We start from the raw sequence: 72,089 nt of genomic DNA on the forward strand, positions 1-72,089 counted from the left end.
GCAAATAACAGGGTAAAGGTGAAGGCTTCTCATCGTAGTGTAATGAAGAGGAGTGGGAAAAAAGTCTGCTTTCTAGGTCAAATTAAAGCTTGTCCACCCCCTCGCTCTACAGAGAAAGAACTTGAAAGCATTACGATAACTTAAAGGACATTTTTGGGATGTTTAGTCCATGTATCTTAGCTTTGAAAAATGAACTCACTCCTTTCATAGAGTATGTGAGCAAGACTATCTAAATGAGAATGGCCCTTCCCATTATATGACCTGCCACTGACACTGTATAAAAGCTAAGTTGGTTCAACTTAAAAGAAAACGCCACCGTTTTTCAATATTTGACTATGTTCTTACCTCAACTTAGATAAATTAATACATACCTATCTTTTATCAATGCATGCCTTTTTAATCTTTGTACAGCGCTTCTTGAATGTGTTAGCATTTAACCTAGCCCCATTCATTCATATGGCTCCAAATAAAAGTTTAACTTTGTGCCACCATACTTACTCATGTAACTACTCATGTAAAAGTCTTTAAATGGTGAAAACATGGAAGTGTTTGGTGGCATCCCTGTTTGGATCCTAAGGAATGAATGGAGCTAGGCTAAATGCTAACACATTCATGACACGCTATACAAAGATTAAAAGTGTGCACATTGAAAAAAAGAGGTATGTGTTCATTCGTTGAAGTTGAAGTAAGAACATAGTAAAATATTGAAAAACGATGGTGTTTTCCTTTAAAGCAAGTTACCTGGTTGCCTTAAAATCAATTCAAAAGTTTTAAATTTCACTCAAAAATATTAAAATAATGTTAAAAATGTTATCAACAAACTGTAGTAATAATAGGCAACCAGGTAACTTACTTTTAAAATTAAACCAACTTTTGTCTACAGTTTATTCAATCCTGATTTGTTGTACGTTACTTGCTTCATATAGACGGTATCTGACGCACTTGCGCTGACGCGATACACGTCTGGATCCGAACTTTACTTCCGGTTTCGTTTTTTTTAATGGTCTGACTAGTTGCTAAACTAACTCTTGAACAAATGCCTCGTCGAAATAACAAATGTTTTGGTTTCCTAGGTAATCTATATGTTGTTTATTTGCTTGTTATATAAATAAACTACGTTTAAAGAACTTTGTTATTTAATCTAAGCCGAGTTTACCGGAAGTTACGTGCGGACCACGACAGCCGTTTGTTTATGTTGTTACTGCTGAAACAGTCTATAGGCTACTTGATAAAAAATCTGCCCAAACATAGGTTTGTTGTGCTCTTCAAATAGTTTTATAGGTTTTTAAACATAATAAGTATAATTGTTTTGACCCTTAACCTAAATGTGTGTTAGCCGGGTGATTTTAACACTTTCTGAGAAACAAAAAAAAAGTAACACTTGACTCTTTGTACTGTGAACCGCTATCAGTCGTTTGCTAAATGTGTTTCTTTTTCCTTTTAGCTCCTGAAATTCTGAACTATGAGCCCATCAGCACAGCTACTGACATGTGGTAAGTTTTATCAGTGGATGTTCAGAGTCCAGGGTGTGCGTGCGTTTGTGTGTGTGGGGTGGAGTCTTCAAACTACAGTATGTGACTGTAATGAAGTAATATAAATGCCATTTAGCCTAGTTACATTTTATGTTGTGATGACATCTGGTGAAATAGGGCATTTAAAAGCAGAATTAGTTACACTAAGGATGGTATTGCTGTAATCCAGTAGTACAATAAATCCTTTCAGTAATGCTTGTTATCATCTGTTCAGAATGTGCAATCCATTTAAAGCTTGTTGATAGTCTAGATAAGACATTGCCTAAAAAATTTGTTTGTTGGTTCTCGCGCATCTGTTTTGTGTAAGGGGTGTTTGTCATGGACAGAACGCTCCTTTTCTTCATTATTCTGCTGTGTTTACATATTTTAAGATGGGAAATTAGACCGTGTTAAGCAGGGGTAGCCAAACTCGGTCCTGGAGGGCCCGTGTCCTGCAGAGTATCTAGTATGCTTATGGCGCTTTTTCATTGCAAAGTACCCCACGGTTTGGTTTGGGTCCACTTACCTTTGGGAGCTTTTCCACTGGGTGCAGTACCTGATACTTTTAATTTTTTTTTAGTACCACCTCGGTCAAAGTTCCAAGCAACCCGAGCTGATACCAAAATGTGACGCGAAAACACTGTAGATCACTGAGTGGTCTGAGAGAATCGTCACTACCAGCGTCATCGCTATAATGTAAAATATTAGCTTTACCTTCGTGCTAGCTTGCGCTGTCTCGAGCAAACCTGTTGTCATCTGTGCTCTGCTATAAGTTCCCAAACTCCATTTTAGCGATGAAAAACATCCACAGGTTGGGAATCAAGAACACTATACCATTTTTTTCCAGATTTGCAGTTTGTGGCAGCACATTCGCGACGTGCCCGTCTGCATAAATGCTTAATACAAACTTAAATGAGGCTCAGCGGTGCGTGTCAACTGACACCACAGGTGTTTGTACAGAAACTGTCATGTGAGACAGAGGTAGTGATAAACGCGATGTGCAAACATTTATTTGTGGTGGTCAATTTAAATTTTTTTGGTGGACTGAGAAATAAATGAATGTATGGGAATGTACAACGACAATCTCACTTGTATGATGTCATAGCAGTAGGCAGCGCAAATATAACGACACGCCTATAATCCCTCCCACTTTGAAGTGTTACTAAACTCGATTGAAAAGCTAACAAAGTTAATGTTAGGTGAGCTGACCCGACCTGACCCAAACCAAACCGTGGGGTACTATACAATGGAAAGCGCCATTTAATAAGCTGCCTGCAGGTGTGTTAAATTCTGCCCTCCAGGACTGAGTTGCTTTCAAGTCTCAACCAACTAACATGATTTTCACTATAATTTGGCTTAATACCTTAACTACACCTTGTAAATGACCAACAGCACACACTGTACCCATGTCTTCAGATTGCATAGTTTTCTTTCACTGATCTTTGTTTCCCCTTTTTCCACTACAGGAGTATCGGGGTACTAATTTACGTCATGCTGACAGGAGAGTCACCATTTCTGGGAGAAGAAAAGCAGGAGACCTACCTAAACGTCTCCCAGGTCAATGTGGACTACTCGCAAGATGTGTTTCAGGGAGTGTCAGACCTCGCTGTGGATTTCATCCAATCACTGCTCATCAAAAATCCCAGGTAGGGGAATGGGCTGTTATTTGTGAGTGAGGTTGGCAGCTATGGGAACGCGACAGTCATGCTGTAGTTTTGTATAGACAAACTTGTATAACCTGACTGATGGAGTGAGTGTGCTTGGCTCCGGCCCAGTCAGTGGAAGAATAAACTGGGCGTCTGATCTCGAGCTTCAATCTCTCTCATTAAAATGTAATGGCCTCTTGGTTTAGAATATACAGTGAAATGATCCTTGCAGTCCTACTGTTTTCCCACATCACTGGGCTTTTTGCTGCAACTGATGAACGGTGAAAACCATTTCGGGCATGATGGTAACTAAAATCAGTTCGGATCTGTCGCCATCATGGCTCTATGTAAAACGATAGCATGCTGATTCAGGCATCCCATAAAACCTAATGGCTGTAGATTATCACTACTGTGAATGCGAGAGAGGGAAAATAAGAGCGCTTAAAGCTATGTGGAAAAATACTTTTGAGTGCAAATAATTTTGGCGAAATAATAAGACCCCTGGGAAAAACCTCCTTCACATTTTTATGCTTCTAGGAATTTTTTTTATGATTTGTCTGTCAACTAACATTTTTCATCTTATCTCTGCAGAGAACGTGCAACAGCCAAACAGTGTTTAAACCATCCGTGGTTGAGCGCCGACATTCATCACCACGCTGTGGGCACCTCTCTCCATGAGCAGGAAGCCAGCCAATCAGAATCCAGCCAATCGGAATCCGAACCCGAAAGTCCTGTCCCTTCTCCGGAGCTTGTTGTCATGCCATCATATCCCACTTACCCGAGCCAGGGCGAGCTTAAGACTGGTCGGGACACTTTCAGTTTCTCTGATCCGTTCCCATCCCGCAATGACATAAAACAAGAGCTCATCTGCTGACAGACAGACACGATTGCCCAATCTGCAGCCGATGGGGCTCCTCCGTGATCGACTGATAGGCTCGAAACCCGCCAAACCGGTTTGGACTGGACTGCAGATGTCTGCTCAGGTGTTTGTAAAGTCTGTCTAATGTTGTGTCGGATACATAGCTGTCTGTTGTTGAGATACGACCTCCCTTATGACCACAAAGAGATCTGCGCGTGCATCCACAACAAATCCAGATGAGCAATCTGAACTTTATTAGCCCAATTAAAGCATTCTTTACTGCTATATAAAGGCTCTTAAATGCTCCACAATGGACTGATTTATTATTTCAGCGTTTGGACCTTTTCTCTGCTGTCTGTATTTGTTTCAAAACCCATGCTGGAGTCTCCCCAGGAAGCAACTACTGCATTGTAGAAAGGAAAGTGGAGGAATCCTGCTATTGATCAATTTAACCACCATCATTCTTCATCGGACCAAGTCAAGTTGTTTTTTCCCATTAGAACCAGCTTAAGTCAAAATCCCATTGTCTAATATAACCTTACCCTCAAGGCTCTTCTCCAGCAGAGAAGGTTTTTCATTTTTTGTTGCATCAAATACAAATGTTAAGTTTGCACCAAACTTCAGGAGTGGTTTCTGTGATAAAAAATTTAAAGAGACCTCTTGTTCAAGCACTTTTAGAGAAAAAAATGTATATATTTAAATCTCCCCACAAGCACATTAAGTTGTTAAAAATGATTTGTACCCACAATCCACATTTTGTTCCGTTACTCGTACACAATTTTTGTCGAGTGCCACAAAACCACTTTCTGTTCTTAGTCATTATACCAAGTTTGCTATAATTGCACAAATGTATTGTACCATTGTTGTTTTTTATTTGAACATCTTTTGTATGTCGTTTAAATGTTTGGTAGAGCATCATGGGTAAGAAGTCAATTTTCCAGTTTGCCAGTGATGGACAGGGGCTTGTTTTGTGACAAAGTGATGTTTGTGGTTAAACTAAGAAGGTCTTTTTTGGATTTGTGTGTTTTAGACAGTTGTGGGAGATGTTTGGATTTTGATAACAACAGAGCACAACAAACAAAAGTCTCCGATTTAATTGTACATTTATTTTAAGAAATATTGTGTAAAAAAAATTATTTTTCTACAGTCATTGTGTTTTATGATTAATATGAGAAAATAATAAAAAAGATTGTAATATTAAATAATAATTTTTAACCAGTTGTGCTTGTAAATGGTTTGCACTTGCTACTTTATATGTATTATTGGCATGCCTGGCAAAATATTGAAGAAAATAAATGATCGTTTTTGTATTAAATGTATGTATACTCTGATTTTTGCTTACTCTGTCAGTGTTTGATATATTAGTTTTAAATGTATTGGAGCTATACAACTAGAAATCCAGATCTGATAATGCTTCTTACAGGAAGTTTTTAGACCTGCTTTACAAGAACATAATGCAAGCATTCTTAAAGATTTAAAAGATATTCAGATAATACAGATCAATGGTACTACTGAAAGCATAGGTAAATTCTCACTGTGCAAATTTTTCTTGCGTGAAATATGTGCTTTGCTCTCATTATTCAAAGACATATACAGGAAATGCCAGTCTGTGTTTAAAAGTGCAATGTTCCTGCATTCTTCTACAAATACACACAGGTTAAACAACATTGATGTCTGCCAATAATTCTTGTTTTAATTTGCTTTTCCTCCCTCTCTCGGTGTGTGTGTGTGAGCTTCCTCCTGCACACACACATACAGACTCCCACCCTACTCCATGGAGTTTCCATTTCTCAAGGGAATCTGAAAAACATGCTGCTGTTTTTCAACCAAGACGACTGGTTGGAGAAATTATGTGTGTTCCTGTTATTTTCTCTCCTGTTTTTTTCACCTTCAAATAATGCTGCATTGTTTTAACTGACTTTTGTTGCACTCTTTTTAAGAAAAAAACTTCCTGTCATTTCTTTCTGCAGTGCTAACACAAAGTTGTGCATTTTTAAACTAAATTTTCACTAAATTTTATCAATGCACTGACGCAATCGGTCAAAATAACCAATACTGAAAGATGGCTGCCACTTTTGCTTTGTGTGAATTTTTCTATTGTCATGCATGGAGGCAACTGATGTTTCATGTTTTATTTTACAGGGTAATATATCAGACGCTGCCATTCAGATGTTTAGGGTCACTTCACTAATATGTTTCTTATGCTCTTAAAAATCTTTTCATCTCCGAGGGCGTATGCTTTAATGTTGAAATTATTTTCGTAGACAAAAACCATAACCCCGTCCCTATCATGTTTTATGCACAGCTGACACAAATTAAAAAAATGTTTCATAAAATTTTGTGGTAACAAAATAAGGTTGTATTAGTAAACATAAGTAAATGTGTTGAACAAACAATGAATACAGCTTTCCAACATATATTAATATATATTCACGTTAAAGTGGACTTTTTCCATGTTAAAGTGCTATAACTGGGTCCCCAGTGCTTCTATCAAACTAAAAAAGAGAAAAATAACAACCCAGTAACTTTATTTTTTAGGCCGTTAAACTTCGGCTCCCCTTGTGATGTCAGAAGGGGATTATACCGCCCCTAAATCTGCACTATCCAACCAAGGCACTGGCATTAAGTGCAGAGATCAGCTCATTTGCATTTTAAAGGACACACCCAAAACGGCACATTTTGCTTACCCCTACAAAGTGGCAATTTTAACATGTTATAATAAATAATCTGTGGGGTATTTTGAGCCAAAACTTTACATATGTACTCTGGGGACACAAAAGATTTATTTGACATCTTAAAAAAGTCCCCTTTAATTCTTGGTAGATTAATTAATGTTAACGTTTACAATGCTTGATTTTATAAATGTTTAAATAAATGCAGAAAATAACATGATAATAACTAAATATTGTTCATTTGGGGTGGTTTCCCGGACAGGGATTAGCTTAAGCCAGGACTACCTTAGTTTAATAAGGAAATATAACTAGTTTTAACAAACTAAAAACATTACTTGTGTGACTAAAGCATGTACATTTACCATTAAAATAATTCATATAACTATGTTGTACCTGTTTGGGTACACTGCTTTACCTAAAGGACCTCCTGTGTACCTTAAAAGATACAGTTGAATGTTTTGTACCCCTTACTTTTAATTGGTACAAAATTGGCCCTTAATGGTACACAATAAGTCCTTAGGGTATAATATTGTACCCCAAAAGGTTCAAAATTTCAATATGTTGTATACCCGTAAAGTTACAAAAATGAACCTTTGAGGGTACCACCCCAGCAACAGAAAAAGTACAGTTTTAAAACTTTTTTTTTTTTGACAATGTGGGGAATTATTCCTTTAAATCTGACAACGTTTTGTCAGTTTTTCTGCCTTCCATCTTACTTTCACATTATGGGGCAACTGAAAGTCTTTCTAAAATTTCTTCTCTAATCTTAGCCCTCAGCTCACCACAGTGGAGGGCCGCAGTAACAAGGCAAGATAATAAGGAATTCAAAACATATGGGAACAAAGAGGAATGTTATATTCATTATCAGATCAAGAGTCCTTCACCTTCTGTATGGAGTTACATCATTGAGATATACAGTTTGAAAATGTTTTACAGAGACATAGAGCCAATATATGGCAGTTAATGTTCCTGAATATCTAAATTGTACTTGATAGTAAATAATCCAAATTTGTTTTTTTGTAGTTAAGTTACATTTTGCTAGCTATAGACGTAACAACATAACAGCTTAGCATACCGATTATCTCTGTCATTTGTTTTTTTCCTTGAATGTTTCACTTAGTCACAACTCTTCTTTCTCACCGTCTCATTCCTAACCTCTGTGACTTTTCCCTGCAGGCAGAAACGTTGCATAACCAGGACATTCCTTTACGCCTTTGACCCCATTAGAGCTCATTAAGGTGAGTCACACAGCGAGAGCCAGAGAAGTGATCGTTGTGATGATCACATTAACCAATACTGAAAGGTAAAACACGGTTGCATTTTCATTGTCATACAACTGATGTTTCAACATTCATTTTACAGGGTAATCCACTGCTATTAAAAAGTTTAGAGTCAATAAAATGTTTCTTATGATTTTTATCTGAAGGCATACACTTAAATGTTTAAAATTATAATCGTGCCAACATATTTATTTATTTTATTAGGAAACAGAAAATGTTTTCATTTGGATGACTTGCATGAAATATTGAAATAAAAGCAGCCACTAAGAGACCAGAAAATTTTTTAGATTTTATTTGAAATTTTTTGGATATTATTCCCATTACATTTGCGCTATTCTACAGCATTAATGAGTTTATTATTCTAAAATATGGGAAAAATATAAACAAAGAATGGGTAAATGAACCTAAAATTTTGATCAGTAGTGTGTATCTTATGTCATTGTTGCTCTCTGCCTCACTAAAACAGATGTATTCTTAGTTGTTTTCAATATTCCTTAAATTGAAAGCTTGAAATATCAAAGCATTTCAATCCCCAACAGTGGCGGTTCTAGACAAATTTCACTAGGGGGGCCAAGGAGGGACCAGTATTTTACCAGAGGGGCACATAAAAAAATGGCAAGAAATTATATTTAAAGATTATAGGGGTGGTTACAGGAATTAGTTTAAGATAGGACTAGGCCTTAGTTTAATTAGGAAATATAACTAGTTTTAACATACATTATACATTACTTGTGTGCATTTTGAAGCAAAACAAAGCTGTATTTTAAGATATGGCATTGCAAGTTGTTTTCAGTTTGGACAGCTCTTACATTTATTTTGTCCCTTTCCGGGAAACTAGCCCGTAAACTTTATTTTACTTTACAATCATATACTTTTTTATTTAATACAAGAGTGAGTGCAGGTGCAAAAGGGGAGCTGGGCTCTTTTCTAAAGCCCCCCAACCGAAAAGCATGCAAGCCTACTCAATAAACTTTATGAAATGCAAACTTTTATAAAGACAAACGTTTGTTTTAGTTTACATATAAATACACATTGCTAGACAGTTAGGGACCACAATCTAATCAACATTTAAAATAATATTTATTTTTAAATTGTAAACATTTTTATATGTAACATTTAATTATATTGCTCCAATTTAATGCACGTATATGTAAGAGCATAATTACAGCGCTTTTTACAATGTGTAAACTTTAAAAAGTTAGCGAGATGTTGGTTTTGCCGGTTGTTGATGAGTAACAGCTGTAAATGATCACAACACGCAGCCACGTCACAGGAGAACAAGTGAACGTCACAGGAGAACAAGTGAACAGTGTCCCAATGTGAAGTGAGCAAGAGTCCTTACCAGTGCCCAAACCTGCATACACATTCTCAACATCTGGAGGTTGGGAATGAATTGAGACACTCGCCGAGCAGCACCCGGCTAGTGGTTGGGTGCGCCGCTCTAATTTGCCCGTGTAGAACGTTGCGTCGCATTAGTTCCGCTTTTGGCGCTCGCGTGTAAAATCAAAATAAATTTATACTTTTTTATTTGGTCAGCACGGGGTGGCCACAGGGGTGGCCAGGGACATGTCTACAGAGGCACGGGCCACCCTTGGCCTCCGTGTAGAACCGCCACAATAACCGAGCACGAGGTGCAGAAAATGACCCTGTGTTTTTGCAGTCATGCAGTATGAGGGGATTTTGAGCTTGACAAAGTAAATATCACATTTTCTTTATCAGGATTGCAGTAGGTTGTCATGCAGCCAAGAAATGTCAATCAATGTTTTTAAATGGTCATATATTACCTGGTCATTGAATGTGAAATATTATATAACAAGATCCTGAATTTGTTTTGAATGTCTGGATCTTGCTGTCTCTGTCCTGCTTGTTTTGACAATCTTGCTGTCTGGTTGCCCATATAAACGTGAAGTAAGTTTCTCTCCAGGCGTATCAACTGAAGCTAATTATGAAAAGATTTGAAATGAAACATTAAATAACACTTGGTAGTAGAAAGACACGTTTTTCTTTTTTTAATTTGTTAATGCTGTTAAATTAAAGGAATAGTCTACCCTTTTGCCATATTAAACTATTTTATTACCTCAACCTAGACAAATTAATACATACCTATCTTTTTCAATGCGTGCACTGTACAGCGCGTTGTGGATGTGTTAGCATTTAGCCTAGCCCCATTCATTCCTATGGTACCAAAAAAAAGTTTTATTTTGTGGCACCATACTTACTGGTATAACTCCTCATGTAACAGTCTTTAAATAGGGAAAACACGGAAGTGTTTGGTGGCTTCCCTGTTTGTTACCATAGGAATGAATGGGGCTAGGCTAAATGCTAACACATTCACGACGCGCTGTACAGTGCATGCACTGAAAAAAGATAGATATGTATTAATTCGTCTAAGTTGAGGTAATAACATTTAATATGGTAAAAGGGTAGACTATTCCTTTAGCTCAACATACTTCCAACTTTTTTTGAAAAAAATTGGAAGTATGTTGAGTTATTTCCTACTTTTTTAATACACAAACCTGTATACATTTTCTTTGTTCTGATGATCACAAAGCAAGATATTTTGAAAAATGTTTGTAACCAAACCATTCGTGGACCCCATTTACTTACAAAGTATTATTTTTTCCTACTATAGAAGTGAATGGGGTCCATTGATTTGGTTACAAACATTTTTCAAAATATCTTCCTTTGTGTTCATCAAAATGTATGCGGGTTTGTAACAACATGAGAGTGAGTATGATGACAAAATTTTCAATTTTGGGTGAACTATCCCTTTAAGCCTGGATTTTAGAGACAGTGTCACAAATGTATGCAGCTTAAATAAAAGTTGTTGAATGCCATTATATTCTTTCGTCAACCTTAAACTTAGCTAATTGTTTTAAATGATGAAGTTTCCAGATTTCAATTAGATTTTAATTCCAGTTTTTTATGTGGTCCCATGTTTTGGACCCTACTGTACAGTATTTCTAAACACACACACAGACAGACACACTGTCCCTTTCTCAAATGTTTTTGTTTAGTGTCCCCTGTGGTGCCCCCCATGTTTTTCCCATTAAATGTACATCTATTTTTGTTCATGTGTAACTAATTACCCTGCATTCAACTGAAAACAAAAATGACCAATGGCTAAAAGATTGAAACACACACTGGGACTAAGGGCTAAGGGTTTCTTTAGCAATTTCCTTCATATCAAAAATAGATTTTTAGCTGTGTAAGGTCAAGCAACTGTGACATTGACATCTATGAGAAAGAACATTGAAAAAAATGAATATGTACAGTATGTGCTGTAAATACATATTACTGTTTTTAAGTTATATATGTTTTTGATCTGTTGTGGTTCTCAAACTCTTGTGTAGGATGCACTCTTTCATGCCCAAACATACCCACCCAAAGAAAATTCATGACATTAAACAATCTCAAACTTAGAATTTGAATTAAACAAAACATTTTAAATTATACAATGTAGTGTAATGCTTTATAGCCTTATTTTTCTGAGGTTTAGTTGCACAGAATTTATGATGAATTTAAAAATGTCATAAAACTAGCGCCCCCCGTCACCATCTTACACCCCCAAGGGTGGCCCGCCTCGCGGTTTGGGAACCACTGGGTTATGTTAGTGCCCTGTGTGCAGCATTAAGAGATCTAAAAGAAAGAATTATAGTCTCTCTATTTCAATGGCTTTATTTGTAAGGCCAGTGTGTACTCCAAGCTCCCTCCAAGTTACGCAATTTATTCAGTGTTTTATTGATGTACGTGCTGTATGTTTGTCTGGCTTTACAAAGAATGAGGGCATTTTGTCTCGCTCAGTTTTTCACATTTAGTTGAATACTTCAGCCAGTAATCAACTAAATCTCACACCATTAAAAATAAACGGACACATTCCCATCTTGCGAACAATAGAAAGGGTATGGTGGGTCATACTGATGTGTGTGAGAAACAATGTTATCATGGTGGGAGGGGCAGTCACAACACTGATAGGAAAGGTGTATCCCGTTATATTACCTTAGACCCCCTCTATCCCAGAATGTCCTTGAGCCATGGATGACGCCAGCCAGCTTGATAAGTCAAAGCACTTGTCAATTGAGTTGGAGGGCTACACCCACCTTAATGGTTACCATTTCATCAGTGAAAAGGCAAGTTCTTACATTTTGATAAAAAAGATAGGAAAAACATACTCTGATTATTTGTTCAGATCAGGTTCATTAAAGGGCATGTTTTATCTGATCCCATTTTTTTGTGTGTAATGTTTCTATAATAGCATAAATAATACCTGTAAAATGATAAAGTGCAAAGTTCACTGCCAGGCAATATATTTTCTTTATATTTTCTTTATTTTCTTCAGTTTGGACCTCTACTTCCTGCTTTAATGACGTCACTAGAACAGTTTTTTAACTCCGCCCACAGGAATACGTCAGTCACCAGTTAAGCTAACGGCAAGCTAAGCTGCTATCGAATCACAACACACTAAACAAACTACACAATCAGAACTCCTTACGTATTTCTGAAGGAGGGACTTCATAGGAGAAGGAAGACATCAGCCCATTTTGAGGACAGTGAAAAACAGCGCTAAACGGATAAGTAAATTGTGTGAAAAATACCAAGTTTTTTTACACATGAAACCTGAACACATGTTATACACAATCAAAGCTTCAAAAACACAGAAAGAATGGGACCTTTAAGAAAGAAAATACCAGCAATGAAATTGGCCACATCTAGAGACGTCAATGTAGTCAGCACAAACTGTCTGGCTATTCTCCTCTAATAGCCGTAACTCTGTCGGAGGATTTCACATTAATGGGGTTTATTTATTTATAGCTCTCGAGAATGCGCATGTGGAATCCAATGCTGCTTTATCTGAAGATTGATCGTCTAAGGTACGCTCCAAGCACACAAAAAACAAACATGACAATCATCGACCACATTCCTAAGTTTGTGTGCTAAAGTGCGTGTCCATAAATAACAGTATTATCTTCTTCAGTCAATCAAACCTTTGATTAAATTATGGGGTATTCCTATGGTTGTTCTGGTGATATACGAGTGACCTAAGGTGAATGAAGATACAACTTTTAGACTAGACCTGTCTCCAATGGGCACTAAATTATTATGGAGTTTGGAAAATGGATCAATGGAATCTTAAGCCTTCAAGCAAGGAATGTGAGAGGAAAACTCATTTTCTCATCTCTCTCTCTCTCTCTCTCTCTCTCTCTCTCTCTCTCTGTCTCTGTCTCTCTCTCTCTCTCTCTCTCTCTCTCTCTCTCTCTCTCTCTCTCTCTCTCTGTCTCTCTCTCTCTCTCTCTCTCTCTCTCTCTCTCTCTGTCTCTCTCTCTCTCTCTCTCTCTCTCTCTCTCTCTGTCTCTCTCTCTCTCTCTCTGTCTCTCTCTGTCTCTGTCTCTCTCTCTCTCTCTCTCTCTCTCTCTCTCTCTCTCTCTCTCTCTCTCCTCTCTCTCTCTCTCTCTCTCTGTCTCTCTCTCTCTGTCTCTCTCTCTCTCTCTCTATTGCCTGAGACTATCAAAAGTGACTGAATAGCTAATTTAAAAATAATTGATAGTCAAAAATTTATATTTTTTTTACTAAAATTCTGCTCATTTACAGTAATATATAGATTAAAGAATAAATCTTTTTCATTTTTGGGTAACTTTTTCTTTCAAGCTTATTTTAAGGTGACCAGATTTTTTAAATGAAAAGCTGGGACATTTCTTAGCTCAATGGTCAAAATATAATTGAAAGCTAAAAATTAACAAAAAATTAAAAAAGTTTTTCTGGAGAGGAGTAAAAAAATTTCTGGAGAGCAGAACACAAAAAAAACGAACTGTCCCCTGAAAACGGGACATCTGGTCACCTAAGATTATATAGACCAGCCTGCAAAGCTAAATTATCATTGTACAGTTTATTATTGCATTGGCAAGGAACAGTTTAAGATGAACCAACATTGACACGAATCTAGTGAGATAGAGATAGAAATGACAGGAGACTGAAAGTTAACTCAGCAATACAACATGAAAATGCTTAAGAAACCGGCTTTACCTCATGCTTCTGTCGCATGGGAACTAGCGAATTAGTTCGTACAGCCTGGGGTGATGTTATGAAACAAGATGCTGCTGCAGTAAGAATTGCTTATGTGGCAGCACACTGACACAGTTTCTCACAAAAAAAAAAACATGCAATTGAGTAGACATGCCACATCTCTTGCAGTAAAACTATTTTTGCAGTATTTAGCACTAAACAGCAAAAATATATTTTTCAATAGCCCAATCCTTTGTTGAGTCTAAATCCATGTGGTACTTCACTTCCTGGGGCGGTCATACTGTAGATATAAACAACAAAAGACATTCTCAAATAAACTCTGAATTGAGGAGGTTTTTTGAGATTTGTCTGGTCACAGCTGGTTTGACCACTTGCATATCCTGGTTTGTGCTTATATTTCTCATTATTTATAAATTCACAGTCAAAAAATAAAGGTTCTTCACAGTGATGCCAAAGTGAAGACATACTTTGGTTCCCCAACCATTCAGTCAAAGATTTATAAAATAAAACATTTTTTGTAAAACTTTTGGTGTCCCCAGAGTACACATGTGAAGCTTAAGCTCAAAAATACCATATAGATAATTTATTATAACATGTTAAAAATGTCACTTTGTAGGTGTGAGCAAAAATGTGCCGTTCTGGGTGTGTCCTTTAAAATGCAAATGAGCTGATGGAATTTAAACACTGATCACAATGATGGTGGTTTGTTGCAATTGAAACTCAATTGTGCTGTGAATTATTTTCTCTTTCTCTTTGCACTAAATGACAGTGCCGTGGTTGGATAGTGCAGATTAAGGGGCGGTACTATTGTAATAAGATCTCCTTATGACATCATAAGGAGAGCCAAATTTCAATTACCTAATTTTTCACGTGCTTGCATAGAATGGTTTACCAAAACTAAGTTACTGGATTGATCTTTTTCACATTTTCTAGGTTGATAGAAGCACTGCGAACCCAATTATAGCACTTAAACATGGAAAAAGTCAGATTTTCATGCCATGGCCCCTTTAAACATTCATCTATTTTGAAGATTTAGAAGAGTTTATTTATAGTTTTGTGGTTAAATTGTTAGAAGTGTAGTGCCTATATGCTAATGCTGTAGGTCAGATATATTATCATTTAAACAATAAGCAACACTGAGCACTCTTCACACTCACACTGGTCTTAAGTTTAAAGTATAGTGTACCTAAATATAAAATAAAAAGAAATGTAAACTTTTAAGTTTGGACTAATTGTAATCTATAAATATTATTTACTAAACATTTTGAGATAGTTTACTTAAAAGTTTTGATGAAATCAGTTTCAACAAAAGTTCTGAGTACTATGAACTTCTCGGGTTTGGCAGACGAACAACTTGCTTTATTTTTTAACAGGACTTTACAGTGATAAATACAGAAGAACTATTTGGCGGTTCCCCAAAGAACAATTCAGTACAAGGTCCTTAAAAGAGCCATTTCTTTCTTACCTTTATATAATCTAAAGAACACTCTTTTGTGAACAAAAAGGTTCTTTGGATGTTAAAGGTTCTTTATGTAACCATAAAGCCAACAATGGTTCTTCTATGTCAGCGTTTCTCAAACTTTTTCAGCCTGCGCCCCCCTTGTGTACAGTGCATTCCTTCGCTTTCCCCCCAAAAACTGTTCTAAAACGTAACATTTTAATTAAACAAAACATTAAATTACAACTGCTTGGAAACAACCTAAATTACTGTATTTTTTTAAGGTTTATAAGGGTTTATTTTTTGAAAAGGACCCACCATCTTTCAAAGCGAACTGAATATTGTGCCATTGGCTATGCTAAGTTTCTTGTTGAGAGATAAACTTGGGTTGACAGCTATGCTATATCCTAGCTAATACCATAGCGTCTGTGTTTACCAATCAAAGGGTTGCAACTTTAAAAGTAGTGCTGATGGTTAGTAGCCTTATTTTTTTAGGTTTAATTACACAGAATTCATAATAAATTTATGTATTTTATAAAAAGTCATAAAACTGGGGCCCCCAGTTTAAGAACCACTGTTCTATGTCATTATGTTGCACCTGGTCTCTTAGGAAATATCTAGTCTATAATACGTTTAAGAGTCATTGTTCTATCTAAGAATAAAATGTATTTGTTCAGGCATCAGAGTTAAATTTGTATCTTGTTCTAGGCCAGTGAGATATATTATAACATCAACCCAGAATTTGTACATCAGACAGAAATAGTGCCCTCTTTTAAACTGCATCTGATAACAGTTGCTTTCATTTCCTTGTCTTTTTTTGAAAAAAAAAATAAATAAAATTATTAGACATTTTAACAGTGCAGTAATTTTGTATGAAGTGTCTTTAGAAATTCTAGGTGCCTCTTTCTTTTCATTTCTCCATTTTAGACCAGGTAACATTGTGTTGTGTAGTTCTGCACTGACCTCTGGCGGTCTAAGAGTGTATTGCACGTGTGACCAGGAGCCACCAGAGGGAGTGCATTACCTGTTATGGAAATCTCAGCCAGCCAAATGTACTTGTATTTGAAAAATACCATTAACATATAAACATTCCTATCTTTTTATAGACCATTTTGCAGGATATAAACAACACTGGTCCAGAAGCACTTCCTGTTTTAGTTTTTTAACACTGAAAAAAATATTAATATTAATGAATATTATAACAAACTACACCCAACAGAAAATGTATAACTGAATTAAAATGTAAAAATGTTAAATAAAAATGTATAACTGAATTAAAATGTAAAAATGTTAAATAAATGTGAACTAAAAAACTTATAAAACAACAGGAAGTGCTTCTGGAACAGTGTTGTTAACATCTTGCAAAAATCTTGGTTTATAGACACAAGTGAATGTTTAGCCAGTCTGCACTAACAAATACACTTGGTTAGTGTACAGTATTATCTAAGACAGCTAAAAATTCTTTGGAATGGTACAAATTTTCACTCTTGTGTTAATTCACATCACATATTCTTCTCTGTGGAGTTTCTATCTCATTAAAGAGCTAGTGACAGATTCTTCAGCAAGTGACCTTTTGCCATTTGAGCTCACATGATTATGCCCATGTTTGAGATACTACGTTGCTTTTGAATGAGTAAAAATGTGACACTTTTTAAAACAGAGGTCCTGTGTGAAGCAGATGCTTGTAGGCTTAAGTTGAACTTTTAACTTCTCGAGTTCTAAAGCGTAAAAGTAAAAATTAATACAGACTATAGTTATGTTCTCAGTGTATTCACACATGCATAATTAATAAAATATTTGTATAATTATTAAAAGTGTTTACCGACACATCTGCTTTAAGTAGTCAGTAACTAAAACATTTGATTTCTCCTGTATCAGCCACATTAAGAGCAGTCAGAGGAAGTGGTTTTATACAAAAGGTAACCTGTCGCACGTGCAAACCACTGGTACCATGATGAGTCAGTAAAAGACGTGAAATGACACATGAATATAGAACAGATATGAAAGCTAGCAAAACTTTGGGGAAAGTTACAGAACTCATCTTAAATTGTGAGAAAGCTCAACTTAATCTCAAAAATAAGCAACAGTGTACATGACATACCATAAATATTAAACTATGAACAATTTAAGAGACAGAAAGCACATAAAATAATGCATGAATAATGTAAGCATCCTGCCCAGGTAAGCGCGGTCATGTGACCAGCACCAGGGCTGTTCGTGACGTCACATTCCCTCCCTCTGCCTCGTTCTGGTCAGCTGATGCTCTCGCGACGCAGTGAGTTTACAACCCAGAAGACTTTAAACGCTGTAAGTAAATCTGCTTTAAAGTTGTTTAACTTTATTTTCCTTAAATCGACACTTTTGAAACATCTTAGGGGAAAGAAGAGCGCGTTTTTCCGGTTTTGGGATGTGTTGTTAAGTGATCTAATTTACTGAGGTAACAACCTGTCGATGATCATTCGCGTTAGGCATTTAAATAATTGATGTAACTGCTTGGAAACAACCGTAATTACTGTATTTCCTTTTTAAAAGAAAGTTCATAAGGGTTTATTTTTTGAAAAGGACCCACCATCTTTCAAAGCGAAGTGAATATTGTGCCATTTTGCTATGCTACTTGTTGACAGATAAACTTGACAGCTACGCTAAATAATATCTAAGCTAAGTTAGTACCCTAGCGTATGTGTTTACTAATCAGACAGTTAAGCGATACAAACAGTGTTTTTACAAGGCACAATTTTTTGTTCTTTAAGTTAGTTGTTTTTGTTTTGTTTGTTTTTTAAGTACAAAGATTACAGACGAGAGCACTCACAGGTTAGCAGTGTGGCTAATAGACTCTATTGTAATGTGTTGTACTGTCAGGGTATGGGACGTTTTTGAACTCTTAAAACCTGTCACATCCTGCTACAGGAGTAAATGTTGCATGCTACAGGATGTGTTTTTTCTGTAAGATCCTGCATAGTTTCACATGTTACATGATGATGCTGTAGTGGCTGTATGTAGCTGTAATTGAGAATGAAAGAATAGCTGGACGCACACAGACCAATGAAAGAGTATCTTGATATTCTCATGGTGTTACATTATTCAGCACGTGTGGAATTACACCAATGACTATTTTACAGGACACTAGAAAAGAAGAATGTTGCATATTGCTTCTGTGTTGGTGATCCTTGGTACAAAGAGTCACATGGCACAGCTTAATACATAATCCAGCCTCTGCACTGAGTTCACTGTACACTCATTCCTTATGAACCATCAAGTTGTTTTACACCCAAAGTAAGACTTTAAAAGGATGTGTGCACAATTAAAAAGGAAATATTTTGAGCGGTTTAATGGAATTCACTGTGAATATTTGGGATTTGGCTTTACGTGCATGGAAAGCATTGTTTTTATGGTCGTTTTGTGTTATTGGTGAATACTCCTGTGTGTTTTGAGATAACAATATCTTCTTCCCACAGCTTTTAGCACATCACATGCTTAAAGAGCGGCAATATGTCAGGAAAGCGTAAAATTCCATTTGTGCACTTTTGAGCACAAGATTACGGAATTTTTCCTAAGGCTTTTTAATGTATTGCTCTATTGTTTTTGATAGGTCACTTGTTCATGACTGTTATATAGCGTATCTGCAAATGCATGATGTATAAGATTTCATATACACAAGCAGGCTGCTTTTACAGTTAAAGGCAAAATATGTAAGATTTTTCAGGGCTCAACATAAAGGACTGTCCGATGGCCCGGGGCCAGCTTAAGAGAAACAATCGGGACAGTGCTTTCCCCTTAGTCACTAAAATATGTTTTCTGCCTGTTGGCGTATGTCTGTGTTCTTATGCAATGTTGCGCCTCATGAATGTTAACTTTTCAGCAATGTCATGAGGTTTCTCCTACCTTATTGGTTGTTGTGGACACTCTTGCATGTGTTGCTTGTTACATTAGCTGATAGAGGAAAAAGACGTTAAGATGGCAATGGCACCGGCAGCCTCTAATTACGAGGCCACACGAAAACGTTACTATTTAACATCTTGGAAGCAGCTATTTACTTGGGTAAACACGATGAAAGAAACGATGCAATTAGGGATGCACCGATACCACTTTTTTGGAATACGAGTACTCGCATTTCAGTACTTGCCGAAACCGATACAGAGTACTTAATGAAAAAACATGATTTAAATTTACAGGTAACAGCTTTAGTCATATAATTTAACAAAAAAACAAAGAACTAGTTTTCCAGTTTGTTGTAAACTCTGCCTCTTTGGACAACACGAGGCATTAACCCCTTACAAGCCGCTCAAACATAGACATTTCTCAAACCGTGGTATCGATTTCAGGTATCGGGGGACTTTTAACGAGTACGAGTACCTTAGAAAATGTGGTATCGAGGCCGATACCCGATACCGGTATCGGTGCATCCCTAGATGCAATGATTTGCACAGTTTGTCGACAGCCTTTTTCGTTGGAACAAGCAATTACTGTAAACCAAACCTAGCAGCTCATGAAAAAAGCGGACAGCACATAGCGTGCATGGTGTCTAAAGATTGCCGGTTACCCTTCATCTGGTCCACTTAACTTTATGGCGAGACATATTTATGTACAACACTGTTTTATTAATATTGGTTTGTTATCTTCCTTACAACAAGATTCCTTTGATATTACTTCTCCATTTCTGTGCACAGTAAATCCTGATATACCTGAAACTAGGGATGCACCGATAGGATTTTTTGGGCCGATACCGATTTAAACAGACAACAGTTACTTCTGTCTGATACTGATATTAAACACTTGTATACAATACTATACAGTTGGTCTATTAGCTAGTTTATAATTTTTACTGAACATGGATTGGATCTAATTAACATTCAACTGACCAACATAATAAGAGAGGCACAAATTAAGCTAAAACAAATATAATAAGACAACATGACAACCTTCTATGGTGGTTTTTGCTATTCAGCATTTTTTTTATTAACAACATTAACTCATTTTTTTTTTACATATAATGGATTTCTTTAATAAACAGATAATGCCAGGGCTATTGCTTTAAACAGAGTATAAATACTGCTACTTGGCAATATTTATGGCATAAAATATGGCATAAAATAATGACAAACAGGTAATAATAAAACATTAATTTGTTACCTCATCCGTGAATATATAAGATAATTCCATACTTCTCTGCATGGTAAAAACGACATCATTCCACTCTCCTTTATAACAACATCAAGCTTCGCCTTAATTTTATTATTGTTAATAGTGACCTCTAGTGGTGAAAATCTACATATTATGCCTTTAAAGCGGTCTGGAAACTGAACATTTTCTCTCTTTATGCCTGGTTAAACTGTTGTTGTAGCTGTCAAGTTCAGCTTACTTGTGGCATCAGAGTTTGTTTGCAAGATTCCTCTTTCTTTAAAGTCAGCAAATTGTGTTGTCAGGCTACATAGTTTAAAAGTAGGAACTGATTCTCTCTAAATAGTATTTGTTTGGTAAATTTTGCGAACTGACGTTAATCTTTTTTTTTTGTGGTGTTTTCCTTCTGGGTAAAGCTGAAAAAAACCATTTTTGTTTTGGTTTGTAATTGTAGCTGCACAGTTGTGCTGAAAAGTCTCTGTCTTGATATTGGAATCATGATCATTAATTTTAATTAATAAAATCTAAAATACTCTATTTTGTGTGTGTTAACTGGATGCTATATTGTATATTGTTGGGGTCATTTAATAAATAATTGTTTTATTAGAAAAAATAAAAAAACAGAGGCATATACGAGCAGAACTAAAGGAATGCCATAATGGACATTTTGTAATAGTTAAAGTACAGATAAATGTAATATCTCCATAATTAATGTGATAAATTGTGTAAAAAACACCTACCTGTATTACCTTTCTAAATAGTTTTTCTTTATTTGTCTTCCTTTTTCTTAGAATATTCTATCCATAGTGCAGTGGGTAGAAAGCAGGGCATTATGGGGGAGCTGTTTCGCAGTGAGGAGATGACCCTGGCCCAGCTCTTCCTTCAGTCTGAGTCAGCCTACTGCTGTGTCAGTGAACTGGGGGAGATCGGCATGGTGCAGTTCAGAGATGTATGTACATGTGCTTCTTTGTTTTTGTTTTTTTATGCACTTTGTGAAATTGACTTCTGTTTTCTGTCGCTTCCTGTTTTGTTTTTCTTCCAGAAAAATTGCACTCTTTCTAATCAGTGGTTAATCAGTAATAGTAGGTTTGAGTCTTCTTTTTTATTTTATTTCAGTTGAACCCAGATGTGAACGTTTTTCAGAGGAAGTTTGTAAATGAAGTCCGTCGCTGTGAAGAGATGGACCGCAAACTAAGTGAGTTAAATTGTCAGTACTGCTGACATAGGGTAAAAATCATTGCTGACAGGCAACGCAACATCATGTGGTTTGGTTAAAAAAAAGTAGATGATCACTGTCTCTTATGCTTCAGTCTCACTCATTTGTCTTTTTTCACCCAAGGATTTGTTGAAAAGGAGATTAAAAAGGCTAACATACCTATATTAGACACAGGGGAGAACCCAGAGGTCCCCTTTCCACGAGACATGATTGACTTGGAGGTACACAAAAAAACAAATTGCGTGTCCAGATTATAGAGTATGGTTAATTCTGTCTTCCCACTTAATTATTGCACCATCTATTTATTCATAGGCCACCTTTGAAAAGCTAGAGAATGAGATGAGGGAGATCAACACCAACCAGGAAGCCCTGAAGAAGAACTTCCTGGAATTGACGGAGCTCAAGCACATCCTCAGACGGACACAGCAGTTCTTTAATGAGGTTTGTGATCTCTTCAAAACTGCTCCCCTCAGCCACATTACCCGTAGTGTGATTTGTAGCAGAAATACCACACTGTGGTATTCATTTGAATTGACATAATAATCAAAACCAATCAATAATCAAACAAACCCAAAAGAGGCACCAAATGTTTTTGATAATGTGACAAAGACAGATGCATGTCTAACAGATTGAAAGGCCATTCTCTGAATTCCTCGTCACATCCCCGCCGATGATGGTGATGTCGAACTGCCCTTCCCAAGACCAGTTCAGCAAGGTGTTCGACTACCTATTCACACTTTGTTCGTAAACGTAAAATAAAAACATCCCTTTGTGTCCATGAAAATGAGTTCCTACCAGGGTGTTCCTTTTCTGTCTTTTGGTCTGTTCTTCATCTGTGCTGTTTAATAACATTTCTGCGCTTTCTCAACGTAAATCTGGACATTAACATATTTTTGTGTTTTTTTTTTGTTTTGTTTTAACATGTCTTAAAAATCACTTGATTTGAGAGTAAGCTGTTAAGCTATTTTCTTCCTTGAAATCGTTCACCTTACACAACATTGGGCTCTCATTAAGTGGTGGGTAGGTGGTTGGGTGACTGGTGGTGTGAGGTTTCTGTCTTAAGTGGTTAAAGATCTGGGTTAGTAAGGGCATGATTGTAGGTTAAAATCTCAGGAGTAACACATAAATTACCAACACTGTGCCCTTGAGTAACAAAACGTTGTCTTTGTGTATATACTTGTTTTCTAAATGAGCAATTATTTATTGCTTAGATTAGCTTGAAGATTAACCTTTTTTTAATGGTTGCTTTATTGACAAGACTTTTGATGTTATGGGTACATAAAAGAACTGTAAGGGTGTTTATGGATTTAGTGCATCTGTGTAAAATTTATTTACCCATTACAAAATACCTTGGTATTATCACAGGTCAAGGGCCATGTTAATTTGTAATTTTTTTAAATAAGATTTTGTTTTGAAACAGACAGGGTTTGGATTAATGCAATAGCATATAATAAAAAAATAAAACAATAGCACTGATATATGTTAAGATATGTCAGTACAAGGTATTTTAAAAGTAAAGCAGCTCAAACATGCATTTTAGTCTGAGACTAGGATAAGCCCTGTCTGGGAAACCGGACCGCCCCTATATGTAAACTTCAGTAAAGCTGAAGATGAATAAAAGTATTAAAATGTTTCTTCTCTTTCTGTCAGATGGAAGATCCTTCACTTTTAGAAGAAGCATCAAATTTATTGGACCCAAATGAGGTTGGACGTGTTGCTCCTCTTAGGCTTGGGTCAGTCTTTTAGCATGTTTTTATTAAACTGTTTTAAATTTAAGGGTAAACATGTGAAACTGTGTAGTCATGTGTTTATCTGTATTCATAGAGTTGTAAAATCCCAGGTGAATAAGAAAGATAGCTAGGTTTACAGGTTATGCTTGTAAAACATGAAGTAATAAACTGATATTGTTATGTAACTGGTGCTAATGCCAGGAGGTTGTCAGTGATCTGTTCAGACCGTTACCGATCTGTTAATTTTACACACCCATCAGATATCAAAGTACTAGGGTTGTGCATCGATGCATCGCGTTCCTCTTTAAAAATACCTGTATGAAATCGATTCTGAATCGCAAGGCTCCGATTCCGTGTTTTATGCACAGCTTGTGCGTGTACTATGGCTTTGTGATCAGTAGGAAGTCCTTATTAATCTAAAATCACTGAGTTTGAGTCGTTTATAATGTGCATTTAAAAAAGCAACACTCGTCAAACACAATCTGAAGAACTGTGATAAAAATATGCCTCTAGATATTTCCTGGAATAGCGTTTGTAATGGTCTCTGCACGAGAGCGCCCTATGGCTTTTGGATGTGCCGGCATTTCACCGTAATTCATTAAAATTCATTCATTGAGAAAACACGCATTTGCACGATTAATTGTCACACCACTACAGAGTACTAGAAACAGAAAAGTTGTAATTTTTTATACTAATATAAAGATGCTAAATGCACATTGACTTTTACATTTTAACCCTGGATGCAGGTTTGTTGCGGGTGTGATAGGCAGAGAAAGAATTCCCACCTTTGAAAGGATGCTGTGGAGAGTTTGCCGTGGCAACGTCTTCCTCCGGCAGGCAGACATTGATGACTCACTCGAGGACCCCACCACAGTAAGTACCCTTTTTTTGCCCAATGAACAATTAACTAGGCATGTTTCTGTAGTAAATACATTTTTGTAATATTTCTTGATGAAATGTTAGTTTTTATTTTGGAATTTCCAATTAAATGTTCGTTTTGTCATTTTTCTTAGGGCGACCGTGTGCACAAGTCTGTGTTCATAATTTTCTTTCAGGGCGACCAACTAAAGAACAGAGTGAAGAAGATTTGTGAAGGGTATGATAAAAAAATTTATTGATTTTTTTTATTGTGTGTGTTTGCCAAGTGTTTGTCTAAAGAAACCCTACAAAAATAATGAATTTATTTTTGTCAGTGACCAACATGATTATGTAACTTGGTGATGTTTCTTAGGTTTCGGGCTTCTCTGTACCCCTGTCCTGAGACACCTCAAGAGAGAAAGGATATGGCAGCCGGTGTGAACACTCGAATTGACGATCTCCAGATGGTAAGAAATGTTCACACATGCAAAATATTACTCACACAGACTTAACTCTGCCCATAACAAAACTTTTGACAATTTTGGACAATATGAGTCAAGTTAAAGTCTATATTTTTCTAAAATAGCTCCTGGTTTATTAATTTTTTTGTTCATGTTGCATGGCAAAGTAAAGGTGGATCATTTTGAAATCTAGTAGACCCTTTTACAGCCCACGTGATCAAATAGTTGCGCGCGCATTTTGGCAATGGAAGTGGTGTTGTTCCCCAGTGGTTCTAACGTGTTAGCAACTCAGAAAGTTTATCAAAACGGTTTCCCAGCATCAAAATGTCTGGTTGTTGCGTTTACGGGTTGCACTAATATTTGTATATTTTTATTATATATTTATATTTTATATTTGGCCATCTGCTAACATTGTCCTCTCTATGTGTCCTCTTTTGAGTATCTGATGATTTTGTAATGATATTAACCACTTACCTGTCACTCCACCCTTTTGAGTGGGGGGTGAAAAGTTGATGTGTAGCTTCAAATTAATATAACTTTGGCATTTTTTGGTCTAAAAGACTAATCTTGGTCTTGTTTTAAAGAAGACAATGTAAGGGTTTTCACTGATGTTTCTGGATGTGAAAATATTTAACAGAAAAATTGTTATAGCAGTTTAAATTTATTATAATAATTAAAAATAATACAATAACATATTAATTTGATAAATACAATTATAAAAATGAAAATGTTTCACAAAAGTTATAATGTAAACATGAGGCCATATGTCTCAAGCAGTTGTGATCCAAATTTTAAGTTAAAATCACAAAAAATGAGGTTTGTGTAACACTTTTAGTGGTTTTACCAACAACGGCCACTAGGTGTCAACGGTTTGCTGCATTCTCTTGTCACAAATTGATGAAATACTGTCACTGCATTATTATAACTGCTAAAACGTTTTGAAATATGAAAACTACATTCTTGGAGCTTTCCAATGATATATAGTTTGTCAACATTTTTGAAGATTTATAATATGATATTAGAATTATGAATATATAAAATTAATATGCTTTCCTATGGGGGGTGGGGTCATGTATCTAAAAACTGTCACTACATTATGTCTATCATCAGATGACCTTGAAATATAAAAACTACATTCTGAGAGCTTTCCAGTGATATATAGTTTATCAAGATTTTTTAGGTTTACAGTAGGGGTTTAGTGCTAGACATATGTAAAAACAAATTGGGCCTACATGTTGGCATGTGACCTTTTAGAAATTGACTCTCACTACGTCATTTCTTTCCAAAAATTTTGATGAAATATGAAAACTACACTCTAAGAGCTTTCCAAAGATAGATAGTTTGTCAAGATTTTTTAGGTTTAGAACAGGGTATTAGTGCTATACATATGTAAAAACAAATTGGGTCCACCTGTGGCCCGTGACATTTTAGAAACTGACTTTGACTACGTCATAATTTTCCAAAAATTGTGATGAAATATGAAAACTACACTCTTAGAGCTTTCCAAAGATACATAGTTTGTCAAGATTTTTAGGTTTAGGATAGGGTATTAGTGTTATAAATATGTAAAAACAATGTGGGCCCGCTTGAGGGCCCGTGACCTTTTAGAAAATGACTTACACTATGTCAACATTTTCCCAAAATGATGATGACAAATGAAAACTACACTCTTAGAGCTTTCCATTGATATACAGTTTGTCATGATTGGATAAGAATTAATATGCAAAACACTGAAGTAATTGTAGGCATCCCACCGGTGGGACAATGCCATTTAGCAGTACATAAATGTTTTGAGGCGCACTCTCTTTAAAATTGAATCAATTACTCTCCCTACATAATTTATTTTATAAAACACTGCTGAAATATGTATTCTAGAGGCTTAGACCTTTCCAAAAATATATAGTTTGTCATGATTCAATAAACATTTACATCCAAAATATTGAAGTAAACCTGTTCCTCTACAGGAACAGTGACAGTTAAGTGTTAATTAATTTAGTGATTTTAATAAAACACAATAACAGTTAGTAAACAGTTAAAATCTGGTGATGATGGAGGACTGCCCTTGGATGCTTTATCACAGAGTGCCCCACATATTATTAAGAAAGCCAATAAGCTCAAAAATGCATATTGGCATTGAAGTAATATGACTGAATTTGATTTCACAGTACTTTGATTGATGTTTTTTGCTTTGTAAACTGAGTAAGTGAGTAACCTAATGAAATTACACGCTGTTAAAATGATCAAGAACCCGCTGCTGTAATGAACAGATTAGATTAGACTTTCAGTCTCAACACACTGCACAGCGTGCGTGCGTGTGTGTGATTTCTATCTATTTACATCTTTCTGTCTATTTTTAAAATATTCTGATTGATGTCATCTCTTTTTTCATTCCCTGTCTCGAGACAGACCTACTGTAAACTAACCTACTCACTGTACGTATGGTTCAGATTCATTTGACTAAATTAGTCTCCTGTTTACATGAGTGTATAGTCACTGTTTATCAGTCTGTACAATGGCCATTAGATCCTATTAGGGGCCACTGCTGGCCATAATGGGCGACTGCCAGATGGTTTTATAGCTTTGGGTCTTTAAGTGAATCTCTCACGATGCCTTATTTGGCATGGAAAACTTGGTGAGTGACATTTACATAGTGACCATACCTGCCCACTAACACAGACGCCCATTCACTCACACAGTTTTACCACAAGGCGGGGTAGTTGATTTCCCCATACTTCGTTCTCACATTAGATTTGATCAGGGTCTTCAGCATGGTGACATGCCAAGTGTCATGCCTAACAACGCCCTTGGGCCATAACAGTTTTCACTGCACATCTGAGCTCAGCTCACTTTTTTCTAATCGAGTAACCAAATAAGAAGGTTTGTGACTGTTAACTTCTTCTGCAAGGTCCGATTTCATTGATTCACACAATATGTTCTTTATAACACCCTCAAATCAAGTTAGGATGATATGAATTATCAGGTTTGCACTTGCCAGTAAAGAGCATGCCAGTCTTATTGCTTGAATGTTGGCAGTACTGGGAAAAGGGGAACATTCATGAGAAATGTATGTTCGTTTTTAGGTTCAGCTTGTTTCTTTAAATCGGATGATATAATTTGAAAGGAAATTTTTTGTATTATATTTTACAAATACAAAAAAGAAACATTTTCACTAGTGATCTTAGGCCATTTATACCTTGTAAAAATATGCATTTTGGTTGATCGGCTCACGAGTGGACAAAAGAGACACATTCCTATTTACACACCTGGTGTTTTTAATTCATCTCTTTTTAATTCATCTCTTTTCCCCACTTTTGACCGTTTCTGTCCTCATTACTTACCTTAATGGGATGGTCATTAAAACACTAGTGGGAGATATGACTGGTTTAAGTTGATGTATTGCATGTGTTGTTAGTAAACATGTTTCACTTTCTTTTGTACATGTATATGTAAGGGCTTTCTCAAATATTTAAGAAAAATTAATGAAATTTACTTAAGTGACTTTCGCATGCAAAATGAAAACAAACGCAAAATGAAGCCAAAATTATGTTAGATGTTATCAACAGTGTCGGGCAAGTTACTCGAGCTTTGAATAGGCACTTTAAGATTAGGGCTGGTTATCGATTCAGATGTTCCAGATTGATTCGATTTCGATTCACAAGCTATCAAAACGATTCAATTTCGATTCTTGATCCGATTTTCAATTCCGGTTCTCAACTCGATTCTCGATTCGATGGTAACATCACGCAAAGGCAAAAAAAGGGTGACATCTAGTGGAGAAGACTAGTTAAATAGATTAACGTTAATCTTACGTTCAAAGTTTGCGGAAATAAAATTGGCTTGTGAGAATCAATTTTGAATCGACCACGAAAAAATATATACACCAGGTGGCGCCCTTCCGCAACTTTTTAAACCCGGAAGTATTGCCCTATGGCAAGCTGCTGCATGTCCGTGTCTGTTTTAAAGATCGCTCTGAATGGGATCTCTATGAAAAGTCTGTCACAAAAATTGAATTATTTCTGCTTTTTGCTCAAAATATGGTGTTTTTGCAAAAACCTACCCATATTCAAAAGCTGATTGCAAAAGAACCACTAAAGGTAGGATGAAACGTTTTTTTTTGTTTGAAAGCAGAGGGTCTGTTCTTTCATTTGGTATATTGTATGTTTATATATTTAAAGAAGAACATTTTCTGGAAGGCATTAAACTTTGGTGAAAATCATGAAAAACGCTGGCGCTGGCTGGCAACTTTTTTTAAAAACGCTGGCGGTGAAAGAGTTAAGATACATGTCTATATTTGACGCGCACCGCGTCCAAATTGCAGTTCAAATACAAAATTAAAGTAAAAATGAACATTCTGCATACAGCACCCGGAAACAGACATACTATTTTACCCGTAGCTTTTTCCTGTGTGGATGCTGGTTGCGCGGCATTGGTCAAATATTCAAAATAATATTTTTGAAATGCATTGTTGTAACGCGCATTTCTAAGGCTGTAACGAGTACAATATTACCAAAATTTATGTTACAGAAAAACTAATACATGACTGTAATTTTTTATATTTTGTAATGCGTTACTCCCAACACTGGTTATCAATGATATCCTAAACACCTTGCTAACACTGCAGGTTTGTACTAAAAATCTAAACTGACTTTATCTTAATAGGCAAAAAATAGTCTTTTGTGGCTCTTCAAACCCATTTAGCCACATGAGCTTCTACCCCACAAAAGCAAGATTTATGAAACTCTGCGTACATTTCTACGTATAGGTCACCCATGCACATACAAGAGAATGTAGTATGTGTCCCAGGACGTGCGTTGTCGCATTGCGCATGCGTCAAACATCTGCGTACGAGTCAAATAAACAATACTTTGTAAGGCTGTACGTTTCGTACGTGCGATCGAACAGACTATACAGACTACACTCCTGGCTTCAGTGAGACTTCTTGTGCAGAAGAGATCTACAGTTCATGTGTTCACCTTCCCACCCTCACCCTCCCACAGTTCTAGTGAAAGTTCCTCCTTGTGCATACTCACATTTTCAGCGCGTTTGTCCTTGATGTTTCCTACACTTGTTTACTGATCCTCTCTGTCTCATCTCACACCCTAATATCACACACAAGCTCTATTTAAATCTACTATGCTTCTTTACTTTCCACTGCCTACATAAGGGACCGTCCTAACCTTCATGCAACCTCATAAGTGACAAATAGCAGACACAAACATTAGGTAAAAGTGCATCCTATGTAACACCTTTTCTCCGAAGCAAGATTTTGCTTTCTTAATCCGATATGTTGAAATTTGTCTTTCAGTGCGTAAAGTTGAAGTCAACTAAGGTAGTACACTACAACCTTTAAAAAATGCTGCCCCCCTAGGAAGCTCCCTAGGTTTTGGAACACAGCCACAGATCCGTTTGCTCTCGGTTTTCAACAAATGTAAAGGAGCAGATCCAAACACCGAGTGCTGACAGAGGTGGGACAGAGCTCTTGAGTTCCATGTCACTGACTCACTTCAAACTATTAGCGGTCCTGTTTGTCCCCTGGGTGTGATAAGAATGGTCACTATGTGTCTGTTCTGTGTGTCAGTCATGATTTGTTAATCTTTCTGTGCTCCTCTTCTTGCCCTAGTGATAATACAGCTTTAGTGTTATGCCCTGGTGCACAAGAATGCTATATGTGCTGTGTGTCTCTCTTCCTGTTTGGGACAGACAGAAGGCATTATTGAGGATTACATAAATCCCAGATTGTGCAGATTTGTCTGATTGTAAGTGTGGATGAGTCTCTGTGTGGGGGGTTTTCTAGTGTGGGAGAGTGAGTCGAATTTCAGAGTGGGCAGTTGGGTACGTCCTTCCAGTGTGGGTGAGAATGTGCGCTTCAATATTAAGGTTGGCAGCGTATCTTGTTTTGAATGCCAGGGTGATATTTGTGCACTGCCATGGCCACTCCTGAATGATTGAGAAATCCACCTTGCCTAAAAAAGATTTAGTGGCTGTGTTCATACATTGAGTGTTTGGGACTGACAACCGTATTTACTTACTCTTTTACATATATATTTATATATATATAAACAGGACTTATCTTGTTAAAATGTCCAAATTTACAGAAAAAAAGTCTGTTCACATCCTGGTACAAAAAAAATGTTTTTGGTCTATATTGCAGATTTTGCCCTTCATCCATTAAAATTTTATCAAGCCTTAAAGTTCAGCATAATTAGGTGGCGACATTGAGTGACGGGTGAATTGGCGCTGCTGTCACTACCGTCAAGCCAGACGGGTGTGGTTTCAGTAACCAGGCACTTCTGCTCCACCCACATTCCTCCTCTTTGCCCATAGTGATGCGTTGCCAAGATGTGCCTTAAAAAAGCTCTTCAGAATCCTACTGGTGATGTCACCGACTCTATGACTGTGTCCGAAAACTAAGGAGACTTACTTGTTGTCTCGCTATCTCATGAGACAATGACTTTAGTGGCATGAAGGCAGCTTTGGGAAACGCATTCGGCCAGCCTTCATAGGCAACGTAATGGAATTTTGTTAAGGTGCTCTAAGCAAATTCACACGTTTTAGGCCATTAAACATTTTGTTTCATACAGTTAACATCTCCTCACTATCTGCTAGCTGCCTGTCCCCTGAACACACTGTAAAAATGTGTTCTCTGTAGACAGCCCAGGCTCCACAAACTGCAACAAAAACAAAGTGGTCAAACCTACCACCACGAAACATAACAAACGTGTTCCAGCCAATAAATGACAAGAAGGATTTGGGAGTGGGGGTTGGGCGCGTTCATGACTCTTTCAGAAACCACGGAAGGGAGGGGAAGGGGAGTGACGTCCCACAGATTCGCTTAGGGCACCTTTAATATAAATGGAGAGTGCCTTTGTGATAACTAATCCCATATTTTAAAACTGCAATACTAATTTATCACTAGAAATGAAATCAAAATGTGTAAAAAGTGAAAATGTATATAAATGTAAATAAATTTGTGCTCCAGTCCATTTCTTGCTCGCTATTTTATTTTTTCGAACTCTACCGGGCTCGACCAATCACCTTTCCCGAGCACACCAACGCATAGAATTTTGGGACAAGACGACATTGAATTTGGACATGCCTTGATGCCTTCGAAGGCGGCATTTTACAGGTTTTAGCAGCCCTGTTTAATGTAGAGGTCTGCATCACTTCCAATTTGACTTCATTCCACTTCCTGTTTTGACCCCATCTCTTTCTCCGTGCTGTGTTTTGCAGGTGTTAAATCAGACTGAGGATCACGGGCAACGAGTGCTGCAGGCGGCTGCTAAGACTCTTCGTGTTTGGTTCATCAAAGTGAGGAAGATGAAGGCCATTTATCACACTCTGAACCTCTGCAACATTGATGTGACACAGAAGTGTCTGATTGCTGAGATATGGTGCCCTGTGTCTGATCTAGACTCCATTCAGTTTGCACTTCGCCGGGGCACGGTAAGGACTTGCACAAATACAAACCAATGAAATGGGAAATGAAAATTCAAAAGGCAAAATATTAGGGACAGGCAGCCAATTTGGTTTTATCATTGTAGTTTCCAGTGTTATTTATTTTTAAAGCCCCCTGTGCTGAAAATCAAGGTTTTAGTGTTGCTTAAGTTTTTTTTTTATATCTATGTGGTGTTTGTGATATGCATTAAGACAAACCATGTGCAAAATAAACTGTAGTTTACTAAAGAGAGTCTCAAGAATGCGATTTTAAACCGCCCATGTTTTCTACATCACAAGCATGTTGTGTAGCCAATGACGTCAATTTGTTGACCAAGCTGGTGTGATTGAGTGGAGATGCAGACTAATTTGCATATTCATGAATGCACATATACTAAATAAGTTAAGGGTGTAGTTACATTCAAGCTATTTTAAGGTTTGATAAAATTATTTTCACAGGAAAAACATTGAAATATGTAATTTTGATGATCAACCACTAAAAATACCAACTTTGGTATGTTTCATATGTCTGAATGGTAAACTATGGTTGAGTTAGGGGCGATTACATATTGCGTTTTTTTGCACGCTCAAGTTTGTTATTTCAAATGTAGGCGCGCGGTATGCACGCTCACAACGGAAATGACATGCTAATTTTTTCCAAGCCAGTCCGCACCACATCGAGTTAAAGACATTTCAACTTTTCAGAATGCCGCAAGCGCACCGCAACCAACGGTCGCGTTTTCCCATCGGTTTTAGATGCGAAATGTGAACCGCCCCTTAAGGTGCCTTTTTGAGTGATGTATTCATGGTGAATCTGTAGTCTAAAGGGCTGTGTCAAGTTCATATTAGGCTAATATTGGTTTCTCCGCACTAATTACAGCCACGCATGTGTTGTCTCCAAGGAGAATCCGCTTTGTTCTTATCACATACAATGAGTCACACTTTGTGAGCATAACTTGATGTCCCATTATCTCATGACACACATATACACATGCACACAGGGGACCGAGTGTTAGGACGGAATGCCCAGATGCTTTTACATTGAGTCATGAGAGCTGTCAGATCAAAGTTTGCATTTCCCTGTGGTCAAGAGCAGCTGAAACCTTACCCTCATCTGCCCTCCTCAGAGCGCCACAAATGGGCTCTGTCCATCACTTCTGCCGTGCTCTGATGGATAAATGGATGAAAAGATGGATGAGATATGGCTGTTCCCATCTGCTCCCTTACTTTTCAATGTGATCTAAATTAAAGGATAGGTTAAGGCTTCTCATATTCACAGCAGTAGGAGTGGCATGCTTGCAACATATACAGTATGTGCATGATTGCTTTAGCAGTAGATTTAAGATTCTCATAACCTACTGCTGAACGTTTGTGCATGGTGCATGGTGTTAGGAATGGTCCAAATTCTCACACCTTACGTGATGAGGGAAAAGTTTTTATGTAATACCTGCAATTCATGTCGTGATAGGTTGTAGTGTAGGGTTCAGAGATCACTGGAATGTTAACCTTGTAACAAGTACAGCTTAAGAGGATTAAGTTGCACAGATTCACCTTCTGTTTCTCTGTGTCTGTCTCTGTCTGCATTTATGGGGTTAATACAGGTTATATATAGGTAATATAGTAGTGGATTTACAGAGACCTAAATATGGATTCTCGCAGCCTGGTGGAAACTGTTTTATAATCCTTGTAAAGCATTTTTATTGGTAAAAAGCAGATTCCTTGTGTGCAAACAGTATTTTCAGAAATGTGCTGGTTCAAAGTCTATTCTTACACATGGTATTCTTCCTCATGCCTGATTTAACTAGTAGCTATTAATACCAGCTGTCTTACACATTGCCTCAACACGCCCTTAAACGCGCTATAGATTTTGGTTAATACGCTCAGGTACATATAAAGAGCTAAGATGCAGAACCCTTGTAAATTAGCATTTTTTTTATCAGACTCTTAATGTATTCTGCCAACATCTGGTATTTCTGAATGGCCTGAGGCTAAGATTTGAAGAGAACATATTTAAAGAATGTATAATATGTGCAGAGAGCATTCGGTTTATATTATTATCTCATTTTTGAAGGAGGTAGCATTTAATGGCTTTTGCTTCTTATGGCGCTTTTACATTGCATAGTACCCCACGGTTTGGTTTGGGTCAGGTCGGGTCAGGTCACCTCATTTTGGCTTGGTTAGCTTTTCCATCGAGTTTAGTATCACTTCAGAGTGGGAGGGATTATAGGCGTGCCATTATATTTGGGGTGCCTACTGCTGTGACATCATACAAGTGAGAACGTTGTTGTACATTCCCATACATTCATTTATTTCTCAGTCCGCCACAAAATTAATATTGACCACCACAAAGATGTTTGCACATCGCGTTAAACACTACATCTCTCTCGCATGACGGTTTCTGTACAAACACCCGAGGCGTCAGTTGACACGCTCCGCTGTGCTTCATTTAAGGTGCATTTAAGCATATATGCGGATGTGCGTGTCACGAATGTGCTGCCAAAAACTGCAAGTCTGGAAAAAAATGGTGTTCCTGATTCTCAACCTGTGGATGTTTTTCATCGCTAAAAGGGTGTTTGGGAACTCATAGCAGAGCACAGATGACATGTTTGCTCAAGACAGCGCAAGCTAGCATGAAGGTAAAGCTAATCTTTTACATTATAGCGATGACGCTAGTAGTGACGATTCTCTCAGACCAATCAGTGATCTACAGTGTTTTTGCGACACGTTTTGGTATCAGCTCGGGTCGCTTGGAACCCCAACCGAGGTGGTACTAAAAAATTATCGGGTACTACGTACTGCACCCAGTGGAAAAGCCCCCAAAAGTAAGCTGACCCAACCCATGGGGTACTATGCAATGGAAAAGCGTCAATCTTAGCTCCTTATATAGAGAGAATGTGCATGTATGTGACCCAGGACCACAAAAGTAGTCGTAAGTCGCACGGGTATATTTGTAGAAAAAGCTAAAAATACATAGCATGGGTCCAAATTATCGATTTTTCTTTTATGCCAAAAATCATTAGTATGTTATGCGAGGATCATGTTCCATGAAGATGTTTTGTAAATGTCCTACTGTAAATATATCAAAACTATATTTTTGTGATTGAATGCAGACAAATCACGATCAAAATTGCCAGAATCTCACCTACAAACATCGCTGTGCTATACGTTCCTAGGGGATATCCTATTCAAGTTTGTTTTTTAGGGAAAAGCATTCATGGGGGAAAAGTTTCCCTATTCAGTCAATAACGTCATTACAGCTGTAAGCCAGAAGGGAGCGTTAAAATAATCATTTTTATTATTAATATGCATGGTAAAGACTTGATCAGATGTTAATATTTAAAAAAAAATGTGCACTCTCAAGTTCCAGATTTTCAAATCGGCCTATCCTAACAAACCATATATCATTGAAAAGCTTATTAATTTAGCTTTCGGATGATGTATGAATCTAACTTTCAAAATTCACATACTGAAACTGTAACCATTAATCGTTTAGCAAAAAATCAACTAAAAAGTAAATATGATGGCATTTGTACGAAAGCAGTTTATCATTGCATAGACAAATAAAAGTGGTAAGCCACTGCACAGAAAAACTGTAATGCTTATTTACATGCATGGAAAAAATCTGCCTGTTTTATTCAGGAAAAAAGTGGATCCACTGTTCCATCCATCCTGAACAGAATGCAAACCAAACAGACGCCACCCACCTACAACAAGACCAATAAGTTCACCTCTGGCTTTCAAAGCATCGTTGATGCCTATGGCATCGGCAACTACCGGGAGATCAACCCAGGTAACCCTCACATCCACACAATGAACATTCCAGGATTTCTTCGGACAAAGACTTGACTAAATGAGCTATATAAAAATACATACAGAATGTAAAGCAAACTAACAATGGCTGCGTCTGAAAGCTTTAAAATGTTGCTGTCAAGGGATGTCTGAATCCAGTGTTGGGTTTACTTCCTGTCTCCTGAGATACCTTCATTGTCCTGTACCACAGTTCTATGCATGGCGTGCACGGAGAGTGTGTTATTGGTCGAGCCTGGTTAAGTTAAAATAAAAAAAATTAAATGGTGGCCAAGGAAACAGCTGGAGCACAAAATTAGTGTAAATAAAGTTATATTTTAACATATGGAAAGTTTCGTTGCAAAACGAGATAACTCTGTTTTTAACATTTTTGTCAAAACATGTTTATTATTATGTTAACATGTTATTATTTTGTTTTATGATGCTGTATTATTTAAGTTATGAAGGTTTAAATCAAAACAAAATAACTGCAGTTGAATTGATATTAATTGGAATGCACAACCAAAAAACGAGATTTCTGAAAAATTATCTCGTTTTGCAACGAAACTCTTCATATGTTATCACAGCCCCACCATTAAGAGGATTAGATATATAGCTCATTCTAGCTATTTCTGGGTTCGTTGGGAAACGATTTCTCATTCTCCATGTTTGTGTTCAGCTCCATACACCATCATCACCTTCCCCTTCCTGTTCGCGGTTATGTTTGGTGATCTGGGCCACGGTCTCCTCATGGTCTGTGCTGCACTCTATCTCGTACTGCGAGAGAGACGACTAATTGCCCAGAAAAATGAAAATGAGGTATCCATTAGTTCACCCATTCATCTATCCATTCATTCATCGATCACAGAATGTATTGTTGTTCCACTAGTTCATATCATTTGATAATTGGTAATGCCAAGTAAATGTAAAAACCACACTGTTGTCCATCTATTTATCTTTCAAGATGTTTCAAATGGTGTTTGCGGGCCGGTACATTATTCTCCTGATGGGATTGTTTTCTGTGTATACTGGAATCATCTACAACGACTGTTTCTCCAAATCTCTCAATGTCTTCGGCTCAGGCTGGAGCGTCAGGCCCATGTTTACAGGAGACAACTGGACGTGAGTTGTACATTTCAATGCGCTAATGTTATATAAAGCCAGACACATCTGACGAACTCTTTGATTTGTTTTTGTTTTTTCATAATCAGAAAAGTGATTCTTTCTCCTCATTCAGATTAGGGTGTTGTTGTTTTTTTAATCATCTAGGTTTAAGACTTTAGAAGACAACAGGATACTACAGCTGGACCCGGCTGTGCCAGGAGTGTTTGGTGGACCCTATCCTATCGGCATTGACCCAGTAAGCATCAAGAAGAATGATCTTTTAAGAAGCGTACACTACATGTCAAAATATATAATTGTTTCTCCTCCCCAACAGATTTGGAACATTGCCACCAACAAGCTGACGTTTCTGAACTCCTTCAAGATGAAGATGTCCATCATTCTGGGAGTCATTCATATGCTGTTTGGAGTTACTCTCAGTCTCTTCAATCACATGTACACATCCGACCAGTTACTCGATAGGTTACTTCATGCTGTCTGTATTTAAATTTAAAGCTTTAAATGTATTTTTGTCTGTTTGTGAAGGTACTTTAAGAAAAATCTGAACATCTTTCTGGGCTTTATTCCTGAGATCATCTTCATGAGCTCTCTGTTTGGATACCTAGTATTGATCGTCTTCTACAAGTGGACAGCTTACGATGCCAAGACCTCAAAAGACGCCCCCAGTCTGCTTATAGCCTTCATCAACATGTTCCTCTTCAACTACAACGATCCCACCAACAAACCTTTATACACGGGACAGGTAGACACAGAGGCCAGGTGATGTCATAATATGATAAAAGCACAATGAAAATAAATTTTTTTCTCTTTTCTCTAACTCTAGATGGTAATTCAATCTCTGTTAGTTGTCATAGCTCTCGCCTGTGTGCCGTGCATGCTCATAGTAAAGACGCTAGTTATGCGGAGGCAGCATCTCTGGAGAAGAAACCTGGTAAGAACTTACTGTATCTAAAACACTCACACACCGTAACCAAGTAAAATTCAAACGATATGACATTTTTATTTATAGATTTTTTTGTATAGCACAATTTTTTTTTTATACATGGAGGTTTTTGTGATGACTTTTATTGTGTATATTATGATTATTTTCCATGGGCTTCCTTACAGGGAACACATAACTTTGGGGGAATCCGTGTGGGTAATGGCCCTACGGACGATGAAGCCGGGATTATCCAACATGACCAGTTGGCCCAAAACACAGAAGAAGAGCCTGAGGTGAGGAGACTTCCTGTCTGTCTTTCTATCATAACCTGTAGCCAGTGTCCTTGGTGTTGGCCAAAGCTTTAAATTACATATGAGGCAAAATAAGCTCAGGTTTCTGACTAGGCTCCTCTACAGCATTTTTTGTGCTTTAAAGGTGACATAGAATGATTGAACGGAGTATTTATCCTTGTTCTGTGATGTGACATGTAGACAAAAAATGTTTTGTTTGGGTCTGTAATGCCTTAAAAGCTTCCTAAAACCTCTCTCAGATAGCTCTATTAGGGTGGGGGATTTTAAACAATTGGTTTTGCACCTATTTGGCTCCCCCTACTGGCTTAACTTGCAATCTCATTACTGATTGGCTGACTTTGCTGCCACTCAAAAACGTAGCCAATTATTTTAAAGTGGAGGGGCAGTTAGATGCCTGTGATGTCATAAGCATCAGTTTTTCAGATTGGACCGTTTTCTGCCTGACATTTTTAAAAGAGGAATTTCTATGAGACTGAGATGTTTAGCATATCTTGCCCTTTTTGTATGTTTGTGAATGCGGGTAGACTACAATTATTCAACAAAGACAAGGTAAAAATGGTTTTTCATTCTCTGTCCCCTTTAAAATAATGTAAAATAAGCAAAACGTCATAATGCTGAGTTTACACCAACCGCGTTTCAGGCGTCAAAATCGCGTCTACCGCGTGGTTTGCCGCTTGAACAATTTGGATGCATTCGCGCGTGTAGAGCGGAGTAGACGCGCAGTTAAAGCAAGCATCACAAACTCTGCTTCAGAGGTAAACTCCGCTTCTTGTGAGAGGGGCAAGTGCTATGCGGTTGTCTGTTTGCAAGATGACTGATGTTGCATTTATCGAGAGAGTTACCAGTTTGTATTTGGTAACCTTACTATAGGGGGAAAATAAACGACGCGGGTCGGTAAACATTACGTGACTCAAAAGTGAAGTGTGTATTACAACTTACCATGTTGCCCAATGTCCTCACTGACACTCTTCCAAGCGAGGTCCTTTTTAGGGCACACTCACATTATCCAAACCAAACCAAACCATGCCCCAGCACGATTGTCACCCCTCCCTACTCCCCCATGTGCACGCACTTACACTGTACATTTTAACGATCCGAGTACGGGCACGCTTTTGTAATCAAGATGCGATTGTTTTGAAAAAAGCAGGAAGTAAAGCTCTCTCTTAACACTGGAACCCACTGTAATGATAAGTCTGTGTTTTTTATTCGGAGTCGTTTGGTGCGCAATTACAGACAGCCCTCTCACATGTCATCATATTGCTTAGTTGATCTGTCACGTGTGCAGCTCGGACATTCATGTAACCCTGCTGCTCGCATCAAAAGGTTTTTACGGAGGCAGATGAAGGTGAGTGGTCGCGCAACTGACGTCTTCATCTTTTTAATTGCGCTCACACCACAGCCTTCCGCGCCTGAGCCCAAGTGAACCGCCCTCCGGCCCACCTCTGCAACCTGGCCGCGGCGCGATTAACCAATCCGCGCTCGGGCGCGGAACAGAGCGATCACACTAGTCAAACAAACCAGGCTTTGGGGGTCAAACGCACCCGAGTGCGGTTTGGTTTGGATAGTGTGAGTGCCCTCTTATTCCTGTCTCCTCTATAGAAATAAGAACTTGTGTCGTATAGCTCCGGGTGACTGCTTACGGACAATATCAAGCGTTGGTTGAATGAGTGACTTCGGGCAGGGCTGCCACCACAGCACCAAGCAGGCTCCTGATTGGTTAACGCGGCGCAAAATTCCGCCAAAGTTCAAATTTTTTAACTCGGGCGTCAGCCGCAAATTTGCGTGAACCGCAAAATGCACAAAAAGCACAATTCGGGCGTACCGCACACAACGCTCAATTCACGCGAGCTTCACGCGCGAAAGAAGCGGAAACGCGTCTTCCGCGTCGCTCCGAACGCCTTTTTCCGCGCCGCGGGACCTCCTGACACGCGTCAACGCGTCTTCAGTTTTACAATTCACTTAACAATTGAAATCACTCGCGTTTCACGCCTCTACCGCGGTTGGTGTAAACGCAGCATAATACATAATTAAAGTCCCTGTAAAGTAAAATATTACATGTGTTCTGAATTTGTAACACCACAGAAAAATGTGTTGCTATAATTAAACACCCAACCAAATTTGAATGATGGAAAAACACCAAATAAATAAGTTATCAAAATCTTGGAAAGAAGGCATCATTTTCTGCTATTAAGCAGTGGAGACGTGTCCGCTGTCTCGCTGAAACCCCGCCCACTCGCACCCCAGAAAGCTGACATCTCTCTTAACCTTTAAATACAACTACAACATGAATGGATGCTCACTATTGTGTTAGGGGCCATGCGCCGGGGCTCAAGTGCGTTTTAGGCCCACATAAAAAAAAACTGAACTCAGAAATTGTTAAAACTGTTTAACAATCTAACTCTGCAATTCAGTACTACATAGTTTACATTATTTGTGGCATGTTTCAGCAATTAATTTTTAACATTTATAATTTGTTTAGAAGCAATTTTCAAGATGGACTTTACAGGGACTTTAAATACATTTTTAAATGCAAATTTTTTGTGTAACCCTAGATTTTTTTATACAGCGCTCAATGGTTTATTATGTTACTTAGAAAAAAAAAATTTGTATCCATATTTATACCATAATTAATTTAGAATCTAAATCACACATGCCTACACCCAAGATACTTCTTTATGGCATTACATTGTGCAGTCTCACAATAGTCTGTTTATATAGAGAATGACTCCTTTTGACCAGACTGCTGGATGCATGTTTGTATGTTTATTTCCATATGTGTTTATCAGAATAACCCAAAGTTTTATAAGCATAATTTAAGTGGATTACTTTGGTATGGTTTACGAGCAAATTGCTACCACCCACTTGGTATCAAACTCCACATGGGTGCCAAAAACAGCCACAGTTGGCAGTGGGGTCGTCAGTGGGCATTCCGTTCTGTGACTCACTGCATCTGTGATCTACATACCAATGCTCAACTGGGTCAGTCCCTTTAAAAAGTGCCATCTCTGTGCCCCCACCGCCTACGTATCCCATAACAACCTCCCTCAAAACACTAAACAAACCCCCTCCCCACTTTGCTAAGTGAGAGTCTTTTTAAACAAGGGTTATGAGAGATTATATATATTATGGCATTTATAAGCATTGCTTATCTTATTTAGATTTTCAGTGGTCCCAAAAAGTGTTTGTTCACTTAGGTCACAATTAAAAATAGATGACTTTTCAAACTAAGTCACTGAATAATTGAGATGAATCGTGAATCATCAGATCGTTACTCCGTGAATGAAAATTGAATCATGACATGCCTAAAGATTCCTTATTAAAGGAAAACACCACCATTTTCAATATTTTACTATGTTTTACCTCAGCTTAGATTAATTAATACATACCTATCTTTTTTCAATGCGTGCACTTTTAATCTTTGTACAGCACTTCTTGAATGTGTTAGCAGTTAGCCTAGCCCCATTCATTCCTATGGCTCCAAACAAAAGTTTTATTTTGTGCCACCATACTTACTCTTGTAACTACTTATGTAACAGTCTTTAAATAGAGAAAAAATTGAACTGTTTGGCGGCTTCTAAATTCATCCCTGTTTGGAGCCATAGGAATTAATGGGGCTAGGCTAAATGCTAACACATTCACAACGCACTGTACAAAGATTAAGTGCATGCATTGATTAAAGATAGGGATGTATTCATTCGTCTAAGTTCCGGTAAGAACATAGTCAAATATTGAAAAACTATGGTGGTTACCTTTAATGATAGACATGAGATATAATTAGATATAATTATAACTAGATTAATCTGGGCATAGATTAATCTAGATTAATCTCATACAAAATAAAAGCATATTTTGCATAATATATGAGTTTGTGATGTGTGTAAATATTATGTATATTTAAACACACACACATACATATATATACATTTAAGAAATGTTTTATTTAAATATATTTTTTTTATTTATATATAATTTAGAATATATAAAAATATAAATAAATATATATACACATTTAAATGTTTCTTAAAATACATACATGAATGTGTGTGTATTTATACATACAAAATTATTACACATTACAACAAACTCATATGTTATGCAAAAAAATACTTTTATTTTGTATGAGATTAATCTAGATTAATCTATGCCCAGCTCTAGATATAATGCATATTGATATTTTGTTTAAGGTAGACAAGCGAGAGAAAATACTTTGTTCAAATGTTTTCTCTTCATTTTGAACAGCATATTTATAGTTCTATAATTTTTAAACATGGAATATATGAAGAGTTTGGTTCCAAAACGCAATAAATCCATTTTGACAAATTTCGGTAAAAACGTGTTTTCTATACCAAGAAAGTGACAAGATGAAAACCACTATTTTCTGTTGCAAACTTTCACATAGCATCTTTAGGTTATAAAAACATAAAAAATTCAAATCCGTAACTTGATTTTCAAAGATTTATTATAAAAACAAATTATTTTTTCCACAAAATGCAATAAATCCATGACACTTTTTTTCAAAATTCTATGAATCTATTCAATCAATGTATAAATGTGCATTCATTTTTGCCATTTTAAATTCATTAAGTTGAACAGTTGTACTCAATGATGTAAAAAATAAACATTAATGGCATTAATCAAAACACTTACTTTGTCATAATAGGAACACTGTCATTGCTGCGGTTATACTTGACGTCATCACTTAACATTTTTTCACAGCGATCAGCTGTGATTCTCGTTGACTTTGAGTAAAATTATGGAAAGTTTTTCATAAGATCCCATGGGGTCAATGTGTTAGCACGAGAGAAGCTAGATGCTGTCGGGAGAACAAGCGATCGTCTCCCGAGTGCCTCTCGCGTAAATTATTAGATGTTGATGGCTTACATTTCTTTCCCGTCACAGAAAGCCACCACAGGTTTATAAATGCTATTAAAGTATTATTTCGTTTTTGTTTGTTTGTTGATCACGAAGTATAAAGTAGATGAGGAAAACTAGGACTCCGTGTACTCAACGCGCCACCATTGTTTGTTTACATTGCGTGGAATGGTGCGCTGTAATTTGTGGACGGATTTATTGCATTCTGTAGAAAAGGAGGAGTGGCGTTTATTGCGTTTTGGGAAAAAAGGGAGAAAAGATGACAGAATAACAAAGCGGATATTGGATTTTGCGTAAAATTAAGAATTTAATTTTAAATACTGACCTGATACAATACTGATTTTGGCAGTAACTCATTTTTTTCAAAAATGGCCTTTATTGCGTTTTGGAACCAAACTCTTCATATGTGACCCAGTCTGTGAAAACCAAGCATAAGTCATTTTTTGTGATTTACTGTTATTACATAAAATCATACTACATAATGTACATTCTGTAATATTTTAATCTTGATATCTTAAATATTGACTGAGTAAGGTCATGTCAAAGATTGAAATCAATGTAATGTAATGCCCCAAATCTCATCATTAGATTAAGACTCTAGCCTGGATTTCACAGACAAGCTTGTATGTACAATATTTTCCTTGAAATTGAATGCTTGCATTATCTTCCTGAAAAATGTTGTTAGAATGTTATCAAAAATGACATTGATAAGTGCACGACTGTTTTGGGCCACTATCGCGCTGGTTGTCAGGTCTTTGTATTTTCTGTGAACTTTACTGTTTTTTCTCCCCACTTTCTCTAAAACAGATTCTAACACTGTCATTAACCCTATTTTAACCCTATATGTGTGTCTGTCTGTGCATGTGTCCGATTCCCTTCAAAGCAATCCGAAGAGGAAGTGGTAAGAAGTTTCTTGCTCTGTTTGGTGTCATTTCTAGATTGTGTGTATGTACATGTTCTGTTGTGTTTGTGTGTTAACGTGGATGTGTTAGTTAGTCTCTCTTAGTGGGTGTTTGGTGAAGGTTCTCATCTCTATGAAATGTTCCTTAGATCCCAATCTAGACTGTAATTTTTAAAACTGGGAAGATCCAACAAGCCATAATGAAGCGTGATTCTGATATATCGCACCAAATGATGTGTTCTTGTATCGGCTGATAATCAGTTTGTTATTTGGCCTGTGAGATTCAGGGCCGCTATAATTATGCTGTTATTGAGCTAGGAGTGGGATTTGTTTTTTTTTCTGATTAAAGTCTGATTCATTCGTATGAACGACTTGTTTTGCACTGTCTTTCTCTTCAGTTTAATTTTGCAGATGAAGCGGTGCATCAAGCCATTCACACTATTGAATTCTGCCTGGGCTGTATTTCAAACACTGCATCTTATCTACGGCTCTGGGCGCTGAGTCTGGCCCACGCCCGTAAGTAACACACACACGTTTGCTGATTCCACCAATATAATATTTAAATGTGGCTGTGCGTGTTTGTGTAGATGTAAATTTGCACAGTAATATTTGTACAGTAATCATTTGTCTTTTGTTTCAGAGCTCTCTGAGGTCTTGTGGTCCATGGTGATGCACATCGGCTTGTCCTCTGGGAATTTTGCCGGATTCATTGTTCTGTCGTTCATCTTTGCCGCTTTTGCTTCACTGACCGTGTTTATTCTGTTGATTATGGAAGGATTGTCGGCCTTCTTACACGCTCTTAGATTGCACTGGTAAATCTCACCTTTTGTTACTGTATTGTAGGTAACTACTAGTAAAAGACAAGCGACTCTTTGTCTCCCCCTACCAGTGGCCACACACACACACACTGCAGCTACAAAGACAAAATGCAATGATCAAGTTTGTGGCTTTAATTTTTAACGTGTCGAGTCACTAATTTGTTATACAAATTAAATCTATACCTTGAGTGCAGTTCTTTTAAATTCATATCTTCATAATTATAATAAATATGACCACAGAATTTTCCTTTAAATCCATTTTGCTGTGTGCATGTGGCCACTAGTAAATATTGACGTGAGCTACAGTGTCACTGAAAATATGAATGTGGCTGTTTTATTTGTAGATACAATTTTCTTTCATATATGCTTTTAGTCGCTGACCCCTTCTGTTTTATTTCTGTAGGGTGGAGTTCCAGAATAAGTTTTACACTGGACAGGGTTTCATGTTTATGCCCTTCACTTTTGACAACATACTGGAGGGCAAGTTTGATGACTAAATCACACCCACTTTCTCTTCGAGCTTCAACACCTCCAAACTAACAGAGCCGATCGAAATAAAAGCCAGATTTTATCATTACTGTGAAGGCTCAAAATTTCTCAGGTGTTTTACATCAGGATGTAAATGGAATAATTTACAGGTAAACTACATTTGAATGATAGAAGCTGAGTTAGGATTGCAGAGCATATTTGTATAACTTTATAACACATGATTTCATAACTCCCAAGTTCCTTCATATATGCTCCTCGACAGAATATATGTTTTTGCATAAATTATAATGATGCAGATCTATGTAATGCTTCAGAAATATTTGTACATTTGCTTAAATAATATAATGACATTATAGCATTATCCACATTTCCTTTCCATCACAGCATCAGTGATGTATGTGTCTGTTTCTGATTGCGTTTTTCCCAGTCTCTTAAGTTATTAGTGTTTTGTTTTTTATACATATTTTATCCTTTATGTTGTACCTGAACACATCCTAACAACAGATTGTACACTCTAAAAAAATGCTGGGTTATTATTAACCCAGCGTTGGGTCAAAAAGGGACGTGCCGGCCCCCTATGTTATAATTTAACTCAAGCTGAGTTGTTTCAACCCAAAATGCTGCCCATTGTTAGGTCAAATATAAATATATTCTGGTTTAATATAATACAACAGTTAACCTTTTTCACCCAATGCTGGCTTGAAAATAACCCAGCCTTTTTAAAAGTGTATTGCCACTTAAATCAAGCACTTTTTGAGTTCCTGTCATACACAGTTGATTATGACATCATCTCGCATATCCTAACAAACAATCCAGATAATCTTAACAAATGAACCTGATTTACCACAGATATCTCATTTCGCATCATTTCTCGCAAACCATCACACACAAAAATCTTGCTGTAAGTTTAAGTTAATGTTGAATTGTATTCTTGTTAGTTTCTGTATTTTTCAATTGCCTTTGGACAACAGTCTAAATTCATCTTTATATTAATCCGTTCACTGTAGTGTTAAGTTTTGTGTTTGTTTGTTTAGTTGTTGCCTGTAAATGAGTTTACAACATGCACTGGCTCCTAAAGATGTGTTGATGTGCTAGATATCAAATGTGGTCCACTTTGATAAATTTATCAAGTTGAAACTGTACCAAGTAGAATCAGTCAGTGAAGCTAAACGATTGTCTGTTTTGTTTGTGAATAAAGAGAAAGTGGTGGGTCTGAACATGTGATTTTGTTGTCTTGTTTTTAAATGTATAAAAACAGCAATTATAATCATAACTGGAGTTTGGGGGGGGCAGGGGGACACAGCCCCCCTTAGTCCTGAGCCAATTACGTTTATGTCTGAGGTATTAATGAAATAAGAATTAATATTTTATTTGTCTAATCTTGATATTTTAATAGGTAGATTAACTTTAGGCTAAAATAGTTTTATTTATATAACATATAAATATATATTTTTTTAAATATTTAAAGCACAACTAGGGTCCAATTCACGATTTTACGTTTCCTTTGGTATGTAAGTGTGTATTATTAGTACATGTTAACGATATGCAAAAGGTACAAACCCCAAAGTAAACGATGACGTGAGTTATCATTTCCAAAGTAAATCTCTTTTCTTGGACTACAACAAACACACAGATTGTAGGGAATAGTTTACTTCCTGAGCCTGTTGACGTGGACACAATTAACGGTCATTATCATAATTCCTCCCGCTTCTGAAATACCAACCTGATCTCACAAATTTCTGTGAAATAGTCACGCCTTATTTTGTTCAGTTTTGCGTGGCATTGGCATGTATTTCCACCATTTTACGGGCCCGTCCCATGCATTTATTTTCCGTGTCAGTTTCACGTATTGGTTAGTGAACTGTTTTTTCTATTTTTAAACAATTGTCGTTTCGGTTTGGGGTTAGATTTGCTGTTTGCGTTATAATGCGTTAGAATGTCACTTTAAGTATTGGTGTATACTATTTTTTTCGTATGCTTTTTAAACCATTGTTGCCTGACGTTAGGGTTTGAGGAAGGATGTCATTTTATGTACCAAAAAGTGGTTCTAACCACAAACCGAACAGTAGTTGATGCTGCCTTCACGTGCTATCGTAATTATGGTAAATACCAAAATCCCACTTGGAAAATGCACATGAACACCCCTCATGTGGTATTTTCCACTGGGCAACTCGTAAAATATTTTGATGCCCGAGTTGCCGAGATGAGATTACCTTTGACCTTTTCAAAATGGCGGAGAGCAGCAGCAACGTCGTGAAAGGTTGAATGACAACAAAAGCAATGGTAAATACCAGTTCACAAATGGAAAATGCACTTGAACGCAGCAAACTGGTAAATTCTAGTTCACAAATGGAAAATGCACTTGTCTTGAACACAACACGCTGGTAAATACCAGTTCACAAATGGAAAATATCATCTTTCCCATAGCACGTGAAGGCAGCAGTAGTCTACGTGATACGCAGGTATACGCCATATACCCACTAGGAATTGTCAAGGATATCCGTATACCCACTAAAAATTGTGTGATGATGCGTAACAGCATGGTTTTGTGACATTTCAAACTTTTAGTCATTATTTAGATGTGAAGCACTGAGCATTAGCCTGCTACACTTGCTACTTTAGCGGTTTGAAATGCATATACATATTAGGCTAACGTTATAGATTTGGTGTGTTTGACTTCCAACTGCGCGATCCGATCGGCGTATGAAATCAAACTATGGCGGCGCGAAAGTGACTGGGGAACAGACTGGTGTGGCACCACAAGAACCCACAGGCGAGTGACAGAAAAGTACCGCGAGAGCGATTCCAGTTATCACATGGAAGAATCTGCTTTGAATCGCTCTCGCGGTACTTTGACATCACCAAGAGGTCTGCTTAGCGCCAAATGAAGTCGAACCTGCAGTGTAGCTGCTCACGCGACACTGTAAACAAACAGTCCATGTGGAGAAGTGAACGAGTGCTGCAACATAAAATCCGGAGAGTTCACAACGCACATGTTGATTAACACTAAACCAGTCTAAAATCAGTCCAGTTTCCCCAGCTGTAAACCCATTGGCTTTCAAGGTCTTTTTTCTTATAATAAACTGACATGTTGATAACACATTCAGTTTATGTGTTTATGAGTACACTTTCAGAATGCTCTCACATTAAAGGAATAGTCCATTTTCTTAAAAGAAAAATCCAGATTATTTACTCACCACCATCCAAAATGTTGATGTCTTACTTTGTTCAGTCCAGAAGAAATTATGTTTTTTGAGAAAAACTTTGCAGGATTTTTCTCATTTTAATGGACTTTAATGGACACCACCACTTAACACTTAACTCAACACTTAAAATTTTTTTTCAACGGAGTTTCAAAGGACTCTAAATTATCCCAAACCAGGCATAAGGGTCTTATCTAGCGAAACCATTGTCATTTTTTGACAATAAAAATAACAAATATACACTTTTAAACCACAACTTCTTGTCTAGATCCCGTCCTGAAAGCGTAAGCGTGACCTCACGCAATACGTCATGACGTCAAGAGGTCACAGAGGACGAACTTGAAACTCCGCCCCAGTGTTTACAAGTGTTTAGAATGAGGACCGTTCCTACGTTGTTGTATGTCAACTGATACTAATTAATGTCTTTGTGTCAGTTTATTGTTTACAATGGTCCGCAAATGTGCGTTTTATATATGTAACACATGACCTCTCTACGTCACTACGCATTTACGTTAGGTCGCGCTGGACCGGACCTAGACGAAAAGTTGTGGTTTAAAAGAGCATATTTGTTATTTTTATTGTCAAAAATGACAATCGTTTCGCTAGATAAGACCCTTATGCCTCGTTTGGGATCGTTTATAGTCCTTTGAAACTCTGTTACGTGTTGAGTTAAGTGTTAAGTGGTGGTGTCATTAAAGTCCATTAAAATGAGAAAAATCCTGCAATGTTTACCTCAAAAAACATAATTTCTTCTGGACTGAACAAAGAAAGACATCAACATTTTGGATGACATGGTGGTGAGTAAATAATCTGGATTTTTCTTTTAAGAAAATGGACTATTCCTTTAAGATCCATACTGTATGCATCTGTGAGTGTGGTGGTGCTTATGGGGTGTCGTGCTGGGACGAGTCAGCATAAGGGTGAGAGGGAAAAATCACAGTATACTCACTACAAAAATCTAGACTACACCACTGAAACCGAAGCGACAATTGTAAGAAAATAGGAAAAACAGTTGAGTAACCAATATGTGAAACTTACACGGAAAAGAAATGCGTGGCACGGGCACGTAAAATGGTGGAAATACGTGATAATGCCACGAAAAACTGAGCAAAATAATGCGTGACTATTTCAGGTATTTTGTGAGATAAAGCTGGAAATACAGGCTGTAAGTTAACTCCTGTTAGCATTGCATTGTGACCGAATCTTTCAAACATAGTAAGGAGCGTCACATTTCCAGCTGACAGGTATTCAGGCCAATCACAACGTCTTGTTAAGCTGGCCAATCAAGGACACAAAGCTTTTCAGATCAATGAGTTTTGTCAAAATCAAAGCGTTTGAGGAAGGCAGGGAAATCTGGAGCTTAAAAAATTACGGTATGTGGAAAATGATGTGTTTTTTAACCAAAAACCATGCGAACACATTGTATTATACAAAATAACAAAAATAATAGAATAAATATCAGTAAATGTTACTGTTGACAATATTTTTAAAACAAATAATAAAATTGAATTTATATTTCTGATAATAAATAAAGTAATTTATATTTCTGATAATAAATAAAGTAATGTGCCATAGTTTAAATATAAGCTTGTATTTTAGTCTCGAAAATGACAATTTATAGTTTGCAAAACAAAAAGAGAAAAAAAATGTAAATCATATCTTTTCTTCTAAAACTAAGGGGCGGTTTCCCGGACAGGGATTAGACTAAAATAAATGTAAGAGCTGTCCAAACTGAAAACAACTTGCACTGACATATCATAAAATTCATCAATAACTTTTCCTCAAAATGCACAAAAGTAATGTTTTTAGTGAGACCTGTTTGTTAAAACTAGTTATATTTCTTAATTAAACTAAGGCCTAGTCCTGGTTTAAGCTAATCCTTGTCTGGGAAACCACCACTAAGTGTTATAACTTAACCATGACTCTGTCTTTTTTTTTCTTGAATTATACCATTAAAACAACATTCAACATTTAAAATCATTAAATGTATTGGCTTTGATTTTGCCACTCCGAATTAAAATCAGAAAGATGAAACCTTTTCAAATGAAGCTTTTATGACTCATAAATCAATTTGAGCTGTTTGTCTCATACTCTTGCATAAGTGAGTGGGTATGTGTGTCTGTGTGCCCCTGCCAGTCTCTGGGGAGGGTGGAGACTCCCCTTAAAGGGGCTAATGTGGGTGTGGTCTTACAGTAAGTGATCTCTACAGAGGGCTGGACTAATGGGGGCAAGGGAACCCTGACAGGCGGCCCTCACAGGGTGCTGTGGCATTTGCGCTCGTCCCCACACACTCTGCCTTGCGCACATACATATTTGCACACACCTTAGTCCCAAGCTAGTCTCCTTCCACTGACTGGCATAGGTCCCAGAGCAGACTTTTAGTACGGGAGGAAAGTTTGAGGCGTTATTTCAAACCTAGGGAGTAGGACATAGTGCTGGTAGATAGTGCAGGTGTACGGCGACAAAGAGGTTTATTAGAAGGGAGCTGGGAAAAGTTTACTTGCAAGTTGGAGTTGTTCCACTTTGACTGTTGGGTGTCTGCTGTCATTCGATTCTTTATATAGTGCTTTATTTTTATCCTGGGACAGCGTTCTTGCACACCGGACCGCGTTTGTGTGCTCTTCAAAGCTCCATCTGCAAGTAAACGTGTGCATATTCATCGTTGTTTTCTTGAAACCGGGCCATGGCCGACACAGACTTCAAACTGGAGCGCGCAGTCTACGCCGAAGTCTCTGATGACGACGAAGAGGCCGCCTTAGTTGCGCCTGCTTCCAAACCTGCCAAATCTGCCAAGGTGTTAACCTCAAAACGTGGCGATGATGATGATGACGACGATAACTCCGCCAAGGAGGTGAACCTGGTTTTGGGACCGGGGCTTGATGGAGGTGGCAGTGATGATGTTGAGAAGTCAGAGGCCCAGGCTACAGGAATGATGGTTCTGGCACTCCTAGATAAAATCATAGGTGTGGTGGATCAAATCCAGCAGACCCAGACAGATCTGGAGGCCAGGCAGGAGATCATGGAGAAGAAAATGAGCAGCATCCAGACAGACCTGACCAAGCTGGGGAAGAGCCACGTTGGAACGGCCGGAACGGTCAACAAGCTGCTGGACAAGGTGCGCAAGGTAAACGTCAACGTGAAGAGCGTGCGCACGGACCTGGAGAAGCAGGTAGGACAAATCAAAAAGCTGGAGAACAACGAACACGAGCTCCTGAAGAGGAAGAACTTCAAAGTGCTCATCTTCCAGGTGAGTATGTTACAGAACTTATGTTGGCATAAGGTGATTGTAAACCCAAACCTGGCATGCCATCTCCTTTCACATATACTCTTAAAAATAAAAGTTTATAAAGGGTTCTTTGCTGAGATGTCATTGAGAGGAACCATTGTTGGAACCTTTACATAGTCTAAAGAACCTTTATGAATCAATGCAGTCTGACAAAGAAAGCTTGTTTTTAAGAGTTGTTTTTAATAACCAAGTAGTTGACACCTTTCTATTCTGAATTTATTACACATATAACACAGATTTTATACCAGTAACCAGCAACATGGTCCAAACAGAATCTGTGTTTTTTGTTGGACATTATTTGGTATGGGGACGTGGTGAGAGTTAAATAGTGAAAGTTGTAATGGGAAGTTGCAATGGGAATGGAATTTTTAGAATTTCAGGAATGACAACATACCAATTTTTTAGGATTCTCTGGCGCTTTTGTTGAGTTTGGTGGGTGTAGATGCAGCATGGGCATGGCTATAACCACCCAACTAGCAATAGTTGTCCTTTCATCGTCTAGGTTAACAATACTCTTAAGAAATGCTGGGGGGTTTTCAACCCAGAGTTGGGTCAAAAAGCCCAGCCGTTGAGTTCAAATTAACCAAAAAAGTTTTTTTGACCCAACAATGGGTTAAAACAACCCAGCATTTTGGGTTGAAACAACCCAGGATAGGTTTAATAACAACCCATCTGGTTGGGTTTGTCCCTTTTTGACCCAACGCTGCAAATAAAACAGCATTTTTTTTTGAGTGTATAGACTATTAGTAGTCCAACTATGAGTAACCTGTTTCTGTTTAAAATAAACTTGAATTTGGTGACATGCCAAAAGAACTTGCGAGATGTATGACATTTAATTGTGTACAGTAAGCAAAGTCAAGAGTGATGAAAAGGTGTTTGGTTTTATTTATTTAATTAGGGCTACACCCCCTTCGCTGTGACATGGTTATGAAGGTAGATAGAGCCGGTTGGTGGACTCCCTTTCTATTCTTAAACCCTGATGGTTTGTGGGTGTGTGGTCTTGTTCCTGTAGTCCACATTATTTATACATTGAATTTATGTCTTTGATTATATACAAAATTTTCAGATACCACAATAGCCAAGATAAATGTACTGTTTATTATAGCTGACTGTGTGTATGGTGATCTTTATTTCCGGGCCACTTTTGGAGTGCACATGGATTCCTCTGCAGGGCCTGGTCCTAAATTCCCCACACACTATCATAATGTGTCAGCCTATTTCTAAGTGGATCTTTAAAGATTCCTATCTAACCTCAAAGCAACCTTTGAACAGTGCTGGTTTAGCGCATTCCACAAGTATAGAAAAGCAGCATAGAAATCACAGTCATGTCTCAACGCTTACATAAATTGTTTTAATGTAAATCAGCTTGTTTAGGTGACTACTCCAAAAGTGGTCTGGAAATAAAAATACAAAGAAGGCAAAGTGCACAAAACATTGGACAGTGTTAACATGGCTTGGCAGAATTAGGTGAATCCAAAACCTGTTACGTTTCCAGGATTGCCTGCACCAAACATACTGTTACACACTGAGTTGAGTTTTTAATTTGGAAGTCGGACGTGAAATTGTTGTTACAATGTTTCTGGTTGAATGTTAATAATGCATAATACAGGCAAATATGTTATTTTAAAATAAGATGTCCCTACACAGTTGTTTAAAATAGAGCTAATTGCTTTCAAACTGATGAGCTCTTTGTAACATACATGTGCTTACTGTAAATGTCAAGAGTGTGAGTAACTCGATATACATGAGATCAAAGGCACTTACTGTACATGCAGTGCATGCATCTTAGCTAATGCAGTAGTAGTAGATGAACTTAGCAAAGAGAATCAGTTCAAGATATAAATTATGTTATACAATATATAATTAAGTATACAATTGAAGTAATATTTTAAGTTTATCCAATTTTTCACTTTATACAGTGTACTATACTACTTCTTCTTATACTACTTTTACTACAATGTATTACTATTTTTTGTATTCATATGGCAATACACTCTAAGAAAAGAATTTTTTGTGTATAGATGTGTATTTTCTGGGACAACGCATTTACACTGATTGTGTTGTTTTTAACAAATCCGTTCTAATGGGGCATAAACTGAAAACAATTATTCATTCAATTTACTCAATTTTTTTAAGGTAAATGGTTGCAATCAATTTATTTAAGCTACATTTAAACAAAAGTTTTTTATTTTATTTTACTTTACTAATATTTTTTGTTTAAATGTAGCTTAATTAAATTGTCTGTAATAGGGATGTGCATCGATGCATCGCGTTCCCATTGAAAAGACCTATCTAAAAATTGATCCTGAATCTTAAGGCTCCGATTCAGTGTTTCATGCACAGCTTGTGTGTGTACTACGGCTCCGTGGTCAGTAGGAAGTCCTTATCAATCTAAAATCACTATGAGTTTGACTCGTTTATAACGAGGATTTAAAAAAGCAACACTCTTCAAACACAATCATTTAAAATATTCTCTATTATCATGAAAATACCTCTCTATTATCATGAAAAAACAATCTGAAGAACAGCGATATAAATATTCCTGTAGACATTTCCTGGAAGTGTTTGTAATGATAAATGAAGTTTCTGCACGAAAGCGCCCCCCTGGCTTTTGAATGTGGCGGTATTTCACCGTAATTCATTAAAATTCATTCATTGAGAAAACGCGCATTTGCCCGATTAATTGTCACAACCATAGTCTGCAACCACTTACCTTAAAAAAATTGAGTAAATTGAAAGAATAATTTTTTTCAGTGTACACACCAAACTCGAGTTCAACGATTTGCGTGAGTAGATTACATACAAAGTCAATGCAAAGACGCGATCAGATGCGTCCTCGTGCAGGGTGATGCGAATGACGCAAATTGGGCGGCACGATTGCGTGAAAACACTATTCAAACGCGCCTTAGCGCAAGTTGAAAATATTCAACTCAAGCGATAAATTCCATGACACAAAGTTAAATCACGCGAGTAATCCAGAGCGAGCAACGCGTTTGGGATGTACGTAGCGTAAGAGTGTACATCTGAAGTACAGTACTTTGTAAATCCCCCAATTATGTGAATAATCATTTTACAAATACCACAATTGTTATTTTGTCAAAAAAAATAAATAAATGTGTTTACCTCATACATCTTAAAAAGTGAAGCAGCTGGCTCTTTAATTGCCCCCTGTTGGCTGGCTGCAGTACAAGTCATAAACCCTGCCCTTTCCATTCAATCGAAAAATATTTATACTTCCGATAACATTTTTCGAAACATGGTTTTGGTCCTTTAGTTATTCCGCTCAATTGTTCAATTGTTCATTTTTGTGATAAGTTTCATTTTAGCTAGTAATTTTATGCTATAGACATGGGGCGTGTCGTCGTGATTGGCGTGGTTGAATTGGGCACGCAAGCGTTTGGGCGGAAGTTTGATACCGCGACTCCTCCTCGGGCTCCTTATGGACGATTCCTTCTGTGCATACCCTGGCATAGATACATACACTAGATGTCGCCTTGGGGTTCTGCGTATGGATGTTATGCCTATTAGCACTATGCATTATATTTAGAAAAAGTAGATTTTTTTAATATCAAAACTTTACATTTTTTCTGAACTCAATGCTAAATACATCTGACCGTTGGAACAAAAAACCTAGAAAACCGCATTCATGATGATTTAAGGTGATTTTATTTCCGTTATACCACAATGACGCTGATGCATGGCTCCCCTGTTTCAAGATGGCGGCTCCATTTGACGGATTCGTTCAATGAACTGCCGTAGCCAAGGCGACTTCAAGTGTACATATTTATGATGCCCTGTTTCCAAACTGATGTTTTTACGTAATGGCACCGCCTATGGCCAGACATTTTTGGCTTGAATTTATTACAATGGAAAGAAGCGACATCGCGTCGTCTATCTTTGTTACAGTCTATGAAACAAACATTTAAGTAAAATTTAAGTAAATAATGGCAGTATTTTTTTAATAGAAGGAGCAAATTATTACATTTAGAATAAAGATTGCAAAGACAAACCTTGTGTCTCTCTCTCTCTCTCTCTCTCTCTCTCTCTCTCTCTCTCTCTCTCTACTACTATAGAAGTATAATCCTGCTGTGCTGTATATTAAATTAGATACTGCCTTCATACTACCCAGCAGAAACTATTAAAGGTAGTTTAATACTGTAGTGTCTAATACTGTGTGTTCCAATCAGCATCTATCTGAAACAGTTGCTGAAGGTTTGGTGTCCTGCAGTCTTTAGTTATGTTTTACTCTGGGTTTGATTAAAAGGTCGGAGTCCTAAAGGAGCTGCGTGACAGTGACAAAGCTGTAAAGTCCTCTACTAAGTCGTCTCTGCCTTTAGATTGTTCACTATTCAGTTGTATTTAAAATACCACCCTAACACTTCAGATGTGAAAGTGTGTTTTTAATGACCTGTGCCAACATGTGCTTAGATCCTCAAATCCTAGATCAGTATGTGGAGTAATATTTCGCTGCTGTATAGGATACCAGTTGTGTGGAGGGTGTTATGCATCGGGTTGAATTTGTTTAGAGCGTGCAGGATCGCAGAACAGACAGAAGCTCAGTGTGAGACGCCTATCCCCCCATCTCCCTTAAGGTCTATTAATAGCGCAAAATGCGGTAATGTCTGCAAAGATGGCATAAAAACACTGCCATTAATTGAGAAAGATTTTGTTTCAGAAGCACCACGTGACTTAGCAGAATGAATTTTCAAAAGCTTTGTCCTATATTTTGTTTAGCAAAACAAGACTGATTATGAATCATAATTACACTCTAAAAATTCTGGGTTATTTTAAATCCAAAGTTGGGTCAAAACGGGACAACCCCAGCCACTGAATTGTCATTTAACCTATTCTTGGTTGTTTCAACCCATTGTTGGATCAAATAAAAACATTTTCTTAGTTAATTTAACCCAAGTATTATTGTTAATTAGAGTAATAGTGCCATTACCATTAACAATGCATTATCTTTTAAATCCAAACATTATTATGGCCATTGAAAATATATGCAACATGTAATTTCTGACATGGGAATATTGCACTGAAGTTGTTGTTTGTGATGTTTGGAGCTGGTTAGGTCAGTGTGTTCTTGCACTTTGCTGTTGTTTATCCTGTACCAGCGTTACTGCATTTAGCACCACTAACAAGTCATTTCCCTCCAGCACTGCTTTGAGAGGCTGCAGGGACGAAAACATGGGTGATGTAATTGGTTTAATGTTTTTAATGGTACTAAAAGATGGAAAGAAGTGAGGAGGTGGGATCGAGGTCATTTATTTGTATCATAAAGAGGGTTTACTGTTGGTTGGGCACATATTTTCCATAATACCTCCTATACTAGGCTGATTTTGTGTAATGAGGATCATTACAGTCTGTTAGGAGTAAACAGAGCATACGTATATACCAGATAGAAAGAGTACCTGTTCTGGAAATAAGCTAAGTTTATACATTTGCATTAGGATTCGTATCTAAATGTGGAAAAATATGAGTCATGCAATAGTGGGTCATGAATACATAATGGTCAGAAATCAGTATATCATGACAAATATGAACTTAATTTATATAAAGAAAACACATATCCTTGATATCTTTTGACTGAGTAAAGATTGACACCAAATTTTATCATAATTAGATTATAATATTTTAGCATGGATTTCACAGACAGGTTCACGTGTGTGGGTATGGGGTGGGGGCGGTGTCTCAGTTTCAGAGTTGTCCAGTGGAATGTCCACTGAGGCTGCAGGTTACACTATTGGCATTTATCGGATATCTAATCGTAGACTCCTGAGACCCAAATAAATTACCCCACTAATTTCAACTTCTACTAGGTGACAGGCCAGTATGTGAGAAGAAAGAGACATTCATATTCACATGTTTATATTTTAAAGTATAAATAAGTTGACATTTCAATCAAATGAGTCTCATGTTCAGAAATTGGAACTGGAAATATTTGTAAGCGGTGCCAAAATTGTTCAGAGTTTCTCAATGAAGCCATTCAAGAGTGAAACATAAAAACATCTCACAAAAGCTGTATCATTTCTTAAAGTTATACAAATAGGAAAATGTCAAGCTTTTATTTCTGCAGCAGTGTGGTACACTAAATGGTAGTGCTTCAATGCTGAGTGAGGTGCAGAAGGGTTTAGCAATGTGACTTATAGGGTTTGCGTGATCTTCCTGTTGCATTGCTGGCCTGCGCTCTATTTTTTGCAGTGAATTCAGGGTGTCAGGTTTACATAGACGGCAGTGTGTATTCAGTGTGAGCGTTGACCTGAAGTGCCAAGTGTTTTTGTGTGTGTGTGTTAGAGTCTGCATGCTATAGAAGTCCAGGCCAGAATTTGATGTTTGATGAATGGGCTGAAGATAAATTAGGTGTATGTGGGTTTCTGAAAGGTAGTCAATTTAACTTAGTTTATAGTGTACACACGAAATACAGTAAATGACTATCTGTGTAAGTGAGATGTAATGCGTAACATTGATAGCATATCACGGGTGTTATAGTGTTTTCTCCTAGGTCCTGGAATAGCTGGATTCTTTCATATCGCTTGCATGGGGCAGGGCTTCAGATGAATATGTTATTATTAAATATAGATCGTCTAGAGCAACACTCGATACTGTAGCAACAGAGCCAGACACAGCAACAGTCTGCATCCAGAGCTAAAATTCACCTTTACTTATAGTAAACCACTATGAAGAGTAACATTTCAGTTATAGTACATGTTTTGGACTCTCTCTTTGAATCTCGCATGCTTTTTCTTGCTCTGTCTTCACCCTCTGATGGTTAGATTCATTTCTGAGCCAGAAATTAACATTATGCTCTTTAGACAAACTAAGCAATATACACTCATAAGGAAGTCACCCTATAGATATGGCTACACACCATGCCATATTTCTATATTTAATCCTTTTTGTCCTCCACTTTTATAACCCTCTCTACATTTATATTCTTAAAGGCAAACACCACCGTTTTCAATATTTTATTATGTTTTACCTCAACTTAGATAAATGAATATACATCCCTATCTTTTTTCAATACATGCACTTTTAATCTTTGTACAGCGCTTCTTGAATGTGTTAGCATTATGCCTAGCCCCATTCATTCCTATGGCTCCAAACGAAAGTTTTATTTTGTGCCACCATACTTACTCGTGTAACTACTCATGTATCAGTCTTTATGACATGGAAGTGTTTGGTGGCTTCTAAATTCATCCCTGTTTGGATCCTAAGGAATGAATGGGGCTAGGCTAATGCTAACACATTCAAAAGCCGCTATACAAAGATTAAAAGTGTGCACATTAAAAAGATAAGTTTGTATTGTTTTGTCTAAGTTGAAGTAAGAATATAGTAAAATATTGAAAAATGGTGGTGTTTCCTTTAATATTGACTGCAAGGTCATGTCAAAGATTGAAGTTAAAGTAAAATCATGAGTATCTCAAAAATAAAGAATGAGGCATCAGCCTGGATTTAACAGACAGGGTCACATATTTGGAAATACATTAATGCAATAATGCAATCTGTTGTTTTATAATGGTAAAGAAGAAGCATGCACTGTAAAAGTGATAACAATTGATAAAACTTACAAACTTAAGTTTAAAAAAACTTGAAGTAACCAGTTGAAGTATTATTTATTTATTTATTTTTTGACAACTTTTGACTTTTTACAGTGTGTGAATGTGTGTGTTTGCATGGGGATGTGATTGATCACTGTAACACAACCTCCGGTCATAAATGCACAGTGTGTTGTGTGCGCATGTGTGTGCATTGACCCAGTCATGCATTTTTAGCTATATGAAGCAGCCAGTGCGTGCTTAGACCAATCATGTTCATGAATCTATGCTTACAGTAGGCCTATCTCTCAAATTCATGACATCAGATGAAGACACACTTGTCGATTTATATTTAGTTTTATTGCATCTGACCTTCTGTTTGTCTATATAAAATTACCATAAATGCACAGCTGTGACTGCATTTATAACCAAGTTAATATTTTACTTTTTAATTTGCCAACTACAGGTTAGTTAGGATCATTATTTAATTTTAAAAACCAAATACTTTGTGGATAAATTGTTCATTTCAATAATCTAATAATAAAAAGTTACAGTTTATTGCCATTTGTTCATAATGCTGTTTCTATTGTTTTGTAGCAATAAGAACTACGGTGTGTAGTGATTTGGTTGCTACTGTATTGTTACTTTAATTTGTAATTCCCCTAAAACCTATATTAACATCATTGTTATTATGTAAACATAGCCGTATTCACTCGAAAAAATAAAAAATGTTGGGTTTAAAATAAAAATATTATGGGTTCAGGTTCCATGCAATTTGTTTAGGTAATCTCAACAAACAATTTTAGTTCATTTTACAAAGAAGTTTAATTAAACGTAACAAACCGTAGTAGAGTCAACAAACAACATTTGAGTTAACTGTACATAAAAAAATGTATTAATGACGACAAAATTTGAATAATGTCATGTTATAAACTCCACCCCCTTTAATTAGGATTTAATAAGTCCATAACACCGAATCAATCAATCAGAGTGCAGCTGCTCAACACAACTCATCATACATGTATAGACCTTTTTTAATTACAGTTTATCAAACAAACATATTTGAAATTCAATGTTACATTTCAGACTGCTTGTTTGTTTGTTTGTTTGTTTGTTTTGTTCTAAAATATATCAGCTCGTCACTTTTTGACCCAACGCTGGGTTGAAAATAACCCAGCATTTTATTTCCAAAGTGCTCTTGATCATACTCCACAAACAATCATTTCTCTTTCCATGCTTTCCAATTTTGTGTCACTATTTTGTCCAAAACGTAAAACATTCAAACACCTGCAAAGGAGGTAAAAGGTCGAAAAGCTTTTATTGCTTTGTATATACAAGCATGAAAATAGCCGCTAGCTCCTGTTTCAGCCCCTGGAGAATAATATATCTACCAGTTAATGAGAGATAACCAGGAATTTCCGTCCAACACGTGTATCTATTCTAGTTTGTGCAGAGTGATTGTGGGTGTTTGTGTGTGTCTTTGGAGTTCTGTAGCATTTTCAGGACATTTTTCTTTAAAAAGCTGAACTAAAGATAAAGGATAAGACACAACCTTGTCTTTATGAGCGATAAAAGATAGAGATACCGGTAATCTCATTGTAACACCCACCATAAACAAGTTATTACAAAGGTTTGAAATGAATGGTTTCAGTTTCAGTGAGAGTTCTGATCGAACTGTGCTGTTCTTGATCCCACAGAACCTAACAGCTACTCTGTACCACACACACACACACACACACACACACACACACACACACACACACACACACACACACACACACACACACGCACACACACACACACACACGCACACACAGGCACAGCTGTTGTCAACTCATCACAAACCCATTCTGTTTAGATGTCATTCAGACTACAGCCCCACATGTTTTTAGTGCTGGTTGTCATGGTGCCATGGTCCATGGATAGCCGTGAATCTATGCGATTGTTTGTCTTTGTAGGGTTTAGCACAAAGCTCTTGTGCGAGCATTTTTAGGCTGTTATAGTATTATAGTCACAGCTAAAACAATGTGGTGTTTATTGCTACTTTATTTGTAGAGGGTATTTTCCAGCAGCACATCCAAGGTCCGATTAACTTTTGCAGCCGATGGATAAACTGTGTTTTATATTATTTTTATGTCAAATTATACACTGTCAGAAAAAAAGTACAAAACTTTACCTTTTTTGTCGCTGGGGTGGTACCCCCAGGTACCGTTTTGTACCTTTACAGGTATATAATACAATGTTGTACCTTTTGAGGTACATTACTGTTCCTTAAGGATCTATTGTGTACCTTTAAAGGTACAGTTAGCTGTTTTGTACCCCTAAAATGTAACTGGTACAAAATTGTTCCTTAAGGTACACAATTGGTCCTTAGGGTATAATATTGTACCCCATAAGGTACAACATTTGAATGTATTGTATACCAATAAAGGTACAAAAAGGTCCCTTTTAGGGTACCACCCCAGCGACAGAAAAAGGAACATCTTTGTACTTTTTTTTCTGACTGTGTATAGATTTTACCCTCTTACAATTTTTTACAGACGCTAGGAGGACACATTTCTCAATACTTAGGTCACTTTTGCAAAACTTTTCACACAGTTCTCCAAACCAACTTTCAACTTGGCAAAGCAGTTCATTTCACATTCGAAATGCACTACAACTACCAAACACTTTATTCAGGTCTCAAATCAACTCATTCTTCCAGAACACTTGCAAAGGTTGACAGTTGACAAACACACTTTGTCACCCACAAAACAATGATCTGAAAAACACTAACACCATGTAGCATTATACAATTTTTTTGTGTAAAACAAGGACACCTCTCTGTTTATAATTCACTGCAATATATGTTACTGGGATGAATCAGACATGATGCAGAATTCGTCAATATTTTAAGTAGTTTATTTATTTTTATTCTTTTAATTCCAAAATACAAAAATTTGTATACACACCATTCACTGATACAGATACAATAGTAATGCTAATCTACTCTGTCTTCTCCATTTGGCCAATTGTTTTTATAGCATTTAATTTTAAGATTTTAAATATATTTCATTCAAATATTACTGTAGAAATGTAGCAAATTGCGGTCTTATTAAGTTTTGTATCATGTTAATGTTTTGAACATAAGTTTAACAGTTTTGAAAACAGTATGTAAGCATGTGCAAATTGGCCTGTATGTATAAAGAGTTTTGGCAGTTGTTGTGTCTGAGTGAAAAAGAATGCATGAAATTTGAAAGATAGTCATTAAATGCATTTTGTGCTAAAAGAATGATAATCGATCCTCGGTTTAGCCCACATAGACTTATGTTGTGCTCACTGTGTGAAGAGTTTTGCTAAACAACTGACCTAAGTATTGAGAAATGTGTCCTAGCGTCTAAAAAGCAGTAATGTGTCTCAAAAACATTTCAAGGCACATTGTATTTTTATTCTTCATATTTTGTATTTTAGTTACTTAACCAGCCAAAATTTGCTTACCATAGTCATTTTTAACAAATTTTTAAAGGGCACCTATTATGGCATTTTTACAAGATGGTATATAAGTCTCAGGTGTGCCCAGAATGTGTCTGTGAAGTTTTAGCTCAAAATACCAAACAGATCATTTATTAAAGCATGTCCAAAATGCCCCTATATATTTGGGTGGGAGCAAAAACGCAGTGTTTTAATGTCTGTACCCTTAAAGGGGCCATGTCACAAGACTTTTTTAAGATGTAAAATAAATATTTGGTGTCCCCAGAGTACACCCGTGAAGTTTTAGCTCAAAATACCATATAAATAATTTATTATAACATGTTAAAATTGACACTTTGTAGGTGTGAGCAAAAATGTGGCGTTTTGGGTGTGTCCTTTAAAATGCAAATGAGCTGATGATATTCAAACACTGATCACATGATCACTGATCACTGATGGTGGTTTGTTGCAATTGAAACTCAATTGTGCTGTGAATAATTTTCTCTATTTCTTTCTTTTTCTCTGCACTAAATGGCAGTGATGTGGTTGGATAGTGCAGATTAAGGGGCGGTATTATTATAATAAGATCTCCTTCTGACATCATAAGAAGAGCCAAATTTCAATGAGCTAATTTTTCACATGTTTGCAAAGAATGGTTTACCAAAACTAAGTTACTGGGTTGATCTTTTTCACATTTTCTAGGTTGATAGAAGCACTGGGAACCCAAGTATAGCACTTAAACATGGAAAAAGTCAGATTTTCATGCCATGGCCCCTTTAAATGCAATTGAGCCACAGCTCCTTACTTCCCTAAAAACAGACAGTGAGTGCTTTCAGTTAATATAGATCTGGTTAATACAGTCTGAGACAATAGTATTTAGTGCACAGAGTACAACTCACTGAGGGTGAAAACTATGGTAATGCAGGACTGTTAGTGGGCGGGGCTTTATCAATGTGACCTCACATAAGAGAATCAAAACAGCATGTCTAAAGAGACTGCTTTGGTTTAATGCGGATTAGAAACAAGGAGCTGGTGGATTTTTTTTTTTTTGTAGGGTGGTTGTGTTCACACACCGTCAACACACATTATGTCCAAACACCTTGTAAAAGTGGATTTTGCATAATAGGTGCCCTTTAAGGCTTGCTAAAAGAACATTTTGGTCCCTGATTGTAACCTGCATTGATTCAGTTACACTATAAAATATGCTAGATTATTTAATAATAGGGATGCCAAGTGTTTTCTCATTGTGCACTTTATTCTGATTCTTGGCACTTCAGGTCAAGTTTCAGGTCAAAAAAGGACAAACCCAGCCCGTTGGGTTGACAGTCTAAATATAAGCCTGAAGTTGGGTAAAATATAAGCCTTTACTGGGTTAAAAAAAACAGCATTTATGTGTTTGGAAAGTATTTTCAATTTTTAAAGGTGTTTCATAAAGTCAAGTTTATATCAATACAGATACATTTGCATTAAAGCACAGAAATGGCTTGTTTTGACAAATAACTGTAAGGCAAACTGCCACCATACTCAGATGGGGTCACCAAAGTTCGCCAAAGTCATAAACCAATGCTTACATGAAAGAGTGCTCGGTTCCACTGTGATCTTTATTAGCCATCTGTTATTCCTCACATCACGTATACACTTCTGAGGCTTCTGCATTGAGCATAAACATTGTTACTGGCGGCCTTCAGTCTTCAAAACATCTATGAGTCTGTCAATAAATGTGTGGTTGCATCTGTATTCGCTGGTTTGAGTGCTGAAAGGAATAGTAATTTGTGATTTACTATTCACTATGGTGTATATTAATGATTACTGTTCAGGGAATGAGACAAATGGAATTCAATGAGACGAAAGACTGGCCTAAAATAAGCACACATGCATATTCAACCTTCACAACCAGATATGGAAACAGGCAAGTTTACAAGGACTTCCACTGGCACACGGTCAGATAGAAAGCCTGATGGTATGAGAGGTATAGAAAGAGAGAAAATAAAGGACTTTCTATTTGTAAATTGTAAGGAGATCCATGGTCATGCATGGACTAGATAACTTGATCTATAACAGTGGTTTGAATAAGAGGCTTCCCACCTTTCCAGACCTAAGGACAGATCCAAATCCTACACTGTCAAAAAAAGTCAAAATATGTAGACCAGTTTTCACTCTCGACCTGATTTTGTCAAGTGAGAGATGTCCTCAGGACAACATATGGTGAAAGACAACTTTTTTGTAAATAAATCCCCAACCATAACCATAACTGAACCCTAAAATCAAAGGGAAATGATAAGTGAAAAACAATGGTCTATGGTTCACTGGCTCGTGATCATAGGGGAACCATTTTAAGTGCCATATAGAACCTATGTAGTACCTGTGTCGAACCCAATTGTGCTATATAGAACCATATCTGGTGCTATACCACCCCCGCATGGTTCTTCATAGGTGCTATATACTGTAGCACTAAGAATGGTTCCCCTATGATTACAAGCTTTTAGTGCTATTTAGCACCAATTTTTTGAGTTAGTAGCAGCTTAAACTTGAAACAAACTGTAAACGTATTTCTGAAATCTGATTGGTTGATTGAAATGTTGTCCCATGGTCAACATAATGTTGGCCTGAGGACATCAACCACCTGGCGAAATCAGGAGAGCCATTTGCTCTGGGGCAGTGCCCTTTAAAAAGATCCTAACATTTACTAGGTACAGATATGTATACATTTGGTACCAATATGTACCCCGGAGTTACTAATATGAACTTTTTAGATAAAAGGCTGTACATTTTGAATGGGAACTGTTCGGTACCACCCCAGTGACCGCTGGCATATATAAATCCAGCTCAGGAAGCCCAAAATATAATTTACATTTATGCATTTGGTACCAATATGCAATGCACTCCTCTTATATTTATAAGACATTTTCAGGTAATTCTTTGTAATAGCTTATTTAATTCATTGAGGTGCTATTTCTTCTTCTACCTCCAGAGGGCGTGTTGTACTTAGTAGTGGTACAGCTCACTTCAGCCAAATAAAACAACAGAAAATATAGGGGAAAAAACAACACATCTGTCTTTATCTGATTCACCTTCATATGACAACATACAGTAAAGCTGAGAGGAAAGTTGAGTTATTTTCAATAAGCGTGTCCCTCTCATATCTGTTTAAAAGGGAGATGACTGCATCGTACAAATAAGTGTGTGTATATTTGTAAACAGTTTTTAAGGTGGTTATTTTTTTTAATAAAGCCCGTGTTGTCTTCGTGACATAGTCCTTGTTGAATGTGCAAAAGTTTAATACCTCACATTTATGTAGTCCTTTTGTAGAATCACTCAGATGTGTTTATGCAATCTGCTGTAACAACATTGTATGTAACAAGCTGTTTAAATGTATGTTACGTGTAACAAATGCTATATTCACATTTTTTGAAAATTTTTATGGGTCGCTTCTGGTGCTGAGACCAATATCATTGTCAAAGGATATCTCACAACTAGGCTTAAGTTATGTATTACATATAACCCATGGATTTTACATTGGCCAGCAGGGGGAGTGCTGATCTCATCTGTATTCTGTGTCATTTAAATAATGGCCTGAATATAAAACTAATTAGGTTGACATTTTCCATCCTTGTTGCATAGAAATCAATTCATTATCTTATTACAAAGCTCTTTCATGCGTCTAATCATTGTGATTATCTTTCTCAGTGGTATGATGAGTTATAGCATGTCCTGAAGAGTCAAACATGGACTGAACTGAATGAGTCTACTTGATGACAACAGCATGTTAAGAACAGGTTTTTGGGGTGACTTTTTAGGATGGAGTTAAGTGAGAAAATGGGTCAGAATACATGTATTTGGCAGCTGTTTGCTTCCTTGTAGGAAATTAATTGACTTAGTCGGGATAGTTCTGACTGAGGAATATCGACTGTTAAGGTCGAGGGCCAATTCAAAAGTACATTATAAAACATGTCTAATGTATGCAGTATACTTGCTTGTATTGTTGTAGATCATAGTCCACCCTATACGTTTCTGATGATTATAATACTATGTTTTGTTGATCCTTGATCAACATTTTAATCAAAGATATCCCTACCGTCAACTCAAACCCTAACCATTTTTAAACCCTTAAATTAGGGTGAAATAATAGTTTAATGAGTACAGGTATTTTTTAAAAGACCCTAATTCTAAAGCTAACATGCACACTAATCCTGCAATCTGGTTGGATAATGAAAATGTTGATCCAGGATCACATCCTACTTGGTGAAATAGTCCAGACAAATGTTGAAAAGGGTTTATTTTTGAAATAATTTTCACCTAACTGTACATTTTGCTACTTGCAGGCATGGTTAGTTTGTGTACTTAGTGTAAGTAATAAATAGATAAACATAGATTTAAGTTTCACTATTTTATTTAGTTATTTTGACAGCATAAAGTAATGACATAGACAGATGTGTAAAAATTGTCATAAAATGGTCACTGAGGTATACCCTTTAAAAAGGTCCTAATGTGTACCATATAGTACAGATATGAATACATTTGGTATCAGTATGTAGAGTAAAGCGGGGCGAACTTTAGGTTTTGGCTCTATAAATCAATAAATATTTGAGTAAGGTTAATAATTTATTATTTAACAAGCAACACACGCATGTCTACACTGAAAAAATAATACGCTGGGTTTACAAAAAAATGTAAGCAATTGCTTAAAATTCCATGAAAAATTTACTCAAAAAAGTGGATGCAAAAATGATGCACTATATTTTTAAGTAAATCCAGTGTATTATTTTTAGTTTTCTGCCTAGTTAGTTAATAATAATTTAAGACGTTTCAACCCAAAATTATTAATTTAATTTCCTTCTTACAAATTTTACATGATAAAATGTAGTTGAATTTACTAAATAATGTGTTGTTCATTTAGAATTACTTACCTTTTTGTGTGTTTTTTTACCAAAATTTGGTTAAAAAGAATAGAATAATTTTTTTATAGAATTTACTCATTTTATTAAGTTAAATTTACTAAGCCACAAAATCATTTTTATACTACAAATGAACACTTAACGTTGATTTCTAGAACCTACTGTTCAAACCACATGTGGGGTAAATTGTAACAGACATATAATTCAATACTATTTTATCCATATACTACAGGTGGATATTGTTTATATATCTATATTAGAAAAATCTCCACACATCCATCCATCCATCCATCCATCCATGATCCTTCATCTAACCATCCTTGTATTATACATCAATGCATATGGATAGATATTTTTAGAAGGCCTGCAAAATTAAGACAAAAAAAATCAGAACTATCAATTTTTTTCGTGATATTGTATTTACAGTTATCATTTTGAATAATTGTAATAATATTATTTCCAATATTGTTGAGGCTTTAATACTGTATAAACTATATGTGAGACTGTGCTACAACTAACCCTGCTGTGTTAAAAAAATTAATCCCAGGTATCAATTAATAGTTGCTGACATGTTTCAAAATCGGATGGCTCGGCCCTGTGAAACTATGTAAAGTAGCTGTGTTACAATTAACCCTGTGTTAGTTAATGCCACTCTCACCCCTACATTTTCCATACTTATATGTACCTCTGAGGTACTAATATGAACTCTTTACGTACAAAGGTTTACTTTTTGAAAGGCCCCAGTGACAGCTAAGAACCATTTTTATATTATACAATAATTATATGGGTGGTTACCTGGATAGGGTTTAGATTAATGCAGGACTAGGCCTTAGTTATATTATGACATTTAAGTAGTTTTTACAAACATTACTAGTGTGAATATTGATAAAAACCAGTGGCACTGATATATTTTAAGTTATGTTAGTGCAAGCTTTTAAAGCTTGCACTAACATAACTTAAAATATATCAGTGCCACAAGTTAAGACATCTCAAGCATTTGAGTCTGGGACTATCTAAAGTCCTATCTGTGAAACCACTCCCTAATGTTTTTGTTTACTTTAGTGCTGATGAAAGTTAATCTACAGTTTATGTAACATTTTTCTCTCCTTTATGCTTTCTTTTCTCAGGACAAGGAGAAACCTGTGAAAGTCTCCAAGAAGCTGGTTATAGAGGAAGGTGAGCAGGTGCTGAGTGAAGATGGAGAAGAACACGAGGAAGAAGTGGAGATTGAAGAAATCATTGAGGAATCTCGTGCCGAGCGCATCAAACGCAGTGGCATGCAGAAGGTCGACGAGATAAAGAAGGCATTCAGCAAGGAGCAGATGGAAATAAATAAACAAAAAACCAAGGATAACCTGGAGAAAACCAGACAGAGAACTAAAGAGAACCTGGAGAAAACGCGTCAAAGAACCCGAGAGAACATCGCGAAGACCAGGAAGACCTTGGGTAAAAAGATGGGGAGGCTGAGAACAAGGATCACGCCTAACGCCGAACGTCGCGAGAAAATCCGTAGCTCCAGGGAGAAGATGAAAAAGTCGTTATCGCCTGATCACACCGTCTACGCCCGCTCCAAAATAACCACCTACCGCGTCCCGCCGTTCACCTTTTACGTGAAGAAGGACCGCGGGGGTGAGATTGAGCCCACACCGGAGCCTCACCCAGAGGAACAGGTGGAGCAGCATGAGGAGGTCCAGGTGGAGGAAGGAGTGACAAAGGTGGAGGAAGGTGAACTGGTCAATCTGGACAGCCCAGAAATGGAGGCCTTGCTAGAGGCAGCTGATCACTCACGGCTGGTGATACAGGATACGGTGAGACCCAGGGAAAAAGCAGGCCAGTAAATCCAGGTCGAAAGCCTGAGGAAAAGCTCAACGTTGATATGCGGTGTGGAGGTCTGGACATGAGTAAGAATAAATGGATGTAGGGAATTGGGATGTGCTTGATGATGGGTTAAGAAGGCAACGCAATGTGGAATAGACTTGACCTCTTGGCTGAACATTTTGTTGGTTTGTTTCTTTTATCTATTAAACCCCAAGTTTGTGATTTTTTTTTTCTTTCAGATGTCAATTTCTAAAATTGATTAATGGTCTCATTTTATTGTGATAAAATTGTACTCCAAGTACTTTAAAATAGTTTGGTTGTGATCTTAAAGAACATGAATGTAATGTCACAAAGCTGAATGTGTGTGGGGTGGTGCTAACATAAAAAAAATATATATTTTCATAAATACTCTTATGACATTGATATCCTATTAGATGGGATGTTACGTTAACCTAAATGTTATTATTAACGTTAAACCCAAACTAGGTAAAGCAAGATATTGTTTAAATATTTATATTAAAGTACCTTTATCTGGACACACTGTATTATGTCTCACTTGGTTACATGCATGATTTTATGGGTAAAAATAGCAGGCCCGATGTTTATCTGAACCTTTTCAATGCAGTGAATGATAAAGTGTTGATATGAAAGTGAAACAGTACAGTTAATGTGTTGTAAGGAAAAATGAATTCAGTTTAAAGCAAAAAATACACAAAAGGAAGTAAAGAGAGTTGTTGACATATTGAAGATTTTCTCTGTTAAGGCTGAAGGTTTTCATAATCACATGGCTAAAGCAAGCTGTTTTTCTGTTTAGTCACCAATATGGTTGTAATCCAAAGTCCAAAATGTTTTACATCCTTCGCTCACTGACTCAGACTTTGAGGAAATGTTTCAGATGTTAAAGTTATTGGGATGATACATGTGATATTCAAACCGAATCTCAGTTTGATTTAAAACGGTTGTTTTTCAAAGTTTGTGTGTATTTATTCAGAGGTTTTGGGTGATTCTCCTGTTTGTACAGTTTTACACGCTCACAGCAAGTCTGTTTATTGTCTTTCTCATACACATACATGAATGCAGTATTATGTAATCAGGGACCTATGGAAACATATTTCTCGTATACTATATTTGAGCAATTTCTGTCAAAATACCGGACTGTGTAGTTCACATCATTCAAGTAAATAGGAACACATCATCAAACTTTCATTGGACTTCAATGACCCACATTATCATAGCATGTAGTCTCATTTTTTTCAAACCATAAACTCAAATATGTAGTTTTTGTATCATGCCGTTTATGATCTGATGTTACAACAGTTAATGCAGCATTCAAAGGGATAATTTTATAGATGTGTAGGTTTGAATGAAGTCAAATAAAGCTCTGCATTGTTCTTTGTTGCCCTGTGAGATTTGTGGCTGTATAAATGGATTAGGTGTAGGTTGCTTTAAATAAATAAATAAATAAAAGTGTAACCTCAATAAAACCCTTTTGTGCTTGTGCATTAAATTATTAAATATCACAAAACATCACAGGAACTTAAAGTACAATGCACATATCAAGTGACAATTATCAGAAAAAAAACCAGGGTAAATAAATAATGTACAGCTTATTTTTAAACTTATTTTTTGGTGTATATATGTGTACCCCCCCCCCCCCCTCTCTCTCTCTCTATCTCTCGCTCTTTCTGTTGGTCATAGAGGGAATCCATTAAAATAATCAATGAAGGAATCTGATTAAAGAGAGTGCTTTTTTAAAAGGGAAAAAGGAGACTGCAGAACCGAAAAGAAGGTTGGAGGAAAGACAAGGAAACACAAAAACAAGAACTAACAGATATGATGTTTCACACAATGATAAACAAATGTATTTTTATTTACAGACACAGATATCAGTTGTTTATCAGCTGTTTGATGGGTGACTGAAATGACATGCAAATAAAACCGCTTACCATTTCAGTTGGGTAAAATTATTTACTTAACTAAATATTCTTTCCGTAACATCTTTTTCTAAGCCATGATTATATAAGATGCTTAAACATTTTAATTTAACTAAGGCCTAGTCCTGGCTTTATCTAAGCCTTGTCTGTGAAACCAGGCCTATGTGTGTTTAATGCAAAGTACAAAATATGTGTCTAAGATGCAGGATCTGACCATCGGATGTCTCAGCGTCATAACTTAATTCATATATGAGTACATATGCCAGCACACATCTGTTTTTTCTATTAGTGTCCCTGCAGATGATTGAATGTCCACAGACACAATCACAGGAAGAACAGACTTTAACTTTTGGGGCTGATGTTTATCTTGTTTTTCCACATAAGTTAGTTGTGAATTTTCTACCATGACAAATGTAGAAACAAAAATAGAGACTGTTATGACTGTAATATATTTTTTCTGGTATGAATAAATCAGACTTTTTGGAGATATTATAGGTTATTAA

General features: G+C 36.9%; 3 protein-coding genes across 8 annotated transcripts in view; all 3 read left to right on the forward strand.

Annotated features, from left to right (window-relative positions):
* Positions 1–5,331, forward strand: part of stk17al (serine/threonine kinase 17a like) — a 17,279-nt gene extending 11,948 nt beyond the window's left edge. The window contains exons 6-8 of the mRNA XM_065279945.1: positions 1,445–1,493; positions 2,978–3,157; positions 3,749–5,331. Of these exons, the coding sequence (XP_065136017.1) occupies positions 1,445–1,493; positions 2,978–3,157; positions 3,749–4,031 (512 nt within the window). The 3' untranslated portion in view covers positions 4,032–5,331. The remainder of the gene's footprint in view (positions 1–1,444; positions 1,494–2,977; positions 3,158–3,748) is intronic.
* A 12,321-nt stretch (positions 5,332–17,652) lies between these two features.
* atp6v0a1a (ATPase H+ transporting V0 subunit a1a) lies at positions 17,653–46,689 on the forward strand. 6 transcript variants are annotated; one of them, XM_065273130.2, is made up of 23 exons: positions 17,653–17,734; positions 21,337–21,494; positions 21,662–21,740; positions 21,885–21,982; positions 22,074–22,202; positions 22,390–22,476; positions 23,412–23,494; positions 24,238–24,364; positions 24,505–24,587; positions 24,723–24,816; positions 32,041–32,253; positions 35,884–36,034; positions 36,710–36,849; positions 36,995–37,152; positions 37,300–37,390; positions 37,469–37,587; positions 37,678–37,894; positions 37,976–38,083; positions 38,260–38,367; positions 44,141–44,158; positions 44,557–44,674; positions 44,799–44,970; positions 45,380–46,689. In XM_065273130.2, exons 2-23 carry the CDS (start codon positions 21,378–21,380, stop codon positions 45,471–45,473), a joined length of 2,604 nt encoding a protein of 867 aa, XP_065129202.2. In that variant the 5' UTR covers positions 17,653–17,734; positions 21,337–21,377; the 3' UTR covers positions 45,474–46,689. The 6 variants fall into 6 exon arrangements, with proteins under 6 accessions (XP_065129202.2, XP_065129205.2, XP_065129206.2 ...); XM_073813911.1 differs by lacking the exon at positions 17,653–17,734 and adding an exon at positions 17,846–17,864; XM_065273131.2 differs by lacking the exon at positions 17,653–17,734 and adding an exon at positions 21,125–21,238.
* Positions 46,690–50,906: 4,217 nt separating this feature from the next.
* Positions 50,907–70,352, forward strand: cavin1a (caveolae associated protein 1a). The gene is made up of 2 exons (XM_065279907.2): positions 50,907–51,915; positions 68,962–70,352. The coding sequence occupies exons 1-2, from the start codon at positions 51,352–51,354 to the stop codon at positions 69,670–69,672; spliced, it is 1,275 nt and encodes a 424-aa protein (XP_065135979.1). The 5' UTR covers positions 50,907–51,351; the 3' UTR covers positions 69,673–70,352.
* Positions 70,353–72,089: the final 1,737 nt, after the last annotated feature.

Source organism: Paramisgurnus dabryanus, chromosome 3 (genome assembly GCF_030506205.2).
Source record: "Paramisgurnus dabryanus chromosome 3, PD_genome_1.1, whole genome shotgun sequence".
Classification (NCBI taxonomy): Eukaryota; Metazoa; Chordata; class Actinopteri; order Cypriniformes; family Cobitidae; genus Paramisgurnus; species Paramisgurnus dabryanus.

Excerpts from the sequence above, each read along its gene's own strand:
- atp6v0a1a (XM_065273130.2), top strand. The coding sequence starts at position 21,378 with ATGGGGGAGCTGTTTCGCAGTGAGGAGATGACCCTGGCCCAGCTCTTC. Across the intron at positions 24,588-24,722 it reads GTGAAGAAGATTTGTGAAGG|GTTTCGGGCTTCTCTGTACC; the intron begins GTATGATAAAAA and ends GATGTTTCTTAG. Across the intron at positions 36,850-36,994 it reads CCCAGAAAAATGAAAATGAG|ATGTTTCAAATGGTGTTTGC; the intron begins GTATCCATTAGT and ends TTATCTTTCAAG.
- cavin1a (XM_065279907.2), top strand. The coding sequence starts at position 51,352 with ATGGCCGACACAGACTTCAAACTGGAGCGCGCAGTCTACGCCGAAGTC. Across the intron at positions 51,916-68,961 it reads TCAAAGTGCTCATCTTCCAG|GACAAGGAGAAACCTGTGAA; the intron begins GTGAGTATGTTA and ends TTCTTTTCTCAG.